At 40.1% G+C, this 72089-nt stretch overlaps 2 pseudogenes; one reads left to right on the top strand and one right to left on the bottom strand.

The window, feature by feature from the left end:
• Positions 1 to 26575: 26575 nt before the first annotated feature.
• On the bottom strand, positions 26576 to 27886 carry LOC119055712 (BUD13 homolog; annotated as a pseudogene).
• A 5594-nt stretch (positions 27887 to 33480) lies between these two features.
• LOC119055713 (BUD13 homolog) lies at positions 33481 to 44010 on the top strand (annotated as a pseudogene).
• Positions 44011 to 72089: the final 28079 nt, after the last annotated feature.

Raw genomic sequence — 72089 nt, 5'->3', positions numbered from 1 at the left:
AAAGAATAGCTTGACTACCACTGATATGCTAAATCCACATTTGAACTGTATACTCCAATTACACAAAACTTCTTGACACTCCTTCCCATGCCTCTGGGCTGTGGGTCACAGGACCCTTTGGGCAGGGGATGTAACAGGTCTCCCTTGAATCCTTCCATGATAATAACAATGGTAACAACTGACATTTATATATAACATATACCTTAAACTGTTCTAAGCACTTTACATAGATCAACTAATTTAATCTAACAATGCTGTAAAGTAAATGCTATTACTATTTCCATTTTACAGATGAGGAATTTGAAACACAAAAAGATTAAGGATACAGATCTGTGAAGTGGTAGAGACAAGATTCTTATCCAGGAAGCCTAGCACTCAATATCGTTTACCCCTAGTCTTCTCTCTAGTCCTTTAGAAAATGTCAGGTCTCTCAGCCAGAGAAATGAGACTCTTTTTTTTTTTTTTTACCATTTCAACTTTGATTGTGATTATTTAAGACTTCCTTTACTGATTGTGCCATTTTTCAGTGCTGGGCCTGCAGCACCTAAAACACTGACCAATGCTCAGTTACCCATTTACAGATTGAATATGTGAGTGAAATACTGAATCGGTACTAAATGAAGGAGCACAGAGGATGGCAATTATCAATAAAGGTAAAGAATAAAGAAGAAAGATTGTTCTTCAATCTTTTTTCAAAAAATCAACATACAGGAACTTCCAAGAATTTAGGAAGAAAACAAATGCAGAAGAGAGACCAAAACGGAACCATAGATAAAAGAGAAATATCTCTTAGCTGATAAAGAGCCTAGAAAGACTTTTAAAGACTTCTTTATTGGAACTTCGGTATAATATTTCTCACTGTAATATGGAGCTCTACGATAGTCGCATTCCTGCATCCGTTTTCTGACTTCATTTCCTTTGCTCATATTTCCTCAACCCCGCACTGGTGTGACTCCTTCCCCAGTGCCACGTGTGTGTGGGGGGGGGCTCTCAGCCAGTTGCAGAAATGCCCTATTTCTAATATTTACACAAAGTCAGCAGTACCTTTTTTTCTCTTTTAAATGGGGTAAGTACATGAGAAATTTGGTTATAATTTCCTGAACCAGGAAAGCCAGCCACCAGGGATGGAAATTCAGTTGTAAATGACTTACTTGTTAACTATTTTACTTTGTCGAGTGACTTAATAAGGAAAGCCGCTGTAGATACAGACCTTCTGAAAATTTAGTGAGTGAAAATCATCCATGGAATTTGTTTACAATACAGATTTCCAGCCCAAGGCCCCCGATCTGATTCAGCACATGGGGTGGGGCTTCCATGAGGATTCATGGTCGAATCCCGCAGGTGACACTGTGTTAGGTGGTTGCCAGACCACACACACTGAGAAAGGCCCCTGTGCTGGGAAGAGCTTGACTTGTGGATTTTTTTAAAAACTGAACTCTACACTCAGTAGCTTTCAAACTTGTGCAGTTTTCTTAAAATCCTTGAGCTTCAAATTCTTATTTGTTAACAGGAGACAATGGTACATAATCTTCACACTACCAGATCATCAGGCCACATTTTCCTGGCATGGAAATTTCAGGGATACTCTAGGTAAAGACATCACCAGATTTGGCAGCTACGTCGTGGAGGAAGGATGGTGGTGAATTCTCACTAACGCCACTTTCCTGACACAAATGTACCACTTTAAAAACACCTAAATGACTCTTACAAACATAATTTAGCATAAAGAATTAAGTGATTACAAAGAATAATTTTATGTGAGTACATTTGCAAACTTAGTTGAAATGTTTACATTTCAGGAAAAGATGTAAACTGATAAAAATTGACTCAAGAAAAAAAATAGAAATCTAAAACAAACCAGTAGCCATTAAAGAAAGTTGGACTGTGTTCAAAATGACCCTCAGATAAAGTAGAAACAGTACCAAATGCAAAAATACTAAACAGAATATTTACATGTAGATTAAAGCTGAGGGTTTTTTATTTATTTGTTTGTTTAAAGACATCATGAGGAAGTAATGTTCACTAAGGGAGCTGGAACAGTTCACCATCTGAAATATAACAGTTCCATTATATATTATACTTCACCGATACATTGTAAGAGAAAAAATAAACAACCATCTCAACAGATGTAGAATAAACATTTAAAATATTTAGCACACATACAACATGAAAAATCCTAATCAACTTTGATTAGAAAGTAATATCCTCAATGTAATAAAAGTATTTATCAGCCCTGGCTGGTGTAGCTCAGTGGACTGAGCGCGGGCCTGTGAACCCTAGGATGGTGGTTCGATTCCCAGTCAGGGCACATACCTGGATTGCAGGCCAGTTCCCAGCAGGGGACCCACGAGAGGCAACCGTACATTGATATTTCTCTCCTTCTCTCCTTCCCTTCTCCCTCTAAAGATAAATAATCTTAAAAAAAAATATTTATCAAAATATACAAAACATCATGCCTGATGGTGAAATAATACAACTATGTCTACTTCTAATCAATATTGTAACAAACCCTACATAATGCAATTAAAGAAAAAATTAAAACTACAGGAATAGAAATTAAAGAGGAGAACTATCCTTATGTATAAATGATATAATTGTCTTATAAAAAGCTTAAGAGATCCACAGTCACTATATTTTACTAATTAAATAATTAAACAAAATGCTATAGCAGGTACAAGGTAAATATATACATATTGAATACACTTCTGTGTAAGTGCACCAATCAGTAAAATATAATAAAAAAATGGATAGTATTCAAATACTGATTAGAAAATTTATAGAAATCATGTGATGAAAAATATTCATGCCCCTTGTTAGGAAAATTATAAAGAATTATTGAATGAGATTTTAAAAACTGGAGTAAATAAAGATATAGTAACACATTCATTGGAGAGACTTGATAGAGATGTTGGTTTTCCATAATTAATTTAGAAATTCAAAAACAAATCTTATTAGTGCTTGTTTCCAAACTTAGCCAAGAAAAGCTAAGAAAATTTTGAAAAAGTAAAATATCTTACTCTACCAGCTATCAAGCTTTATTATGAAGCTCTAGAAATGAAAACTCTGAGGAGTTAGGACAAGCTCACAGGGACAAGCAGACCAATGGAAGCGTGCAGAGCCCAGAAACAGAGGCTCATCCCCGAGAGGACTTGACATGTGACAAGTGCGGACTGTGAATCAGTAGAGGAAAAAGGATCATCCTTTTCATAAGTGGAGTAGATGCTATTGGATATACTTACAGGAAAAAAATTAAATTTGTTTTCTAGAGGACGTCACACACAAAAATCAACTATTATAAGTGGGTTAAAGGAATGAATATGAGAAATAAGGCTTTAACATTTTTAAAGAAACCAAATAATTATTAAATAAGAAAAACAAAAAATTAATAATTACCCACATTTAAAACAAAATTTCTATTAAACAAAATACATTGTAAAGTTAGAAGACTAGCAAGACATCTGGAGCCAATATATTTAGTGATATAATTGGTGAGGAATTAATTAGTAATAGAATATTCAAGGAATTCACTTAATCAACAAAAACAAGACAACTCCAATTTTAGAAACAGGCCAAAGATATGAGTAGAAGTAGCAGCACAAATGCCCATTAAACCTAGAAAAACATGTTTAATTTGATTAATAATCAGAGAAATGCAAAATAAAGTCATATTGCAATAGCATTATATAACCATATTGCCTAATATTTAAAGATTTAGCGTTTATGAATATCTGCTTCTGGCTATAATAGAGTAACAGAAAACACACTTTATCTCAGCAAACAACTATAAAAATGAACAAAATATTTTTTTAATGTTTTACGTTTAGCAACTATAAAACAACTGTTCCAGTAGAAAAGGCTGGAAATTGCAAAGAGTCTCATAGAGGAGAGAGCGATGGAGAAGAGCAACTTCAGAGATGCAGAGAAAACTGGACTGGGTTATGTTTATTATGTCCTCAACACAAAGTTACTGATGTGTAAGATGAACTTCTATGAGTACAGGTGAAGAACAATGGGGAATGTATAAGCTGAGACATTCTCGAAGCTCACATACATCTCCCTTTGTGTACCAAATAGCCAGAATAGAGAAACATAATGGAACACCTGAGTCATTCCTGGGACCCAGGGAGAGGGAGGGAAGTTTTGCTGGAGACTAAAACTGTACCAAAGAAAAAAGTACCTTAGAGCTATCCTAACAAAGTTTTAAAAAGTAAATCCTGAAAAAAAGTGAAGCTGCTCTGAAAGTAGCATTAAACACTTACAGAATAATGCCAATAGTCTTTAAAGGAAAGCAAGAAATCCAGAACCTCATGGTCACAATGTCCAACAGCCAATCCGAATTAATACAGACTCCAGGTGCCAGTTTCACATGTAAGGAGCTTGGAAGTTCCATACCTCCTAGTAAGTAAAAGCTGAACAGACTGAAAAATCAGTAACTCTTTTCAGATCTATGAGATGTGAGGCAAAACACTGCTCCCAATATTGGAGAGACAGCAAAACAAACACAAGGAGTCACAGCTTAGGGAGCAGAGATGACAAGTGGAAACCTCAGGAGCCATTCATTGCCTGCATAGGGCTTTCCTTTTCCTAAAGCCTGAACTGTAATTGGTGAATTGGTCGGGGCTCAGTGGGGGCAAGTCTGAGAGTTAAAAACTGCAGAGGGATTTTAAGAGACCCCTCATGATATTGTGAGATTTACCTGTAGGAGCTTGACCAAATTCCCACAGCAAATACCAGAACAAATCTCCTCAGGGTTTTGCCAGGGAAAGGGGAAAGAATTATTTTTAAAAACACCAGAGAACTCTGTTCTTCCTTCCAAGGCCAGCCCTCACAGGGAACTTGTTAAACAGAGCCAACCTGAGCTAGGGGAAGGGATATATCCACTCCAGCCCATACCAACCATCCTGTCCCACTTATTAGGAGGCAGGGGGTGGAGAAAACACTGAGAAACACTTGCAAAGTTCAGTCCACAGCTAAGACTTACTGAAACACTGAGACCTAACCACTGGACTTTAGAACACTTCTTCTCGCACACCTCACCACCACTTTACTAAAGCCTTATTCACAGCAGCTCTTTTTATGTGATACATCAGGTCTGAATATCAAGGGAAAAACCACAAGGCATTCTAAAAGGCATGGAACATAAAATGAAGAGTCAGAGCACAAACTGGAACCAGACAGGGCAGGGATATTGGAATGATCAGACCAATCATTTAAAACAACTATGATTAAAACAACTATGAAAATTGCTAAGACAGCAATTTTCAACTTTTTTAACCTTACAGCACACATAAACTAGTTACTCAACTTAGTAACTAATGAGTAATTTTGCCAATCTGACAAAAATAAGGACAATTATGATTGATTTACAAAAAAAATAATAGTAATACCTACCTTCTTTGTTCCAAAGTGACTTTAAAAAAAAAACAGGTGCCTATACTTTTATATAAGGATTTCTGGTACCAAGAATTAACCAATCAGAAGCAAACTTACTGTGCAACAGGACAAATACATGCAACTCTATTTGCATATAAATGTGACCTATTTATTTATGGTTCAAGACAGGGCATTCACACCAGATGGCTATTGTTACACTGCCTGTTGGCGTTTTTTAAATTTGACAGTCAAAGGGAAAGATGTCAGTGACCCTGGCTAAATAGTCAGCTATCACATGTTTTAAAGATTCTTATAGCACATCAGTTGAAAATCACTGCAGTAAGGAATCTAGATAAATAGCATGCAGAAACAGACTAGCAATGTAAGTAGAGGTGGAAATCCTAAGCAAGTACCAAGAAGAAATGCTAGAGATTTTAAAAAAACTGTAACAGAAATAAGGAATCCCTTCGACACAACTAAGGAAAGAATCTTTGAGCTAGAGGATCTATCAATAGAATCCTTTAAAAACCCTGTAGTTAAGAGACCAAAGACTGGAAAAATTGAAAAAACCCAAGGACTGTGGGCCAACTACAAAACATGTCACAGATGTGCAATAGGAATACTAGAAGGAGCAGAAAAAGAGAAAGGAACAGAAAAACTATTTGAAATAGGGATGACTAAAAATTTTCCCAAAGTAGTGTCAGACACTAAATCACAGATCCAGGAAGCTAAGCAAATAACAAGCAAGATAAATGTCAAAAATAAAATATACCTAGGTATATTGTTTTTAAACTGTGGAAAAGTGAACATAAATAAAATATCCTGAAAGAAGATGGATTTTTAAAAAAAGAAATTCTCATCTAAGAGGAACAAAGATAATAATTACATCTGACGTCTCAGAAAATACATATATGCTTATATATGGTAACATATAAATGAAATGAAAGCCAGCAATGATACAAAAGATAGGAGGGAAGAATTTTATTATTATATGATGCTCACTCTACCTGTGAAGTGATAGTGTTACTTGAAAGTGAACTTGGATTTGCTGCAATTCTAGAGCAATCACTAAAAAAAGTTTTAAAAAGTATAACTGATACACTAAGAAAGGAGAGAAAAATGGAAAAACACAAAATGTTTAATTAACATTACAGTAAGGAGAAAAAAGAGTGGAAGACAAAAATAGGAAGAGAACAAAGGCAACAAATGGCAATGCATATGTTAAATATTAATCTAAGTATTGGCATATCAATAATCACTTTAAAGTCAAAAGTACTAATAAAAATGCATAAGTTGTCAGAGTGGATCAAAAAACAAGAACCAAGTATACTTGTCTGCAAAAAAGCACACTTAAATATAAAGACACATAGACATTGAAAGCAAACAGATGGAAGAAAATATATCATGCTCACACCAATCAAAAGAAAGCAGGATTAGCCATATTAATTTCAGACAGAGCAGATTTCAAAGCAAGGAAAGTTATTAGGGATAAAGAAAGACATTACGTAATGATGAAGGGGTTAATTCTCTAAGACAATAATTCTTAAAGTGAATACACCTAACAATGATGTCAAAACTACATCAGCAGGCTGGAGACTCAGGGGAGTGTGAAGGCTGCTAGCAGGCTGCTGTCAAAGAGGAAGAGCTGATGTTGCAATGCAGCCCAAAGGCAGCCTGCTGGAGAATTCTCCTTGAGAGAAACTAATCTTTCCACTCCCTTCAGGCCTTCCACTGCCTGGATAAGCCCCCTCCCACATTATAAAGGGCAATTACTTTACCCAAAGTCCAGTGATTTAAATGTTAACCTCATCTAAAAATACTCTCATGGAAACACCCAGAATAATGTTTGACCAAATATCTGGGTACCCCTGTCCTAGCCAAGTTGACATATAAAATGAACCATCACAAAATAGAATACTAAAAATAACTCAATCCAAAGGATGTCAGGAAAGGCATGTCAGAACAATTCTGAAAGGATGAAAGGATGAACAGTTCTGAACAGTTCTGAAAGGATGTCAGAACAATTAACAAATAGAATCAAAAAAAAAAAAAACAACAGGTAATGGCAAATTTAAAGCCAATATGCCAATAATTACATTCAGTTTAATGAACTGGCCAACACAGTTCAGTTAAAATGCAGAAAATATCAGACTGGGTAATATAGACCCAACTATACGTCTAACAAGAAACCCACTTCATGGCAACACAGAGGTTGAAAGTGAAGGATATACCGTGGCAACACTAAACATAAGAGAGCTAGAGTGGCTATATTAATAACAGAGACTTCAGAGCAAGAAATATTACCAGGAATAAAAAGGGACATTTCATGATGATAAAGGGGTTAATTCATTTAGAAAACATATCTTCTAAATGTGTATGCACCTTACAGAAACACTTTAAAATATATAACCAAAATTTGATAGAACTTCTTATTCCGTAATTGATAGAATAGTAAGCAGAAAATTAGTAAGGTATAGATTTGAAATATTTTCAACCTTTTTTGATCTCTTTACATTTTATAAAACTACAAAATATATGTTTTTTTAAGTGTACACAGAAATTCACCAAAATAGAACATATGCCATACTACAGAAGTATTCTTTAAAAAATTATTTAAGGAATTAAAACTACACATTTTTTCTCTTGCTTCAAGGAATGAACTTAGACATAAGTCTAATAACATAAGATAGATTTTCACATCCCCAAATATTAGAAAATTAAACAATACACTTCTAAAATAATCCATGGATCAAAAAAAAACCCAAAAGTGAAAGAAATGAGCATTGTCCATACAAAAAGTATTGCTTTCTGCCCTTTAGGGTCTCTCAATCTAACAGGGCAACTTTGCAATAGAAATGAAAACTACAGCAAAATCGGTGTGGGAGCACAGATGAGGGAGTGACGTACTCTACACAGTAAATGTCATTTGAATGAGTAATTGCAAGATGATTGACATTTAACAATGAAAGAGAATATGTGTTAAAAATACAGGAGCATAAAAAATGGCATGGTATTTCATTTACTGAGGCTAAAGGGAGGATGTAAAAAAGATGTTAAGAGATAGGGCCAAAATACTGGGAATCAGTTGAATAATGAGTTGGAGATCTTGGATTTCATCTTTAGGCTTCTGGAGCCACAGGAAGCATTTAAAGCAAAGACAAACAAAAAGAAAATGTAGGGGGAATACAATTCGATTTCTGGATTAGAGATACATCTCTGGCCATCTTCAATACAGAAGGCGAAGTGGGTCAGGGCTGGGAGTTGAGGAGGAGGTGGATGTGGATGCTGAGTGATCAATTAAGAATGAACTGAAATTATCCAGAGGTGGGATAATGAGGGTCTGAACTAAGGTAGCTAAGGCTTTAAATGATGAAAGACATTCTCTTTAAGAGTCAGAAGTCATGGGTATGAATTCATGCCCTTATAAGAGGTTGACATTTACTCTTGAACATGTTGCTTCACTGTTGTAGGCCTCAGGAGCATCATCTGTAAAATGGGAAACTCCAACAATGAGAAGTGTCGGGAACGACCAAGTTCATGCCACCTTAGAACTTTTGTGACCCACTGAATATCTCTTCCCTCTACATGAAAGCTCTTCACCTGCATCTTCATAAGCTGACTCCTTTTTGTCTTTCAGATATGGAAACTTTTCACTTCTGGGGACAGCTCTCTGACCTTCTAGTCAAAACAATTTCCATTGGTCACTGCTGAATACATCACCTTTTAAAAATTTTCTCAATAATATTTATTATTTTGCATTTGTTAATAGACATATTTGTATTATCTACTCATTACCCTTTTATTTGTCTATACCACACTGTAATGAAAGCTCTGTGAGAAAAGGGAACTCAACCGTCTTATGTCCTACTGTTAGCCCGGGATCTGACACCAAGTATTTGTTGTGTGTTGGATTCAATAAAACCCACTTGCTTTTATGATTGTCATGAGATTTGCTTAAGATTACACAACTACTAAATAGTAGGAATAGAAATTATTGTTTTCTGATTTCCCAGTTCACTGATCATTTTCCTTTCTCTGGAAAAATGCAGGACATCTAGTTGTTTATGTCATAAGACCATTGGGGAGATCAAATGAGATGATAAGATAAAAGGCTGTAAGTTTTCTGAGAAGACAAGATTTAGAAGTTGCCCAAACAGGAAACAGTGATTCAGTGCCTCTGGAGGTGGAGACCAATTCACGAAAGACACTCTATGGGCAATGTTGAACTTGAGAAACTTGGAAAATGTCATTCTTTGTTTCTGCTGTTAAGTGAAGCCTAGAATCAGATGCTGCTGAGACAGAGAAATCAAAGGGGTATATAATATGGGAGGGAAATGGATGGGACAAAGGAAATAGATAGGTGTCTCCGTCATTAAATGCTACCAATCTTCAACTTACCATTTCCTCACATCTAATGTATTGTGCTCTTCTGGCCTCTGAGTAAAAGGTTATATCCTGCTAGACTTTTTCCATTTACAGGGCTGAAGAGATAAAATCTATTTGTGATTGAGAAAAAAAGAAGTTATCCACTAAGCAATGAATGGCTAAGAATCTAAATTTAATTTGATACATTATAATAATTTATGCATCTATTGCTCATGCCCATTACTTATTGCATAATCAATGCAAGAATTTATGAAACAACAAGTATTGCCAGGTGCTATTCTTGTCCTGTGTGAGGCACTAGGCTAGGCATGGTGGGGAAGAGGTGAAGAGGATAGCCATGGGCTTTCTCTTAGGGATCTTGAAGGTGAGAAGAGAACACAGATATTAAACAAATGCAGGTATCAGAAGTGCCCATCTTGTAGAGGTGACTCTGGGAAAATACCCACTCCTCCTCAATGAGACTGAGGGCCACCCAGTAAAAGAGGGTTTTTTTCTTGTAATCTTTCCATTAAAGTCAAAATGTAGCAATGAAGCAATTGAATTTTAACACAAGTGGAATTTTGAAACAATCTTAAATTTGAAATGTATTTAGTTCTATGTTTTAAAAATTTTGTGAAGCTTTAAAAACATTTAAACTTTTTAAAAACTTTTTCAGGCTTTTTGAGGTATAATTTACCAAAAAATAAGATATTTAAAGTGTGCATTGTGATGATTTGATATACGCATATATATTGTTAAAGGATTACTCCCATTTGGTTAATTAACACATCTATCACTTCATATAGTCATCCCTTAGTGGGATAAGAACATTTAAGTTCTGCTGTCTTAGCAAATTTCAATCCTACAATTGTGCTATCAACTATAGTCACCACATTATACATTAGATCCACGGAGCTTACTCATCTTATAGCTGAAAGTTTGTTTCTCTACCAGTCTCTTCCTATTTCTCCCACCCCTCTAGCTTCTGGCAACCACTTTTATACTACCTGTTACTATGAGTTTGGCTTTTTTTTCTTATTCTACATGTAAGTGATACTGACACTATTTGTCTTTCTCTAACTGCCTTATTTCACTTCTCACAATGTCTTCAGGGCCCTATATGTTATCTTCAAATAGAGACAAGTTTACTTCTTTGTTCCTAATTTGCATGTTTTTTATTTCTTTTTCTTGCCCAATTGCTCTGACTAGGACTTCTGGTACTATGTTGAATAAAAGCAGTGAGGGTAGGCACCCTTTTCCTGTTTCTGATCTCAGAGGAAAAGCCTGTAGCTTTCTACCACTGAGCATGACATTCTCTGCGGAGTTGTCTTAACAGCCTTTACTATCTTGAGGTACATTCGCTCCATATCCAGTTTGTTGAGGGGTTTTTTTTTAATCATGAATGGATGTTGAATTTTGTCAAATGCTTTTTCTTCCTCTATTAAGATTACCATATTTTTATCCTTTATTTTGCTAATGTATAGCGCATTGGTCAATTTGTGGATGTTGAACCATTCTTGCATCCCTGGATCATCTCCCACTTGATCATGGTGTATAATCCTTTAAATGTACAGTTGTATTTATTTTGTTAAGATTTTGTTAAGGATATTTGCCTCAATATTCATTAGAGAAGTTTCCCTATAATTTTCTTTTACATGCATTATTCTTTGAGAAGGGGGATATTCAAATCTTCCCCTGAATACCAGCCATTTTCAATTTGATACAGTAATCTACTTGACTCTTGTTTCTTAGTTAATCAGACAAAAATGAGGACCATTTCTAATTGGTCCCATAAGAGGAGAGACCTAATGTCCATCTCTTGGGGACAGTTGGAAGCAAAAAAGAAACACATTTAGTCTATAATGCTGTTTTTCTACTCTAGAACCAACATAACAAAATGCTTTTTCTTCTCTGACCAAGCAGGAGTACCCCTGTTCTGAAGAATACCCATTGACTTGTCACAGAGGTTGAGTTGTCACAGATGTTGAATTGTTGATAACAATGTGGATAATGCTACCCTCTCTCCCACAGTGGAACAACAGAACTTAGGTGGTGGTGCTTAACTGCCAAAAGCCAGGAATTTGCAGTTATAATAACTGGTAAAGTTAGAATAGCAGCTTCAAGGCTTGAGCTGTAGAGAGTTGAGGAGATAGCTAATAGGACACCACATCTCTAGGGGCAAAATAGATGAGCTATTAATGAGGATACTGCTTAATACATATAATCCAAAGACAGCAAACTTGCAGAAGCAAGAGACTGAAAGAGGTTGTCACAATGTGTCTCAATGCTTTACCTAATTTTTGATATTTAAATCAATTTTCAGACTGAAAACTTGCTAAGATGTGGCTCAGTTCCCATGAGGAAGGACCTTGCCAAACCATGACAAAACATACTGTGTTAATTCCCTCATTTCTGCCCCAAAGGGAACTTGAGCCATTACTTGGTTGCCTGGTATAAAGGGAACTCTGAGAGACATGGAGCATTATCACAGATCCCCTGTTAGAGTAAAGGCATATAAGGAGCCTGTAAATACAATCCTGGCCAAATGTTGTCAAACAATCAGTCCCCCTGGTGGTCATTTCCCCAGTCCCTGGATGTATAAATGGTATTGATGCACTCAGCAGTTGGAATATCCCCTACACTGGGTCTGCAGGGTAAGAGCTATTGCAATGGAGAAATCAAGGAGAAGCCTTTAACAATGTTCCTCTCACCCTTGACAAGATAGTAGGTAAAAAAACAATACCACATTCCCATGGGATAAAAATTATTTTCACCTAAGAATTCCAAGGATGTAGGAATAAAGACCTCTATCACAATGAATAAGCCTAGCTCTTGCTGAAACCAAACAAACCTGGGAGGATGATTGTAGACTACTGCAAATCCAACAAAGAAGTAGCCCCAATGCTGCAGCTGTATTAGATGTGGTATCTTTGATAGAACAGACTAAAAAGGCCTCAGGAAACCTTACTGGGTAAATGTTTCCTTCCTATGCTGATAAGATTTTTAAAAGCTAGCATTCACATGGAAGAAACAAAATATTCATGTAGAATTTTCTATATAATATAGCCCCAAAAGATTTGAAGCTCTAGGACATTCCATGGAACATCATGTTGATGCATGACAGTAATGACATCATGTTGATCAAGCAGAATGAACAAATATCTAGCACGCTGAAAGCCTTGGGAAGATGGAGGCACTCCAGAAGATGCAAAATATAACCTGCAAAGATTCAGAGACCTGCTACTTCAGTAAAGTTTTTAGCAGTCCAGTGGTGGAGGGTATGCTGGGATACACCCTCCAAAGTAAAACAAATTCCTGAATCTTGCATCTGCTACCATAAACAAGGAAGCAAAACACTTGGCAGGATTTTTCAGGTTTTAAAAGATCACATTCCACACCTAGGAATAATGTTCTGGCCAGATACCAGGTGACAGAAAAGGCTGCCAGCTTGACCATGGGATACCAAGTGACTATGTGTCCAAAACTGCCTGTTAGTCATTGGATATGAGTAGCCCTGGGAAAGATTTGACCTTGGGTGAGGTGGGGCTCTGCTGCTGAGATGACTCCAAAGGGCCTGACAGCTGAAGGCTGCCTACTGATAGCATCCCAAGCAGCTGGAGCAACAAATTTCTTTCTTGAAGAAAAATTTGGGCGGCATATCTCCATGTCTACCTCATAGGGTATGGTATAATGGTTTGGAGCTGGGTAATACAGTTAGATAGACTTAATTTGAGATCTGGCACCTTTCCTTCCTAAATGTATTAGCTCAGAAAATATTCTTAAACCCTTACGGCTCGGTTTTATTACCTATAAAGTAGGGATAATAATAGTACTTCAATTGTGAGATTCCTGTGACATATAGATGAGATAATATACGCTGAGAACTTAGCACAGTGCTCAGAAGTGCCACCTGTCATTGTTGTCATTAGCTATTTGTAACTGAGATCGAGCAGTTAAAACAATGCACATGTCAGGTTTAATCATAATTAATTATGCCCAGATTATTTCTCCTCTTGTTTTTCCTTCTAATTTCATTCTGAATAATGTTTTAAAGTCTCCATGTGGCTTTCTTTGGATGAATGTCTAGCACAGAGGTTAGAAAGGTAAGATTGGTGGAGGATTAAGAATGGAATATTCTTTGTTGTGTTTGCTTACTGCATCAGTAGCCCTAGCAACTCAGCTGCAGGTTGGCTCTGTGGACACCGCAGCTCAACTTAGATTTATGCTGCCCAGGTTGCAGACATGCTTAGAATGAATTCCCCAGGCTTCTTGCTGTCCTAACACTCTTCTGAGACATCCAAATACTCTGATCAAAGGTTTCCACTTGCTGGAGAAGTGGGGCATAATTTGACCAAATCTATTTTTTGTGTGGATATGGGTGTGTTTTCATTTCCCCTTCCATAAATAAAAAAAAAGAAAAAGAAAAAAGGGGGGAAAGCAGCATATGTTATTTCTTTGCTGCCATCTGAAACAGCCAAGTTGAGAGCCAATTTATTCAGCCTAATTCATTCCAGATTTCTCAAGGAATAAACAGTGTTCTTGAGAGCTCTCAGATGTATGGCCAATAGAGATCCAGTTGCCCAGGAGAACTAATGTCAAACATGCAGGTACCCCTGAGTCAGGGTGCAAGGCCCTGGGGGTGGGGGGTGGACTCACACTCTCTTGGATGCCCCAAGGCCCCAGAGCTGTGTGATGTGACCACTGCTTTGCATTCCCTAAGCAAAGACTCGGGAAAGCCTATAAGGTTTCCTGGAAGCATATTATGTTTCAGTGTTCAAAACTCAGATCAAATCGGCTGAGAGAGAAGGGACTTCTCAGAGAGAAAAACAAAAGGAACTTCATTCAGACCCTTCCTCTCAGAGTCCTACATACCTTTGAAGACCTCCAAAGAGCCCCACCGTTTTCTATAAAGCCTTCTTAGAGGATTCCAGCCTATACTGATAGAGGATACCCATGGGAGCTGTTCCAGATCCCAGTTTTCAGATGATAAGCAAATAGAGACCCTCTTTCCTCTGAACACCCCTCTTACTGAGAACTTGCAACACCTAAGGTGTACAAAAGAAAGATTGCATCCTTGGGAGGCAGGTGGTTGGAGGTTCCGATTTTGATTCACCTTTACTTGTTCTGTGAACTTGGGCACACTAGCTCTCTGAGCCTGTTTCCTTATCTGAAAAATGAAGACAATTATTTTCTAGGTTTCAGATAATATATGTGAATGAAATAGAATGACTACCATGATTTTAATTTTTGCTGCTGCATTAATATGAGCTTAGTTTCTTCCAAGGCATCATAAGCTCCTTGAAGGAGTACCAAGCATCCCAGTGAGGGGCCAGTCTGTGTACTGTCTCTGCTCAAATCCATTCCTCACCCTTCCCCTGCTTTGCTCTGCGTCACTGGGGATGACCCCAGAAGGCTGCATTCCCCAGCCTCCTAGTAAGAAAGCTTTGCTGTGATGGGCCCTGAAAGGCACAAGTCAGAGAGATAAGAGGCAGAGGATAAAAAATCCATGTTATTCTCACTCCATTCCGTGCCTCTGGCCCTTGGTAGTCTCCTCTACAGCCTGCCTGGTTCCATCTCCCTCAAGGTGGCCCTAACCATTGGGCTTTGAAAACATCAGCTTTTTCTTCTGTCACTCCAGCCTAGGGGGTAATCTCAGGGTGTGTGTGTTTGGGTGGGAAGAGGGGGGTGGTCTCGCTGTCTTACCTGTGGCCTCTCAGCTCTTTCACCAGTGTAATTAGTTTCCTGTATGCTCAATGTTGAGTACTTCCTGGTTGGACCCTGACTCATATACTGAGCGTGGAGAATTGCTGCCAGTTTTTTAAAAAGGCATTAAAGGGTCCTGGTAAATATAGAATATTCTAAATGAATGAACCTTGAATATACGTAAAATTCCAGCATCCTCTTTTAATAGATAAGATACTAAAGCCCAGAAAAGCAATATAACTTCTCAAGACAACACAGCCAGGAAAATATGCCACATGCATGCCTGTGTAAAAGGCATTTCTAACAAATCTATAATGCAGACTTTCTAGATTGTACGTAACTGGAGGAAAGGGAGCCCTCTTTGCATATTGATAATTCCTAGCATTGCCTGATAAGGAGTGGGAGCTGTAAATGTTTTTCGAATGGAACTCACTAGCTGGTCAATGCAAATTCCTTAAGAGACACAAAGAAGCTATAAAGACACTGAAACTTATCATAGTGCCCAAATCATGTTGAAAATTTTGGCATTAAAATTTGGCATACAAAATTTCTGCCAGTATTCTGGAAGACAAATGTTACATGTTTTACAAATAATTTCTCACATAAGCTATAGAACAAGTGTGGGACAATAGGCAAAAACAGTATTTATTAGGCTTGTGATATAGTTGAGGAGGGGAAAGTCTTGGGACGTCAAGTAGCCTGCTCAAAATAAAATCCCGGTCTGAACTCAAACACATCTTCTGATTGCAAAATGAATATTGCACAATTACAGTGTGTGTTCCCTATCTCACATCTGCAGTAGATACAACATCTGGAAGCCATAATGTATTTAGCCATTATGGCAGCATTAACAAGTTAGAAATATCCTTCCCAAACTGGGTTACTTACAGCCCAAAGGGGTTCACAGGGGTGTCCTGGGGCTGCGTGAAGCCAAAGAACAAACCTGCTGGATCTTCTTGAGCATAAAATTTACTAGGGAATTTGAGTCAATATGTAAGTACTTTAAATAAAAGATTGTTTCACATTAAACTAACACAAATATGTTATGAATAAGAGTATAAAATTCTTGTGATTTTTATTGTAAAATATAAGACCTAAAAGTACGTTTTAGTTTGTAATCACAGTTTAGGGCATGCCTGGATGTCTAGAGAGGTGTCTTTATTCTTCCCTCCAAGGCACTTAGTAAGAGAACTACTACATCTGGGGGTTCTTTGTTTGTTTGTTTCTTTGTTTTGAGTACCATTAAAAACTCAAAGTAATGCATGCACATAATTAACACATAAAATAATAGACAGATTCCAGTGAAAACCAATTGTTCTCTGTGTCTTTCTCTATCTCTATCCTCAGCTACACTCTCCACCTTAGAAATAGTGATTTCTGGGTTCTGTGTTTTATTGTTGTTTTGTTATTTCTCGATGAATCAACTTTAAACATTATCTACTAACTTTTATTTATAAAAATGACAATTTACCTCATTTAGACACCCCTAGAAATATCACTTTTCTTCTATGGGCTTGCCTTTTAATCATTTTATTGTGGTTTGGGAGTCATAATATTTTAATATTGGTGTGATAAAATTTGTGTCTTGTTTTTTGTACCCTGCTTAAGAAGACTTTCCCTACTTCATGGTCATTAGATATTCTTCCATACTATCTTCTAAAAGTTGTATTGTTTTGTCTTTTTTATTGAGATCCACAATCTAATTGATTTTTTAATATGATGTAGGTTAGAGAACAAATTTACATTTTCTAAATGAAAGAATGTATTTATAGCATAATAACCAATAAAGAGCATACTTTCATAATATATAAAGAAAGTTTACAAAATCAATGAGAAATATATTAACCATCCAACAGAAACATGCAAGAATGGTGAAAAAAGACTTTGCAGATGAAGATATTCTAGTGAACAACCAATATTTTCAAAGGTACTTAACCTCATTTATAATCACAGGAATATAAACTCAGACCATAATAAAAAACTATTTTATATTCTTAAATGATGAAAATACTTAAGGTTCTGACAATAGCAAATGTTGACAAGAATGTAGAACATCAGAGACTTCTCTGAACTGATGGTGAAAACATGTCATTAAAACCATTTTGAAAATCATTTGATGTTATCTACTAAAGTTGAACATACACATACCCTATAATCCAGCAATTTTATCCTTTGGTGCACATAAGCACCAAGAGATGTGTACAAAAATTTTATAGCAGTATTATTCATAATAGTTCCATATTAGAAACTCACAAAAATCCACAAACAGTAGCACAAGTTAATACATGGTAGACTTTTTATAGCAAAAAAAGTGATGAATATCACAATTATAATTTTGAACATGCGTAACCAGCACATACACACAAATGTAGCACATAATTATATTTTTATGAAAATTTCTTTTAAAAAACAAGCAACCAACTATACTGATGGAAGTAAGATTATTGCTAATGAGTATTGAGGAACCCACTATAAAGAGTAAATTTCCTAGAGCTGCCATAACAAAAAAACACAGGCTTAAACAACAGAAATTTAGTGAGTCACAATTTTGGAAGCTGGAAGTCCAAGACCGAGGTGTCAGCAAGGTTGGTTTCTTCTGAGACCTCTGTCCTGGACTTGTAGAAGGTTCTATGCTCCCAGTTTCTTCACCTGGTCTTTTCTTCTGCCCAGAAAAAGTCCAGCCATTGTTAATATAATGAAAACGGTTTGCACAACACCAATGTAACCTGGCAGTCAAAGAGATTGGACTGGAATGCACATGCATGAACAACAAATTCATTGTACTAGTCAGTGGGGGTAATACATACTGTTGAGTGAGCATGTGTACTGTGGGACCATCATGTTCAAAATGACTGAGCAAGTAGAGTAATGAATCTGCATCAACTTTTGCATCCCAGTTGTCCTAATGGAAGTCTCCTGGTTCTCCACACCCAAAGAAGGTGCAGCAAATTCAGAGCAAGCTCAAGACCATGCTAACTGTATTTCTGATTGGGAAGATGTTGTCTATCATAAGTATGCTCCTCCAGGTCAAACAATTAATAAGGAATACTACTCCAGTGTTTTTTGTTGGTATAGAGAAGCAACACAATGAAAACAGCTGCAGCTCTACACAACTAGTGATTGGCAGCTTCATCACAACAACACACATTCATGCATCATTTCTCTCACAGAGTTTTTTGGTGAAACATCAAATCACTCAAGTGACTCAGCCTTGCTACAAGCACAGATTTGGCATCCTGCAACTCTTGGCTTTTCCCAAAACTAAAATCACCTGTGAAAGGGAAGCCATTTCAGACCATTGATGAGATCCAGGCTAATATGATGGGGTAGCTGATAGACATTCCAACAAAAGATTTTGCAGAGTGTTTTGAACACTCTGGAAAAGATTCTGGGAGAACTGTGTGAGGTCCCAGTTCCTACTTTGAAAGGCACTTGATTTGTCATTGTCCTATGTACAATGTTTCTTATATCTTATTCAAAAAATGTCTCTATTTTTCATAGTACATGGCTGGATATTTTCTGGATAGACCTTATATTTGTATCCTAATTTCCTCATCTTATAAACACACCTTGTCACATTGGATTAGAGCTCACCCTAATGACCTCATTTTAACTTAATTACCTCCTCAAAAACTCTAAACACAGTCACAATCTGAAGCACAGAGGACTGGGAATTCAACTTATGGATCTTAGGGGACACAAATCAGCCTGTAGCAATGAGGAGAGGGGTACAATCTTATTTGTTCAGGGCTGGAAATATTTCACCCCTTGACCTGCTTGGTGATGGTAACATGGGGATTAATTTAGTGGTAATTTATGGCAGGGAACATTTGTTTTGTTTCTTTCTTCTCTTTCTTTTTTTTTTTTTTTTTGGATGCATGCTATACTTCATGATATAAGGGTTAAGTATAGATACAACTAAAATGTGAATTAGTCAGTTCTGCTTAGGTAACAAACAACCTTAAAAGTCTTGGTACACTCACATTACTTCTTGATGGCTGTGGATCTGCTGGACCTAGGCTTAAGGAATAGCCCTTATTTGGGACATACCATTCTTGTGGCAGAGGGAAAAGAACAAGAGAGCTGGTAGAAACACACGCGTTCCCTTCAAGCAGAAACTAAGCTCGTAACATCACCTCATTTTATGAAAACATTGGTGACCATTTGCCAAGCACACAGCAGTGGTGAGAGATACAGACTCCTTCCCTGAGTAGGAGGCACTGCAGGTCAGCAAAAAAAAAAAAAAAAAAAAAAAAAAAGAATAAAAGGCACGAAATTTCCTTATGGAGAGGCAGGGGAAAATAAGCTGGGACAAAAAAATAATCTACCATAAAAAATCAATACAAAGCTATAGACAGGAGGGAAATATTTGAGATGCTGATGACAAATAAATTTCTGCTAGGCCAAAATATTTCATTACTTAAAAAATGGGAGTGTGGGACAAAAGGAGAAAAAAAAAGAAAATTAGAACCTTAATGTAGGGAAAGTCTATGTAAGTTTGATATTAAATTCTGAAGCCATAAATATGACTATATAAAAATCGAACACTATTAATTAGACGAATGGCAATATACAAAGTTAGAAGACAACCTACAAATATTTAAAATTCAAATCACAGTTAAAGTGGCATTTTTCTTTTTTATCCTCACCTGAGAACATTTTTTCATTGATTCGAGAGAGAGAGGAGGGGAGAGAGAGAACCAACGATGCAAGAAAGAAGCATTGATTGGTTGCCTCCTATCTACACCCAGACCAGGATTGAACCTGCAACCTAAATATGTGCCCTGACTGGAAATCAAACCCACAACCTTTCAGTTACAGGACAATGCTCCAACCAACTGAGCCACACTAGCCAGGGCATAAAGTGGCATTTTTTGAGACCATGATATTCCTCTACAAATTAATAAGAAAAGGTATAACAGCTTGGCATTAATTTACCAAGTAAACACAAGAATTTACCCATGTATTGTCTTCATTCTTGGGACATGAGATAATCCAAATGAACATTTCTGAGAGCAGAAAATAAAAAGGCTCTAACACAGGAAAAGATCCCTAGTCACATTTATAATAAGGTAAATGTGAAATAAAACCATTATGAAACACTACTTTTTCACCTATCGGGTTGGCAGAGATCTCAAACTTGGGTAATGAGCTTTGCAGGCTAACAGGCAATCTTATATATTGCTGAATGTAATGTTTGTTACTATCACAGCTTCCACTTGAATCTGGCAGTATCTCTCGAAGTTTGTAATGTGCATATCCTTTGAGCAAATGATTCCATTCCTAAACATTTGAATACTTAAAGGTGCAGTGCACATGCATAAATATAAGCTTATAGAAAGATATTTATTTTGTCATTGTTTGCTTTAAAAAGTCAAAACATGGGAAAGAAATTAAGTGCATACTTCTATAAAGCACTGATAAAATAAATTATAGCACATCAATACAATGGAATAATATGCAGCCATTTAATAAGACAGTTTTATATTTACCTAAATGGAAAGATCTTGAGCTTATATTAAGTGGGAGAAAGGAGAAGTGCAGAAAAATTTGTGTAGAAGACCACCTTGTGTGGAAAAGAAAATGAACAAGCTCTCTTTGAAAAGTATTAACTGGCTGATTGTCTCTGGGTAGAATTGAATAGATAGAAGACAAATGAGGGAGGGCGTCTTACTTTTCACTATTTTCTTTTATTGCCATGTATAATGTGTACTTTTGTGTACAAATGTTTTTATTTTTTAATATATTGTATTAATTATGCCATTACAGTTGTTCTATTCCCCCCTTCATTTCCTTCCACCCTGCATACCCCTCCCCCACCATTCCCCCTTTAGTTTATGACCACGTGTCTCAAGTTCTTTAGATTCTATATTTCCCATATTATTCTTGCCCTCCCCCTATCTATTTTCTACCTACTATCTATGCTACTTATTTTATGTACCTCCTCCCCTTCTCCTTCTCCCACTCCCCTGTTGCTAACCCTCCATGTGATCTTCATTTCTACAGTTCTGCTCCTGATCTAGCTGTCCTCTTAGTTTGCTTTGTTTTAGGTGTGGTTCTTAATAACTGTCAGTTTGCTGTCCTTTCACTGTTCATCTTTTTTATCTTCTTTTTCTTGGGTAAGTTCCTTTAACATTTCATACAATAAGGGCTTGGTGATGATGAACTCCTTGAATTTGATCTTATCTGAGAAGCACTTTATCTGCCCTTCCATTCTAAACAAAAGCTTTGCTGGATAGAGCAGTCTTGGATGTAGGTCCTTGCCTTTCATGACTTGGAATACTTCTTTCCAGCCCCTTCTTGCCTGTAAGGTCTCTTTTGAGAAATCCGCTGACAGTTTGATGGGAACTCCTTTGTAGGTGACTGTCCCCTTATCTCTTGCTGCTTCTAGGATTCTCTCCTTCATTTGAATCTTGGCTAATGTAATGATGATGTGCCTTGGTGTGTTCCTTCTTGGGTCCAACTTCTTTGGAATTCTCTGAGCTTCCTGGATTTCCTAGAAGTCTATTTCCTTTGCCAGATTGGGGAAGTTCTTCTTTATTATTTGTTCCACTCGTGGCTGTTCCTCTTCCCCTTCTGGTACCCCTATAATTCAGATGTTGGAACGTTTAAAGATGTCCTGAAGGTTCCTAAGCCTCTCCTCATTTTTTTGAATTCTTGTTTCTTTATATTTTTCTGTTTGGTCATTTTTTTTCTCCTTCTGGTCCACTCCCTTGATTTGAGTCCCAGTTTCCTTTCCATTACTATTGGTTTCCTGTGCATTTCCCTTCATTTCAATGAGTTTAGCCTTCATATGTTCCTCTAATTTGTGACTAAAATCAACCAGTTCTGTGAGCATCCTGATCACCAGTGTTTTGAACTGTGCATCTGAAAGTTTGGCTATTTTTTCATCACTTAGATTTATGGGCTCTGGGGCTCTGAGTTGTTCTTGAGCCATGTTTTGATCTGTTCGTGCCTGTTACGTATGAGGAGCGGAGCCTGAGGTGTTCACCAGGGTGGGGCCACCCAGGTGGCTGGTTTGTGATGCTGTATGTGGGGACAGGGTCAGAGAGGAACAATGGCGGCTCCCTCTGCCGCTTCCTGCTGCTGGGGTCTGTGCAGTTCGTCTCACTGATTGCTTCTTCACCGGTTTATCTGCGCACGAATGTGTGACTGAGATCAGTCCTCAGTGGGTCTGCCCGCTTCTCCACGCCTGGGATTCACCCACAGCTGCTGGCGCACCTGGGTCATGCACCCGGGTCGGTCCAGTGGATCTTTCCTGCCCAACCCCGCTCTGCTGCTGGCTCTGCCCCTCTTACTGGTTTGACTGAAGGGTTTATTGTTGCCAGACTTCTGTGTCGTTCAATTTTCTGTGGTTTGGCTATGTTTTTGTTGCTAAAACTTTGTTGTTTTAAACCTGGTTGTGCAAGAAGGTGCAGTGCTTCCACCTACGCCTCCATCTTGGCGGAAGTCCACTTTTCACTATTTTCTACCTGTTTATTTTTGTATCATGTGTTTGTATTACCTAATTATAAACAACCAACAAAAAAGTGAGTGAACAATTCAGAAAAACTTAGAGAAGTCATATGAAGAAAAGAAAAGATCCCAGGACTTAAAATGAACTTGGTCTGAGTTGAAATCCTACCTCTTACCTGCAGGCCTTTAGGCTCTCTGAGTTCTATGAAACGTAACTCTGTAAAATACAGATCATAATACCTAACTAGCAGCATTGTTGAACAACTTAGATATTATGAACCTGACAGACATGCCTGGCTCAATGAGTAGTCGCCGTTATTACTTCAATTCTTCTCACATTAATAACAACAGAGAAGATTAAATTTCTTCCAAGTCACACAGGAAGTTTAATTCAGTTCTTCCTGAAGGGGTAGCTTCAGGCTTTGAACTATTCTCTAGAGCCTGTTGAATATAAAGGTAACTCTCCTCAGGGCAGGACAGAGCTGGATTCCAGTAGTTCAAACTTTCAGGTGCAATGGAGCAATTGCAACTATCTTCCTATTGTGTTTCACTCATTGTCATCACAAAGAGTTCAATCAGCATTTGGCTGGGAAAGGAACCTTCTGGGTAGTCTAGGGCCTCATTAGAGTTGCCAGATAAAGTGTAGGATGCCCAGTGACCCTGGAATTGCAGATAAACAGCAAACAATTTCTCAAGACAGGTATATCCCAAATAAGACAGTAGAGTTTAATGTGGCATACCTATCCTACAAAATGATTTGTTGATTATCTGAAATTCAAATGTCATTGGACGTCCTGTCCTTTTATTTGTTAAATCTAGCAACCCTATCCATGAATGGAGACACCCACCCATAGGAAAATTTTTGCATTCATTTGACAAAATAATGTAAAGCTTCTCAGAGCTAGTCTTTGAGAACCACCCCTCCCTGGACATTTTGTAGCATGGACACAGTTGAGGCAGAACTTGAGGACAAGGTGGAAAAAGAGGAACAAAGGAGGCACAGGAGTGTGTGATCAACCCACCAGATAAAGCTGCTGCCTCACTTACTCTCAGCTGCCCCTTCCTTCCTAGATGAGGTGGGTGACTTAGCAGTAGAGAGTGAGAGGAGGGATGGGAAGGCAGGTGTTTTCCCTTTCCTGATGCAGCTCCATTTCTTCCTGAGCATGCGCCAGTGATGCTCACCTTTAAAAGTCCAGGCTGGGCCCCCTATCACATTGTGCCGGGGCCTCTACTCTGCAGAAGGTGGGGTTCTTACTCTTTTTGTGGGTTAGCAGATCTATAAGCAGATGGCGATTGGGGAAGTGGGGGTGTTCAGGAGTGTGGGAGCCAAGAAGAAGTGAAGAAATGGTATCTGTTTTCTTTCCCTTTCTTTCTACAAAAACTTTTCTTCTCAGTCCTACATCCAAGAACTGGAATGCTGTTTCACTGAAGAGAATGTTCTTTTTTCACTGTGGCTTCTCTTACAAAGTGTGTTCTTACCTGTTCAGGAGAGTCAGCTCTTTACCTCATCTCTCTACCAGTTCTGAAAAGGCAGTTCTCTAATCATTGGGAGACTACACAACACTGAAATGCTTCCTTTCTCCTTTTTGTTCCTACTCTGCCTAACCTGTTTAAAGGAGGCAAAGCTTGCCTGTGGATCTCCTTCCCAATCCCTATAGAGAGACCTGGAGGGGAATATGTTCCCTAACTCTCATGACTACTCTGCTGGTACTCCACTTCTAAAAATTCAGTACAGAAAAACTTGCTAGGCTGTCCCTGCCCCCAGCTTGGAAGAGACTGGGATCAATGGGGGTTAGGGGTTGCTCAGGGGGAATTCCTGCTCCTTTCCATAGGAAAGTTTTCTATCTACATTATCTACTTCTCCATAGAACTCAACTGTACTGTTGCTGGGGTTTCTCTGAGCTAGGGAGTTGGTAGTGAGCCAATCACTGCTTTTTGGAGCATTCTCTTCCCCTGGGAGAGGAATTCCCAAGTATGGAGCACACCAAGAGCTCAAGTTGGACTGTGACTAATCATATTACTTTTGGGGGCTCAACTCTGGCCTGAAATCTTGGCTACATAGAATGCTGGGCTGGTGTAGTAAGCTAAAAAATCCATTTGTATTTGAGTTATTAACAGCCGGTACCAGCTGTATAGAGAACATAAGCTACACTTACATGACTGCATAAGGGATGAGGGAAGACAAAGTGCTGAGAATCTGTGTGGAAGTTCAGGGCAAGTCTTAACACCTAAGTGAAGGGCTGCTGAACAACAAGTCTTTCAACCACAAGGAAACAAGCATCTGGTGCTTGGCATGTCTGTCTGGTATCAGCTACACAGAAGGCTGCTTCCACCAGCATTAAGCAGAGTTTGAGAAAATGTTTTTCAACTTGTCTACCATTAGGCCACTCCTTTACCCTCTCAATTCTTAACTCAAGCACCTAAATTGTTTTCTAACAATGAGGTACCTAAAGTTGGTATGCTGAAGTTGTAGCTCAGCTGAAATCACTACAAAGACCTTTGCCTCTAGCACGATGGTGCAATGCTCTCATTACTCCTTCAGTAGGAGCAGGTGAATTCATCTTCCGCTGGGACTCCAGGCAGCTGCAGAAGCCTTACTCAAACATTCTGAGTCAGCAGTCCATAGTCTGTAACCTTCTAGGGAAGGTTTCTCTAATCTGTGAGAGAAATGGTAGTTTAAGAATCTAAAATCAAGACAAATGAGCATCAGTTAAAAGGATAAAGCCTTCCAAGTGGTCTTAATATCTATCTAATGTGAGAAAGCTCTTAAGAAGAACTCGACTTCCCCTCTTTGACTGTGCCTCCTCCTCTTTGCACAGACTCAAGTTTCCATAGCCCATGGCCAAGGGCACTTCCAATCCAGTGATTATTTCTGCCAAGCAGAGTCAGGTCGACCAGCTGGTAAAACCATTTAGGAAGGACTGAATTGATTCTCATGACACAAGGTGTTGTAAGACTTACAACAAGTTTATAGACCTCTGTGGAAATCTGACTCATTTTTCTTATCGCCCATATAAAGGTTTTAAGGTAAACAGATGATTGTATGGAGGTGATTATTTGGCAAATAAGGGACATCTGGGCTGTAATCACAGCAAGTAAACTTTAGCTGGTAGAAGGGAAGAGGACACAAACTTAAAAATTTTGGTGGAAAAGTCATTTTCAGTTAATTTGTCTCAACAGGAGTCTTGATACCTAAATATTCAGGTAGCAGTATTTGAAAACTTTGATTATAGACTCAAGAATGTGGCCCTGAGAAACTTGTAATCCTCTAGAATGGCTACACACTTCAAATTCCCAGCTCCGAGAACAGTGCCAGGGTACCTCCCACAAGCACGTCAAGGAGAAATCAGTCTCTGACTGAACTTAAGAAAAAATTTTTAAAAAAAAGTATGTACATTAAACCTGCCCAAAAACAAACCCTGGGAGCCTGAGAAATCAATGTTTCTCCTGAAAGTCAGCAAGCAACAACTGCCAGTGTGGTATGGGCACACCTGAGAAATTACAGGTGCCTCAGTCCTAACATCACGTGCCAAATGTTCTAAAATGATAGAATTAGCACTCAACAAGTTGCTGGGCTCTCTGGGCCCTGATTATTAGCAGAGACAGGTGTTACAGGTGGATACCTGGCTTCTCTGTATCTACTACCAAACCCACAGCCACCCCCACAGCCTCAGAAAACTTACATGTACTCAACGCTCCACTTGTAGGCAAGTTCCTTCACTGTTTTCTTGTTGGCAAGCCTGGCCAAGTGCTTCTGTTCAAGCTCATTGGATCTGTCTATTCCATCCCAGCAATATCCAGGTAAGATATAGAGTGTTGGGAGGAGGTGCTGGGCCACTGTAGCAAGGTCTCACTTTCTTATTCTTGTTCTAGTTGGCCTTATTATTCTCTATAAAGTTGGCCATTGGGTCCCCATGTGTGTCTTGTTCTCTTGGCATCTGATTCATATCTTCATCAATAGAGCAGGCCAGAGGCTTTTGCATTTTCTTTACTGCATCCTCCACATTTTGTTGTTGTTGCTGACAATGGACAAGTCCTTTGCCCAGTGGTACACACCTCAGCTCTGAGTCCGTCTCTGCTTTTCTCCTTTGCTCTAAACTTGGCAGTTTCAAATTCCTTTTATGCCTCAATTTCTCAAACATGGTGTCAGCATATTGGAATTCAGCCTCAAATACCATGGCTTCTTGGTCCCATTTCTTGAGTTCCTGCTGCTCTCACTGTATGTCAGTTAACACGAACCCAGTTCTGGCCCCAGAATACATGTGTGCAGCCTTCTTTCCCAGGGGCTGAGACCTTCAGGGTGGAGACAGACTGGAATCAGATTTGGCCCTCTGTTTCCTCCTTATTGGAGAGAGATCAGAATCAAAGCTCTCATGTGTAGGTCTGGTCATGGAGGTGACATATCTGAATCAGAATCCCAGTGCCCTGTGCTTTTATTCCATGGAGGAGAAAGTTGAGCCAGAGGCTTTCTATCACCTGTGTAGGGAGAAGAGTGCAATATGCAGTTCTGATGTCTTCTCAGTGAGGAACTTGTACTAAGACATTTTCTATGGCTATATGAAGAACCTTTAGAATAATGCTGTTTGTTTCCAAAATGGAATTCCACTTTTGTGGAGGACAGGGGTCATATTCATATTTGCTGCTGTTTAGGAGTGAGGGATGAGAAGGTCCTGGACCCTTACAATGTGGAGAAATTTTGTTAGAGGCACTTTCTGGGGCTTTACTGCTTTTGATTCTGGACAGTGAATGAGAAACATGACAAGGCCTCCTGAAATGCAATGTGTCCAAGGAATCAAGAGTCCTTCTAGGTTGAGATGTTGTCAAGGGAGCTGTTATGGGGTTTCCTATGGGGAAAGATATGAGGAACTGTGATAGGCCCTCCTAGAAGAGCTGGTCCTGGGTTGTCATGATAGACCCTCCTAGGCATAGGATCTGGGGTGTTGTGATAGCACCTCCTAGGAGAGATGAATTCAGAGTTGTGATGAAACATTTGGTGAAGGTAGATCCTTACTGCAGCCTCCCAGAAACTTCCATTTGGTGTGGGAATGAAAGGTTTCTATCTGCTTTACCTCTTTTGCACATCAAAACCCAGCCACCAGAGGCAAATCTCCATCTTTCTCTTCCTCCTTTTCTGGTTTAGTGGTGGAGACAGATGTTCAGCTCACATCCTCATTCACATCCTCATCCGCATTCTCTTGCCACTTGATATCAATACAGTAGCTCTTGACTGAATGGAAGGATTTGAGAAGAAAAAGTTGTGGTTAGAGCAGTTTAGGAAAGTGGTGAGCTGTCCATTGGGTTTTGGAATTCGGGTAGAATTTACCTGGGCACACTTCTCTGGTGGGAAGTGAGACAGTATATGGTGTATGGGAATGAAACTAGTATATGGGAAGCAATTTGACATCTTTCTTGAGAAAAGATTTATACTATCTGCACAGAGTATTGGTATTCATTTGAAAAGCTGTTTTTTTGCCTTAATGTAGTAAAATGCCTTCAGGTCTTCTTAGATAGAACCTGGGGTCCATGTTACTACCATTGCAGTTGACTCCAGTCTAGGAGTTAAGTCATGTTGCCCTGAACATGTGATAAACTAAATCCTGTGCTCAGGTTAAGCTTCTGCCTCTACTTGTAAATCTTTTTGTCCCTTTTTCTTGGCATTCTCATTTTGGCGTCTATGTCAAATGTGGCTACTTTTTAGCCTTTACTGTGGTCACAGAAGGCTATAGGGCTATAACAAGGCTAGGTGTTTGAAGTTGGATCTCAGGCCACTCCAGTACCAAATGAGTCTGGTGAGTCAATCTCAAACTCAGTTTCATCCTGTAGAATGAGGAAACTTCCACTTTGGGGGGGTTGTTTTAAATGTAGGTAGAGCAACTATCCATGTCAGGTATGTCTATAACATCTGACAGTATCCACTAAACAAGTTGATTTCTATGATAAAAAGGAACTTCTTGCTACTTTTTATCAGACACTCAAAATGGCTGTTTCTGTTCAGGTTAGTGACTCTGAACTTCTAACACTAAAAAATAGATGTGGCCGAGAAAAATAACCAAATATTTATGGGCCATCCCTAGAGCTTGTATTGTGATGCTATTGCCTAAGGAGGGTATATGTGGCCCAAGTGGGCAAAACATTTATATGGTAGTGTGATAACTACTCATGTTACAGCAGTGTGAGTAAGGAGCCTAGTAATGGTCTCAGTAAAAAAGGCAAAATATCTCCCTGCTCCAGAACCCATAAGCACCTCTTTGGCCACCACTGCCACTGCATTCCTGTCAAGCTTCCCTACAGTGCTGAATCTGGGAAAGCAACTCAAGAAACCCTCACTTACTATTTTCTTAGTAGTTCAGTGGCAGGCCCATGAAGTTTGAGAACAAGATCTATTCTAGCTTTTTCCCTACTTATAGCAATTGAAGATTGCTATACAAGCTGTTTTCCCTACTCATAGCAATTGAAGATTATAATAGGATATACCCCCAACATTTCTCATAGTTTGGGACCCCTTTGTTTGAAATAGTCTAAAGTTAAATTTTTTAAAATTAATTCAATGCTTCACTTGACACCAAATATGGGAAGGACATTCCAATGTCTAAACTTCAACCCCAGGCCAAATAGGTAGCAGTTTCACCCCCCCCCTTTCTTCCTCCTACCATTGGACCAGCAGCTGTCTGGTCATGCTTCTATGCTTCAGAGAATCTTGGGAGAACCATTTGTCTGCAGATGATTAAATGCAATTTACCTATGCTAAATCAAGGCTTCACCAATAGTCATGCATAGAGGAATGCATTTGGCAACTTAATTGTCAAATGCCATGTAATTATTTTGATCCTGTTGAGAAGCCCTGAATATGGCCAGTGTTACTGGACTGTAATTTTTTTGTTGTTACAACTTAGTCTCTTGAGGTTGAAGGAAAATATTTTTTCTAACCAAGAAAGAATATCCTATCCTGAAAAGGAAGGTGACTGCCCAAAAAAAAGTCAGTGTTCAAGGTTCCCAGAAATTTATTGTTGAACTCCAAGTCCATCTGGTTTCAAGCATTAAAAGAAGCTATTCTTACTTTGGGGGGCTTGTGGGGGGACTTTGTTTCATAACCGTCATTTCAACAGAATGAGTTAAAAAGAAAACCTACCCATAATAAACCCAGACTCTCATGGCTGAGCTGCACATGCTCCTGAATGAAGATTGTAAGTGTTTGGGTGGTTGAGGACTCCTGGTGTGGGCTGTCATGTCATGTGTGTAGAAGTGATTGCTCCCATGCACACAACTATGAATAAAACTGAACGAGCAATAAATCCAACTTTTCTTCAATTCACCAGAAACTTGAGTCCACAGGGCACATTGGTTGTCTTCCCATTTTTCTCATTTTATTGGTTGTACAACTGAAGACAGGCTGATCCAGAAAATAACAACTTTACCAGAGTAGGAACTCAGTGACAGAAACCTTCACAGGACTGGTATCTAAATAGGAAAACTTAACCGATGGTTGCTAGAGGCTCAGTGTAGAACAGCAGGGAGGTTTAAAATCCACAGGGGGCCTGGTTTTGGGGAAGGTCCCACACTTGTTTTACCCTCTAGAATCCCCTACCAGGTTCTCCCAGTGAAGACAGGAGAAAAATCCCTTCCTGCTCTCAGCAGAGGAGGAAAAATAACTATCTTGAAATATTCCAGAGCATTCTGTTGTTAACAAGGCTTGCCCTCAAGAGAAACTGTTTTTATCAGTTACCTAACCAACTAATAGGAAAGGAAATACCCAACTTCAACCCCCATTAGCCTTTCATGTGGGAGGAAGGGAAATACCCAAGTCCAGTTCCCTCTTACTGTGTCTGTCTCACTGAGGAAGGAAAAAAAACAAGCACTTCTGAAGATTAGGGCCCAAGGGCACAGGCTCACTAACAGCCCAAAAACCTCATCTCTGGACCATGGGACTATGGAAAGCATTTCTTTCCCTCACATCTCAGCATCACATCACTAGGTTTCCTGATGTGTAATAGCAGGGGAACACAAGTGGGGGAAAACCCGTCTCAGACCTTAAAATTTCTAAGGAACCCCAAAGACAACAAGGGTCACAAAAATCGAAGAAAATCGGAGGGAAGTTTAGCTTCTGAAATAGACCATTACAGTAAACATAGCCTAAACCCTAGCCAAATAAGCATACAACCTCACACTAAAGGCCTATTACCTCACTTACTCTGTACTCTGACCAGTTCATGATGTCCAGTTTCAACCAAAAAATTTAAGGCATGCTAAAAAGTTTGAAGAGACAAGAGCAAACATCAGAACTAGATTCAGATGTGACAAAGATTTTGGAATTAAGACTGGTTATTTAAAAACAATTGATGGATAGGCTAAAGACTCTAAGCAGTACACACACACACACAAATGGGTATTGTGGACAGAGATAGAACCCTTAAGAATCAAAAGGAAATGCTAGAAATCAAACCTACAAAAACAAAGTGCATTTGGGCTCATCAATAGCCTGGAGATGACCAAGAATCAGTAAGTGTGAAATGCCAGCAGGAACTTCTGAAGCTGAAATTCAAGAGAAAAAATGAAAAGGACAGGACAGAACAGAACAACTAAACTTCAGGACAGTTACAAATAGTGTAACATGTAATAGAAATATCAGAAGAATGAAAGGAAGAAAAATATTGTTTGAAGCAACAATGACTGAGAAGTAATGATAACAAAACATACATTCAGGAAGCTTAGAACATCAAACAACACACACACACACACACACACACACACACAATCTACATATATAGTCAAACTGTATTATAAAATCTTGAGCCAGAAAGGGGCCAGGAAGAAAAAAAATACATCTTGATAGTGGAGAAGCAAGAATAAAAATTACATTATAATTTTTTACAGAAACTATACAAAGAGTGGAGTAAAACATTTAAAGGGAGCTGGAGGAACAAAATAGAATTCTTCATCCAGTGAAAATTATCCTTCAAAAGTGGGAGAGAAAGATTTTCTTGGACAAAACATTGCAGCCAATAGATCTGCCTTGCGAGAAATGTTAAAAGAAATTTTGAGAAAAAAGGGAAACTGATACAGGTCAGAAACTCAGATAAACCATAGAAAAGAGCGTGAGAGAAGGAATGAATTAAGGTGACAGTCTATTAATTGATTCGATAGATAACAGATTGTTCAAAAATGTATTTTGCAACTCCAGTTTATGGATAAATAGAATGAATGACAAATTGAGAGGGATGAATTAGGAATGCGCTATTACAAGGTAATTGCACTACCCATGATGCAGTGTGGTGTTCTTTAAAAGAATGGACTAGTTGTAAATGTATACTGCAATCTTAAGAGCAACCCACTAAAGCAAAAATTATTGTATACTAAGAAGGAAAAATGCAATAATAAGGAGTATTTAACTACAACCAGAGAAAGCAGAGTGGAATACAAAAATGAAACAAAGGCAACTAATAGAAAACAGTAACAAATATTAATCTAACTATATCAATCACTTTAATGTCAAGAATCTAAATACACCAAATAAAAGACAGACTGTTGAACTGCATCAAAAACCAAGTCTCAACCATAAGTATTCTATAAGAAATGCAACTTAGACACAAGTTCAAATAATAAAGGGATGCAGAATGATAATACCATGCCTACACTAATCAAAAGAACTAGAGTATCTGTATTCATTTAACACAAAGATGACTGTATAACAAGAAAAAACTGAGGGGTCGTCATACAATAAAAGGGTTAATTTTGCAACAGGACAATTCTTAATCCAGGTACACCTATCAAAGCATCAACATGCATGAAGCAAAAGCCAATACAACTGCAAGGAGAAGTGGATAAACTCACTACCATGTTTGGCCAGTTCAATATCCCTCTATAGGTAATTGACAGATTCAACAGGCAGAAAATTCATATAACTGAACAGCATAAATCAACTGATTCTAAAACCTATGAAATAATCCAGCAATAGCAGAATACATTCTCTTCAAATCTCACACAGAACATTCATTAAGAGGATGTTACACTTTATAAAACACACCTTCTCAAACTTGAAAGAATAGACATAAAAGTGTGCTCTTAAAGCACAATGGAACTCAAGTAGACACAAGTAACAAAGAATATTGGAAAGATAGCCGAAAGAAATTAAACTACTTGGAGATTAAACACACTTTTAAGTGGCACGTGGATCAAGGAAATTCCAAGAGAATTTTTTTAATTTTAAACTAAATTTAAAGCAAAAATACAACTTGCCAAAATTTGAGATGCAGGAAAAAGGGTGCTTAGAGGAAAATTTATCGCACGGTATGCATATTAAAGGTCTAAAATCAATCTAGATTCCCATTATACCTTTAAAGATAACTGATTTTTGTTCAGTCATGCATATGAGGTGCCTGTTAACTTCTATGACAATGAATTAAGTCATTTACCAATAATAAACTTAATGTTTTTAAATTTTGATTTAGTGTACTGTTAGTTTGGATCTGCTAGGAAGCAAGGACCAAGATGGATTAGGAGTGACTTATTGGAGAAAATTTTGTGAAAGGTATAAGGGGAGGGAGCAGGAGTAAAAGAAAGCCTGCACACAGTTACAGAAGTCCGAGCATGAGAAAGGAGGTGGTGGTGGAGGAGAGGGAGACTGAGAAGAGTCCCAGGCTGCAGGGCATTTCTGAGAGTCTCTTCAGGCCCAAAGGGAAGTTCAAGTGTAAAGAATGCCTACAGAGGTGTTCATATCGAGCAGGAATGGCTGCGAGTTAGTGTTCCAGCTGTGTTCTCATTGGATAGGAACTGCCCAGAAAGAGCATAGTCTCAGCAAGAACACCTTGGAATTAAAGGGGCATCAGCTAGAGGCCGATACCATTAGGTTGTCTTGAAGGAGATCTGAGTGGTAGGACCTCCATGGCCACCACATTCTTTCTGCTGCACAAATCCATTTCTCCATGCTCAGGGAATGGTTCTTCTATCACTCCTGTGGGTACCTCTTACTGAGGAGAAACATAGTAAAGGGTAACACAGGATAAACTACAGCTCTCTTCACAGCAGCGGATATCAGAGCACCAACTAATTCTCCCTGCTTCCTTCATCACTGTCCACTCAAAACTTCCATCATCCTCAGGTCTTGGTTTACCTAATAGTGTGATCCTGACCCCTGACCTTCATTCCTGAAGAATCTAATCTCCTGGTAAGCAGTTTTTTAAAAAATTGAGTTTTAGAGGAAGGGGGATAGAGGGAAAAAGTATTCATTTGTTGTTCCACTTATTCATGCATTCATTAGTTAATTCTTGTATATGCTCTGTCCAGGGATCAAACCCATAACTTTAGCATATCAGGAGGATGTTCTCACCAACTGAGCTACCCAGCCAGGACAGTAAGCACACTCTCAAGTGGGGGTAGCTGACAGCTACAGCAGCTGCACACCATTACCAGGAGGCATTCATGTGGATTACCTGGTTCCTCACGTATCCAACCTACCTCTGAGAAGATGAACCACTGACATTTGCAGCATGGGCCCAATTGAGTTAACTTACCATCAAATAGACAACTGGTTTCCTCAAGGAATATAGCCATATTTGGGATCAGGGTAGGTCTCTGGTGCTGTCAAGTTGGATATGCTAGAGGAGGCAGTAACTATAAGGTGGGACCATGCTGTTGTGCCCATGAGTAGCCTTCATCTCTATCATGGCCATATCTTTCAATTGCCCATTATGCCAGTTCCAGGTGGCCAGTAACAAAGGCTACCTAGTATCAACACGCTGAGTCCTTTTGTCTCCTTAATTATTAAGTCCTCTTCCATGGTGAATGCTTTCTTGCAGGCATTAACATGTGATACAAAAGTCTTCACATGGCAATGTGTGCATCATATACCTTTATGCCAGACCACCTTGTCTCTGATCTCTCAGATCTTAGGGCTCATAACAGAGCCAGGCTGCTGACCACCAATCAGGAACTTTCACATATTGTCATCTTGAGCCACTTCTCTTCACAAAGAATGTATGTGTGGATGACCACATGCATTCCTTATCTTTGCCCATTCAGAAAATTTCTGTTGTCATTTTGTTTACCAAGGCCACCCCAATACCAGCTAAAATCTCAACTTATATCCATATATTGAGCCAACCTATCTGTAAACCAAGTTCAGAATTTTCCTTCTGCTGATCTGTACAAAACACTTCCCCACATGACACTGTCATCTGTACAGTGTGGGAGAGACACTGATGCAACTCTAGTAAGGACCCGGGTGTCTGAGCTACCTGCTGTAATGCAGGTTGCGATCTCTGATTCTCCTCAGCTTTGTTCCTGGTTGGTCCATTTCTGTCTTACAATACTGTTGTTGATCCTGTCTAACCTTATAAACTTGGCAAGTCTGATGGAAATAAGCTTATAGTGGGCGGTTCCAGGCTCAAAGGGTACTTGAATCCCTCTGGCCAACATTTTGATCTCTACTCAGCCAACTGTTGGCAACTGCTTCTTGAAAGACATACAGTTCTGGACTATGAATAGCATGGACCTTGCTCTAACACCCATGGCACCTGCATTGTGATTCTCCTGCTGGGATGTTCTTACCTCACATTGCCTTAAGCATTTTTATTGTGTTGTGACTTATACCATAAAACTCACCCCTTTTAAGGATGCAGCTAGCTTAGTGAATTCAGAATTCCACTTATCACAATCCAGTTTTAGATGATCACCCACAAATACTGCTCATGCCCATGTATAGTCCATTCCCTTTCCCATTTCCTGCCCCGACCAACCATTAATCTAATTTCTATCTCTAGATTAGCCTTTCCTGGACATTTCATAAAAATGGGATCATTTAACACATGGTATTTTGCTTCTGGCTTCTTTCCTTTTCACTTCCTATGTACTGGAAGCTCATTCATGTTGTAACATTAATCAGTTCATTCCTTTTTATTGTTGAATAATCCAGTGCACCTTATTTATTCATCAGCTAACATATTTGTTTCTCCTTTGACAATTAAGAATAAATGCTTTCATAAAAATTTGGTGTACAAATCTTCAAGTATTTGTGTAGACAAATGTTCTCATAAATTTTCTTGTCTCCACCTCCTATATATAACATAAAACTCATTATTTTAAGTGTAAAATTCAGTATAATTTTACATTCAAAATATGCAACCATCACCACTATCTATTTTGAAAACTTTTGCATTACTTACATAGAAAATCTGTAACGATTAAGCAATAACTTTCCATACCCCTTCTTCCCAGCTCTGCTGACTTTTAATCTACTTTGTCTTTATGAATTTGCCTATTTTAAGTATCTAATAAGTACAATCATATAATATTGTCATTTTTGCCTGGCTTATTTCATTTAGCAAAATGTCCTCAAGGTTCATTGATGTTGTTACATGTATCAGAACTTCATTCCTCTAAATAAGCTATTTTTTGCATGTACCCATTTTGTTTACTAAATCATCTATAGATGGGCATGGGGATTATTTCTACTTTTTGGCTATTGTGAACAAGGATGCAGTGAACACTGGCTTACAGGTATCTGTTTGAATCCCTGCTTTCAATTCCTTTGGATGTATATCTGAAAGGAATTTATGGATCACACAGTAATTGCATTTAGTTTTTTAAGGATTCAAACTTTTCCATAGTGACTGCACCATTTCATTCACCCACCAACAATGCACAAGTTTTCCAATTTATCCACAGCCTTGCCAAAATGTTTAGTGCCACTTCACACCCATAACACGGCCACCTCATTGTGGTTTGAATTTACATTTCCCTAATGACCAGTGATATTGAACATCTTCATGTGCTTATTGGCCATCTGTACATACACTTCGGAGAAACATCCATTCAAGTCCTTTGCCCACTTTATTAGAAGTTTTTGTTGTAGTTCATGTATCCTGCCAGTATTTCCTCTCATTCTGTGAACTGTCTCCTCCCAATATTTAAATGCCTGAAATGTGTTTCTGGCTCGGTGCTTTCCCTGTACTGGGGTATTTTTCCAAGGTCTCCAACTGATCAACTATCTAAGTGTGCCACCACCTTATACCTTGTATTATCTTTGTCCTCAGCTTCCCTCTGGGTGGGGTTGTCCTGGCTGTGCAATCAGGGGTCCTCAAGCCATTTTACTGCTTGCCTTCTCAAAACCAATCCCACCTAGTACCTCCCTTATCAGTTCAGATCCTCAAAAACAGAAGCCAAGATAGAATTTCAGACTTATTAAGGGAAACAGTTGTGAAACAAGTGATATACACTGGCATACTTCTGACTCCTAAAAAGGAGAGATGGAAGCAGGATTGGGTAGGAAGAAGCTGACTACAGATCAGTTCTGAGAAAGTCTAGGCTAGGCAAACGTTCTAGAGCACTGTTGGTCACATAGCAGTAGGCTAGCTCTAGCAGCACACTGCCTGGTGTCTGGCTGAGGGCAGCAAATGATGCCCAGCCTCACTGAATGCCATGGTTAGACCACTGAAGACTGTCAAGTGGCTGCATCTCCTGCTGCCTGTTCTTTTAATGGCAGTATCAGTGGCATGCTTACATGGTCTCAAGAATTAATTAGGGAATGTTGAATGAATATAGACACTGTTGATTTCTTTTGCTTGTTTTCATTATGGTGGAATTCCCCAGAAAACTTTCTCTGCATTCTGGTAGTCTTCCAGTTGAAAGCTAACTGACAGTTTTTCTAATAGGTACTTTTTTCTTCTTATAAGTATACCCAGTGTTATTTCAATAATCATAGGGCAAAGCATAGAGTTAAACTTCTAACATGCTTTGTATTTATCTAATCATGTTAGCTACTGCTTATCCAGTTCTTACACAGAATGACAGGTTTAAATATCTCTTCTAGAAATATTTTGTATTTTACCCTGAATCACAAGGCTTCATAAAATAGGTAACTGAAAGTGGTTTGTCAGGAAAAAGCTAAGCCTGTCACTCATGTTCACACGGGGTAGAACATGGCCTCAGTTTGGGGGCCATGTTATAAAAACTGAATGGCCTCAGTTTTATAAGAGATCACTGCAAGGCAGTGAAGATTAGTTCTAAAGTTTTTTACTTATTGTTTTGACTGATTGCTGAGAAGCCCTCTTAGAAGCTGCCATTTGACTTAATTTTGGATGAATGCTATTAACAAGTTAAAATTAAGAGGTAATCCATGAAGATGCATGATAAATGATGCTGGAAATAATAGTCCATTGATGGTTGAAAATCTGAAGAGGCTTGAGTGCCAAGAGCCTTGTTTCCTTGTGTTACTGTTCAGATTCTTCCCTCTGGGTGCCAGGAGAAGAGATAGTTATGTGAAATACAACAGGAAGATTCTTAAAGGTTTATCCCCATTTGCATCTAGAGTTTTTGGCTCATAAATGGAAAGGATGGAGAATATTACCTATTGTGTTCATGATCAAAAAGCCAATTATTTCAGGATTCAAAGTTCTTGAAACTCCCCAAATGGAAATAGGCCTCTAATAGGATATGAGACATCATCTGACATGCTAGTCATGTAAAACTGAACAGAGCAGCTGACTAATCAGTTGTTCACTTGCAGATTGTCCCCCCGAGGACTGACAGTGATCTCAATTGGTGTTCTTATAGGTCTGAGAAGACCATGATTATTTCTCCCCAAACATTTATTCCACAATAGAAATACCAGTCGAATATTGGAAGTCATAAAAAATAATGTAAAACAGATGTCTTTACCTCTTGGAAGTTCAGCTTTGGTTTTGATCAGTGATGAGCTTATCTTAAGCCTAATAGAAAAGATATGCAAATGTTCAGGTTTTCCTTTATGACTACTAAGAGTTTTTTTAAAAAGCTAAAGTATTGTCTAGTCATAAGAAAGTAAATGTTTAGAAATATGGAACATTAGGAACACAAACCAAGGAAACTGACAACCTAGAAAATATGCTTAAAAGCAATTAGTATATACCTACATATCTCACTTTAGGTAAATGCAATTCTGGGCTCTGAAAACAGTTCTATAAGAACTCAGTTCTTAATAAATGAATCCTATTTTCAGGCTTGAGCTTCTTGTATGAGTTATTGGTGAACATTATTTTTTAATATACAAGTTACCTAACTTGGTATCACCAACCTAGAAAAGAGCAAATAACTTAAAGAACCTGAATGTTATCTACTATTAAGTTAAACACTATAGGGTATCCTTACAAACCCATGTGTTAGATTCTATTAACATACCCACTTGACAGATGAGTGAGTTGAGGAACAGAATAAGGGAATGGCCTACTCTTATGTTGCTGAGATTTAACATATGCAGTTTGACTCCAAAGCCATTTCTTCTCACTACTCTATACTTTCCTGTCAGAGGCATACTGGCCTCTGGAAGCCCTTGCATTCCTTAATGAGTTATGTAGTTATTCCCTGTGTATCTTGACCCCAGGATGATAGTGAGGAACCATCACAGATGTCTGTCAACTGTGACCCTAGAGTGTAGTTTTCTCAAACTGTGGGCCGTGAAATTAAGATCTCAATGGTGGTAGATAGTATAATTCAGCACTTACGAGAGGGACAGTGTCACACACACACACACACCCACACCCACCCACCCACCCACCTATCTCAGGACATCTTGAAAATGTATGGGGGCAATTTTAGTTGTCAGTCCTTGGGGGCTGTTGATACTGACAATTAGTGGGCAGGGCTCCAGAGCTGCAGAATGCTAGGGTTCAGGAATCAACAGCCCAGCACAGTGCATAATTTACAGGTGAAAAAAATTTTTAATCTGAATTTGGAAATTATTGTACTAGTTAATAGTTACTGAGTTTTCCAAAAAAGTAACATCTCAGGGCAAGTTAGCTTTTGGTGCAAATTTTTAAAAACAAAATACATACATTAAGAAAATCATCTTATTAAAGACTATACCACAGAGGTATCTAAGTCACTTCGATGCAATTGTATTGGTCTCTTTTCCTACTTGTCACCTCCTGGAGTTTCTGCATACAGGTAGAAGCATCTGACTGCTTCATTATGTCTTCTAGCATAGTCACACCTGAAAAACAATGCACATTTACTCTAATCAACCAAATATTTGTCTCCTAAAAACATGTTAAGTAGAGAACACTCTGATATCAGGAATCAGTATTTTAAGTGGGAAAACAAAACATTCCCAGGTTGTCCAAAATCCCAATGAACTTCTTCAAATACCACTAAAACAACCCATGAACATGTATATAACAATTCACCAAGGATTTTTGTTTCAATTAAAACACCTATAAACCTGCAGATCCAACGGTTTCATTAAGTATGTTTGTATTTATAATATCAGCAATACTGTACAGTAGTGGGCACAGAATTAAGATCTTTGAACACTGCCAAGAGAGAACTCAGACCCACAAGGAGCTAAATGCTCAGGAAAAGTGGGAAAGAAAGATGATGACTACTCAGTAGAATGCATTTAAATGTGAGCACAAAGCCTGACCCTCTTAGGAGACAGCTAAAAGGACTTGTGTGCAATTCCTGGTCCCTTGAGTAAAAATATTTTCAGATCAACAACAGGAACTTGAGTAGTGAGTCTCAAAAGTAAGAAATGTCTGAGAATACAATAAAAAAGCATTTTTAAAGGTGCATTAAAATCTGTTTCATTTTAAATGAAAAGAAACATATACACTGTTTTTAAATAAATGGAACATTTTGTCCCTTTCTAGGTGAATGATTTTCGCATGAGTAATTTTTAAGTCAAAGTACTTGAAAACTGACCCTAGCCATTCACCATTCATGCAGCTTGGGAAGTCACTTCACCTCTTCAAGTCCCCCATCAATGAGAGGGAATGCTATCCACTGAGAGTGTCTGAGTTGAATGCAGTCTTGGTGAGAATATAATTAAGTTGTCACCCAGGTAAAGCTCAGTCCCCCAGCCCATTAAGCACAGCCGTGTTGTATATCCTAGACCTTCACTTTGATACTTGCAGGGAAATACCTTCTCTCATTTACCCAAACTTGCCTGGGTACTTGACTGCAACTGGGGTAGTCCAGAGGCAGGTAGCAAGTATGATGAACTGATTCCATGCCTTTTGAAGGAGTCCTACTCCACACAGCTATCTTGTTATGGACAAGATATATTTTATCCATATGGGTAAGATACATGGACAAGACATAATACATGGAAAGAGAAGCCAGCTCTTCTAGTGAATAGTGTAGCATGAGTTTCACTGGGTCCATGAACCCAGCCTTTTTGCTGTGATGAGCTCATGCTGGTGTTGGTGTTTGTGCTTAAGTGAGCTCTAGTTTTAAGCTGTCTGGATCTTATGTCTCTGTCTCTACAGTGAAGGTCCTTATTCTTTGTAGAATAACTGTTGGAATTACTCAGATCCTCTAATGCAAACTAAGCTAGAAAGTTCTACTTCTGTAGAAAACAAAGCTTCTCAGTAACGTATCAAGAGATGCCATGTTCATTCTAGTGATGCTGTATAGTGAAGTGCTTTACCTCTTTCCTCTTCCACTGGAGCATTCCTCGAGATTCCCCGTTAGGTACCTGAGGGTTTTGTAGAATAAACAACCTCAGATATATAGTAGCTTGCCTCTTCTTAGAACTGGTGTTATTCTAGCAAGTAAAAATGCATTCTCAGCAGTGATGTTGGTATCCATTTTTTGACAACTTCCTAAATCAAGTAATTTTATCAGGCATAGTGATTACACTGAATAGCAAGAATTTTAGTGTTTCCTGATAAAGTTCTTAGCTATAAAAGCATTAAAAAAATGCATCATCCTCATTAATTTCTGCCTTTTTCCTTTGTCCTTTTCAAGTAATCAAATTTCTTAGTTCTCATTTGAAATTATAAAAGATAACCTATTCTTTTGGTTGTGGTCATCTTGGTCATACTGATCCAGGCTTGAGCACTGGTGGTTGATGTGCTCCTAAGTAGTTCTGGGATACAACCTTTTCATCTTAATCTATACCCCATTTTTATTTTGCAAGCAATAATCACTGTTAATGTTTGTCATGAATTAATAACTACATCTCATGTCATTCTATTTTGATTCCAATCCATAATTGCATTGTTTTGATTTTTAATTTTTGGTTTAGTTACATGTGAAGACTGCCTCCCCACTTCACCAAATGTTCTAGAACTATAAACCTGAGGCATAGGATTTAGTTTACAGCATGTTCAGGGGTAACATGGCTAGCTCCTGGGCTGGAAAAAAACTACAATGAAAAGAAGGTGGACCCCTAGGTTCTAGAATAGATTAAAGCATTTTACTACCCCATACTCTAAACTCATTTCTATACACCATATTCCATCTCCCCACCTGACTTGTGCCCAGATAAATTCTATCCAAACTCCAAAACCCAACTCACAGCTCAATACTTCCCTGCTTTAACCAGGATTCTTAAATCCTTTTCCCCAATCAAGAAGCACTGTGTTGACATCAAGTTCAGTCAGAGCTGCGGCCTCACCCATGCTGCATCACAGCAGCAACTCCATGCTCTGCAAGGCTGAGTGTCTGCAGTGTTTCTTCTCTGGGGCAGATGCCAGAACTCAGGGGCCTCTGAGACCATTCTCAATCATCACAAGCAGTGGCCTAAGCCTGGGAGTACTGTGGAAAGGGAATGCAGATTCCACCTCAGGTGTGGATGATGGCATGAGCTAGACATCTGCCTTCACCACTGAATCAGAAAAGGAGAAAGAGAAAGATGGAGATCTGCCTGTGGTGGCTAAGTTTGTGGATGAGTGACCAGAAAAGGTAAAGCATATAGAAACCTTATGTCCCCATGTAAACTAGAAGCCTCTTGGAGGCCTTGATGAGGATCTACCTTCACACAGACATTTTTCTCATGGCTCCTCAGATTCTTCTTCTCCTAGGAGAGGCTGTCATGATTCACTGAGTCCCTCTCCTATCAGGAACCATTATTGTCCCTCAGGTATATCTCCTTAAAAGGCCCTCATGACACACCAGATCCATCCCCTCCTAGGAGGGCCCATCACAGCTCCTCAGACCTCTCCCATGGAAGGGACCCATAACAACACCCATTCTCAGTCGAGGACTCCTGACTCCTTGAATACATAACAGCTCAGAGCCCATCATGACTCCCCCAATCCTCAAGATTTGGCTCCTCATGTTCCTCATTCACTGTCCAAAATCAAAAGCAGTAAAGCCCCAGGAAGTGCCTCTAATAAAGCTTTGCCACGTTATGGAAGGGGCTAGGACCCTCTCATCCCTCACTCCCAAACAACGGCAACTATAAATATGACTCAGACTGCTCTTTCGCAAAACAGCAAGCAAAATTCCATTTCAGAATAAACAGCATAATTTTTAAAGGCTCTTTATCCAGCCATAGGAAATGTCTTACAAGCTCTTCAGAGAAGACATCAGAAACACAAGTTGGACCCTTCTTCCTACCCAAGTGACAGTTGGAAAGCCTCTGACTCAGATCTTTCTCTTCCATGGAATAAACAAAGCATAGGCCCCTGGGATTCTGATTCAGATATGTCACCTCCATGACCAGACCTACGCATGAGAGCTTTGATTCTGATCTCTCTCCAATAAGGAGGAAACAGAGGGCCAAATCTGATTCCAATCTGTCTCCACCCTGAAGGTCTCAGCCCCTGGGAAAGAAGGCTGCACACATGTATTCTGGGGCCAGAACTGGGTTCGTGTTAACTGACATACAGTGAGAGCAGCAGGAACTCAAGAAATAGGACCAAGAAGCCATGGTATTTGAGGCTGAATTCCAATATGCTGACACCATGTTTGAGAAATTGAGGCATAAAAAGAATTTGAAACTGCCAAGTTTAGAGCAAAGGAGAAAAGCAGAGACGGACTCAGAGCTGAGGTGTGTACCACTGGGCAAAGGACTTGTCCATTGTCAGCAACAACAACAAAATGTGGAGGATGCAGTAAAGAAAATGCAAAAGCCTCTGGCCTGCTCTATTGATGAAGATATGAATCAGATGCCAAGAGAACAAGACACACATGGGGACCCAATGGCCAACTTTATAGAAAATAATAAGGCCAACAAGAATAAGAAAGTGAGACCTTGCTACAGTGGCCCAGCACCTCCTCCTAACACTCTATATCTTGCCTGGATATTGCTGGGATGGAGTAGACAGATCCAATGAGCTTGAACAGAAGCACTTGGCCAGGCTTGCCAACAAGAAAACAGTGAAGGAACTTGCCTACAAGTGGAGCGTTGAGTACATGTAAGTTTTCTGAGGCTGTGGGGGTGGGCTGTGGGTTTGGTAGTAGATACAGAGCAGCCAGATATCCAGCTGTAACAGCTGTCTCTGCTAATAATCAGGGCCCAGAGAGCCCAGCAACTTGTTGAATGCTAGTTCTATCATTTTAGAACATTTGGCACGTGATGTTAGGACTGAGGCACCTGTAACCTCTCAGGTGTGCCCACACCACACTGGCAGTTGTTGCTTGCTGACTTTCAGGAGAAACATTGATTTCTCAGGCTTCCAAGGTTTGTTCTTGGTCAGGTTTAATATACATACACTTTTTTTTTAAGTTCAGTCAGAGACTGATTTCTCCTTGACGTGCTTGTGGGAGGTACCCTGGCACTATTCTCGGAGCTGGGAATTTGAAGTGTGTAGCCATTCTAGAGGATTACAAGTTTCTCAGGGCCACTTTCTTGAGTCCATAATCAACCCTCTCAAATATTGCTACTTGAATATTTCATTAACATGACTCCTGTTGAGATGCTTGATGGGCCAAAATGTTTGTTTTGTGTTTTCCATAAGATGGCTCTAGTAGAGCTTAGTTTTCTTTAACTTCATCTGAAACTATTTTGTTAGATTGCATTGTGACAGCTTCATATCAGTGTGTATTTAAAAAATCAAAATTGGTGAATTTAGCCAATCTAATTTTGAAGATGGAAGAAAATATGCAATATTTTCAGCATATTAAGCTTTATTACTTCAATAGAGGTAAAAACACAACCGAAACACAAAATAAGATTTTTGCAGTACATAGACATGTGTTGTGACTTACCAAACATGTCAAAAGTGACTTGCAAAGATTTATTTGGAGATTTCTCACTGGACAATGCCCTGCAGCTAAGTAGATCAGTTGAAGTTGATAGCAAGCAAATTGAGACATTAATTGAACAATCAATATTATACCATGCAGGAAATAGCCAACATACTCAAAATATACAAATCAATAGTTAGTGGTGAAAATTAAAAATGTGTTCTATTTTACAGAAAAAAAATAGGACTTTTTGGCCAACCCAGTAAATTAACCAAAAATGACTTTTTTCCCAAAAATTCTTAAAAGTTTGTGTCCTCTTCCCTTCTACCAGCTAAAGTTTACTTGCTGTGATTACAGCCCAGATGTCCCTTATTTGCCAAATAATCACCTCCATACAATCATCTGTTTACCTTAAAACCTTTATATGGGCGATAAGAAAAATGAGTCAGATTTCCACAGAGGTCTATAAACTTGTTATAAGTCTTACAACACCTCGTGTCATGAGAATCAATTCAGTCCTTCCTAAATGGTTTTACCAGCTGGTCGACCTGACTCTGCTTGGCAGAAATAGTCACTAGATTGGAAGTGCCCTTGGCCATGGGCTATGGAAACTTGAGTCTGTGCAAAGAGGAGGAGGCACAGTCAAAGAGGGGAAGTCGAGTAAGAACTCGACTAAGAGCTTTCTCACATTAGATAGATATTAAGACCACTTGGAAGGCTTTATCCTTTTAACTGATGCTCATTTGTCTTGATTTTAGATTCTTAAACTACCATTTCTCTCACAGATTAGAGAAACCTTCCCCAGAAGGTTGCAGACTATGGACTGCTGACTCAGAATGTTTGAGTAAGGCTTCTGCAGCTGCCTGGAGTCCCAGCTGAAGATGAATTCGCCTGCTCCTACTGAAGGAGTAATGAGGGCATTGCACCATCGTGCTAGAGGCAAAGGTCTTTGTAGTGATTTCAGCTGAGCTACAACTTCAGCATACCAACTTTAGGTACCTCATTGTAAGATAGAAAACAATTTAGGTGCTTGAGTTAAGAATTGAGAGGGTAAAGGAGTGGCCTAATGGTAGACAAGCTGAAAAACATTTTCTCAAACTCTTCTTAATGCTGGTGGAAACAGCCTTCTGTGTAGCTGCTATTGGATGGATGTACCCAGAACCAGATGCTTGTTAGTTAAATGACTTGTTGTTCAGTGGTCTCCACGTAGGCATTAAGACTTGCCTTGAACTTAAACTTAGAACACCTGAAACTAATCCACCTTTGCCATTTTACCACCCACATGATATCTAGATGTTATTTCATATCCACTCTGTAGTTTCATTTACTGTTTTTACCAAGCACATGAGATGAAATAAGAGTTACTTCAACTGTGTAGCCACAGACTCCCTGCTTTGTTAGCTTAGTCATCAACTAATGAACAGAGACTTCTTTAAATGCTCTTCTCAACATAAAAAATTGCCCAAACCCATACAGAATTTTTTTTAGTTTATTTGAGCCAAAACAAGATCTCAAATGCTTCAAAGAATAATAGTTTTGTAGTTTATGCATTTGAAATTAAGGGGGGACTATAAAGATTGCAGGAAGGTGGGAAAAACAAGAAACAGATTAGATTACAGGATAATTATCAAGATTGCTTTCTTGAGGGTGGTTTCTTCCAACACACCTGGAAAAAGAGGATCAGTGTGACAGTTCAATGGTGTGTAAACTAAGCTGCACAAGAACAATGAACAGGTCTTGCTTAAGGCAAAGATAAATCTTATACCACGATAGGCCTGGGGGGTAGCTACACATCAGGAACAGCCCAATTAGCAATTTGTGATCAGATCGCCCTGTGTGGTTACTTTATATAGAGCCCCTTTTTCATCCACACTTTGAACCAATACAGCTCCTGACCTCTGCTAGGGACTTACTGTGTGCTTTGAGACATGCCTTCAATGCTCTGGCAGTTTACTACTCTATTCCAGCTTCTAAAACTGGGAAATCTGTTGCTCATGCTGCCTGTCACTAATGAAACCAGTAAGTACAGACAAGCATTGAATCTTTATGGGTGCTTTACTCGGATGCTGGTGATCTGAGAAGATGGTGGGTTATGTAACCTCAAAAACTGTTTTTTAACATCTCAAGCCAACCTTTTTATAAGAAGGGTAAATAAGGGGTTTGGAGAAAGTTTAATCAGATAAGAGCAATCCAGCTGTGATTTCCCTACCATTTCTTTATCTACTTGTTCAATTTTATCTGCATCACAGATGTTCCCCCCCCCCACCCCCGCCCGGAACACAATGGCTCAGATACAACCTTGATCATCAGTTGTTTACAGACACCCCCCCCTGAGGCACAAAGGTTGCTTGTGGACGTCATGGAGTCCCACAAGAATAAGATTTCCGCGGGCATTAATCACTTTAGCCTATAAACTATAACTACAGTAACATATCTAACTTTCCAGTTCCCCTATGCATTAATTACTCAAGCCTATCAACTACAACTATAGCTAAAATCTTTCCCTCCTAACTTCTACCTCTTTTACTCCTACTTATACAGAGCCTCAAGGTAAGCCAGAAACAAGAGGTTCTCAGATCTTCTAAGGTCTTTTCTGACCATGCACATAGCTCTGGGAGTAAAAGAGCTACCCCTTATGGACCCATCATTCCCGAGCTTTTCTTCCTAAGTTTGTTGGTCAGTTTGGTCCAGTGGTGTCCAACCCACAGCCTGCATGTGGCCAAGGGTAGCTATGAATGTGGCCCAACACAAAACCATAAATTTACTTAAAACCTTTTTTTTCTTATCAGTTTTTGTTAGTGTCTGTGTATTTAATGTGTAGCCAAAGACAACTCTTGTTCCAGTGTGGCTCAAACACCAAAATGTTGGACACCCCTTTACACCAATTCTTTACATTTCAGGTCATGTGATATTAAATGATTTCTGTTGATTGTTCTTGACGAATATGGAGATTTTACAAAGATTAACCTCTGAGTCCAGTCAAAGACAATGTCTCTGAAAATTTTTCAGGGATTTGCCAGGCAAGCCAAATTATGACTGCTCTCTGGAAACAAATTTAAGGGAAGCACCCCTCTCATTTTGCCCCTCTACAATAGGCTATTTTTTCATGGCTAACCTGATTGTGAGGCTCTTGGTTTTCAAAGCTGTCATGATCAGGGCAGGGAGATGGTGGTATAACATGGGAGTAAGGCAAGCTAAAGCACCAGGAATGTTGTTTTTACCAAGATTCAGTTTTTCTTGAGTAAGCTCTTCTCAAATTGTTGTAAGCTTCTGGCTCATGACTGGAGTTCAAAAAGTTCACTTGGATAAGTTTTTGCTAGTGTTCTTGTTTCTCATGTGAAGATGTGGATTTTCAGAAGTCCTATTCTGCTAATCCAGAAGTACTCTCCTCAGAAATTCGAAGAGACCTAAATAAATGGAGATTTATATAGTATCCATTCATTGAGGTAATGTGATTAAACTTTTAATTTTCTCCAAATGATCTATAAAACCTATGCAATCCTTATCTCACTAGGCTTTTTTGTAAATATGAAAAAATTTATTCTAAAATTTATATGAAAATACAAAGGACCTAAAATATCCAAAGCAATCTTGAAGGAGGACAAATTTGGAAGACTCCAACTGCATTTCAAACCTAGTGCAAAGCTCCTCTGACCGACACAGTGCAGCACCTGCGTAAGGGCCAACAAGTTGGTTAGTCAAAATGAGTAGGGATCCCAGACAGTGACCCATATAAGTTATTTAATGTTTTGACAAAGACACCACAGTAGAAAGAATCTTTTTATCAAATGGTTCTGGAAGTACCAGACATCCACAGTTCTTATCTCACAAAATATAGAAAAACTTAAACCAAAACTATAAGGATTCTAGAAGAAAACTTAGTTTACTACATTTGCCCTTTGACTTTTTTTTTTAAATGTAAGTGCTTGGAGATACAACTTTTAAAAGAGAGAACCACAGAATGCAATACCATTAAAAAAAATGAATAAACTAGATTGCACCAAAGTTAAAAACATTCCCGTCAAAAGATAGCAGTAAGAAAGTAAGTATGGCACAAACTAGGAGAAATTGCGTAAATCATTAGCCTGATAAGACTAATGTCCAAAATGCATACAGAATTTTCAAATTTTAATACAAAGACAACTCAATAAAAATTTAGAAAAATATTCTAGGTGAAACTTTACAAAGATCGCTCAGAATGCTCATTTAGTCACGATGAAAATACAAATAACAATCTGAGTTATGCAAGACTTTAAGTTCTGTGCATTTCAATATATGTAAATTTTAAGTAAGTCTAAACAAATATTGAACTCCTTTTGAAAATTTACATAGTAAACTGTTCAGGGATAGTATATCTGATTCTGGGCATTAACTTAAACTGTATTAAAAATGTTTAGTGGTAAATAAATGATAAAATATTAATTATAGAATTGGCTGTCGACACAAGTGTTTACTGTATCATTCTTTCACCTTTTCTATAAGTTTATCAATCTCAATAAAATCCTGGGGACACTACATGAGAGATAAAATAGAGGCTAAGTTTCAATTTCTGTGACTGTTTATATGGCCACTGTTGGGTTCTGGCTTACCAAATTTTCTATCCATTCTGTTCCCCTTGAAAATCAGAGTTGCTCTCCCTAGTTTACAGTCCCTTCCTGGATTTGGTGGGATATAGGTGCCACTCCCCACAGGCCTAAGCCCCACCTGTCGCTGAGCCCTGGAAGCTTGTTTTGTCTCCAGGCTGGGGCAGCTACAGCAACAGTTTGGCCATCTATGACTGCAAAGCCCAGGTCAGCATAACCATTGCCTCATTCTAGCATTAGGTGACTGCCTTCCCCTTCCCTTCTGGCAAGGAATGGGTGAAAAGCAGCTCCATTGCCTGGTTCTGACTAGACTGTGACCAGAGAGAATCTGGCTTTCCCAGTGTCCTAATAGCAAGGCTGGATTATCCAAAGTGTGGGAATGTTACCCTCCCCGGAGGTACACTGTAAAGAGGAATTGTTTGCATTCTTCTCCTAAAGCTGTTGTTCAGATTCAGTGCATCCACATGCCTCTCTAGGGCCCTTTTCTGTGATTAAGGAACCTGCATTAAAGTGTTCTTGAAGCCATAGCCAGCTCAGGAATGCCCCACATTGAACAGCTTTCCTTCTTTTCTTTCCAACATCTTTCTCTCCACTCTTACTGCCTTGGGACTATACCTGCAATGATGTGGGTTAGCTAATTCTCTAGAGAAGAGCCTGAAGCAAATCTCAAGAGCTCCTATCTTGCTTGTTCTGCGATTACCTCTTCATTTTTGTTCTCTTGTTCTTTAAACTCTGTGGAGTACTTCTCCAGAACTGTGAATTCAGTATCTAAATTACCGATAAAATGTGCCATCATTTTAATATAACTTAGCAATTTCCCATCACCCAAAGGAGTACTACACACCCTTAAAATGTTAAGGTTTGAAACACACAAAATTTTGATACTATAATTTGATCACATTGTTATTGAAAGCATCTATTTACATATTGCAAAAGGAAGAATTTTCTTTAAAACCTTAACAATGAAAAGATACGGATAAGAATACCGTTGGCAGCATATCTGCAACAGCTAAAACTGAAAACTTCCAAAAGTAGAGTATTATTTAAATTTTATATATTGGGAAAGAAGGCCTACCCGATAATACAAGATGCTCATTTAAATTTTAGGGAAATGATATTTAAAGATAAATATATCACTAATACTGCATGGAACATACTTATATTAAATCCTCGTTGTCTATCTGAAATTCAAATTTAGTTGGGTATCTTGAAGTTTTACTTGTTAAACTTGTAACCTAACCTATGATAGAATACGATGCAAGAATGAAGCTGACAGAACTAAACCCGCAGGAAACAGCACAGATCCATCCAGCCACGTGGAATGTTCCCACAGAACCGAAACCTGGGCAAAACTCCAAGAGTTTAGCAGTGAGCACAGTGGTTACAAGGTGTGGAGACAGAGAGTGGTGAGGTACAGGGGCACGAGGGGATCTTCTGGGTGCTGATAAATGTCTCTTGAACTATGTGGGAGATGTGGTTACATAAATTTTCATGTTGCTTTAATTCACTAGGGACTTAATTTTTGTACTTTCCTGTATATGTTTATAATTCATCAAAATGCCCTAAGATAATAGTGATTACTTTGAACCAACTATTTTTTTAGTTTTATTTATTGATTTTAGAGTGGAAAGGAGAGAAACATCGATTTGTTGTTCCACTTATTTATGCATTCACTGGTGCTTCTTGTATGTGTCCTGACCCAGGGACCCTAATATACCAGGACAATGCTCTTACCCACTGAGCTACCTGACCAGGGCAGTAGTGATTATGTTGGATTGAAGGGGGTTTTTTTCTGTACTTTTCGTTTGTTTTTTTTTCTGGACCTTAAGTTAATTTTTTTTTAATCAGAAAACAATGAAGCAGTAGAGTATGTAATGATTTTAATTCTACCTTTGGATGAACAAAGATCTTCTGCCACAAAGTTTGGCTGTGAACTCTTTCAAAATTGAGACAGAAAAGAACTTTTTAAAAAAATTTAAGATGACTTTATTTTTAACCAACATGTTTTTTTTCTTCTCCCAACCCAATCATTTAGGAGCCTGCCTCTTCTCCATTCCTCGATTTTGAGTAATCAGGGAAAAGAAAACAATCTCCTCCTAATGGGCTTCATAAGTTTGAGAAATATCAGAGATCTTTTTGAAGATCTGACAAAAGTAGATTTAGAAATGTAAACAACCATTCTCAGGACTGGTTCAGAGTCTGGAACTTTGGCAAAACTAAGTCTGAATCCAGATCTGATGCAATCCCCTTACGCAAGTTATTAAAGTCCCCCCCCCCCCACCCCTGAGCTTTAGGTCTCTCATTTTTAAATCATTTAAGCCTCAACCTAAGGAGTGACATGCTTAGTCCAGCGCCTGGTACGAGGAAGCCTTCAATGATTAACACAATAAGCCCACGACTGCTATAGCCAAGTCTCAAGTCTCGAATGGAGGGTTCTTGTGTCAGCCTTGAACTTTCTGTGGACCTAGGTCTGCCTGGCAGAGTGCCTCAGATTGATTTACTTGCCATTTCTTTCCTCCTTGATTTTCAGCAATAAAATACTCTATTAAAATGGGTGGCTGATGAAATTATGTAAGTCAAGAGGATTCTTTCCCCGAGCCCTCTGAATCACTCCCAGAACAATCGTCTGAGGAGAGCACCTTGTGAGCGAGACCAGCATCTCTGTAAATTTCCTTGGGCAGCAACTGAAACCACCCGGACGGCAGCAAGCTTATCTTCTAGGAAAGTAAAATATCTGCTCTGCCCACACCTAATTTAAAGGGGCTGATTTTACTTACTGCTGTGTCGCTTGGCTGCCCTCCAGGGTCTCTGTGTGAGTATGCTGGAGAGAAAGGGACGGGGGGGTGTGCTTTATTTCAATCCTCAAGCTCCCATGAAAGAGCAAAATGGCAGAAACAGCAGCCTGAGATGCTGGAGATAATTGCTGTTTAATTCTGGAATTGATGAGTTAATGAGCACTGTACAGAAGGCCTATGACGGGGCCTCATTTGCAGCATAAACTGTATTGCCGTGTGTATTGGGGGAATATGTGCCGTCTGTGTGTATCTTTGCAAATTACATTTTTCAGCACAAGCAGTAATCCTGCCAAACAATTACAATGTTTACCGAATCTGATGCAATCCATCTGTTTAAAAAGCTTTTTCTGTGTTTAGGCTGATAAAATACAAAACAGTTGGTGAAGACTTAACAAAATCTATGGATTTTGACTGTGGGGAGTGGGTCATGTTCGGTCTAGGCTGGGCAGTGGGGTGCGCAGTGGAAAGTTTCCACAGGCTTGCTGGGCTCTTTGGGATGGAGAGACACAACACACTCTAGGATCAGCTGCCTTCCCTGACATAACTATTTAATACTTTCTTACTGTGAACTGGCACTAAGGCATGGTCCTAAGGACATGCAGTGTCCTGGAAAATGCAGTGTCCAAAGGACATAGTCTCTTCCCTCTGCTGCCATTCTTGCCTTACAGCTAAGTCTGGTATAGTGTTAACACAGAGTGACTCAAAGCATCTTAGTCAAATAGCCTTTCTCCCCTGACAGGTCTACTACTGTGGTGAGCTGAGAGACAATGTACTAGATGCTTCAAGACTTGGTGTTTTAGTTTGGGTTCCCCCAGATGCAGCCCTGAGACAAGGATTTGGTGCAAGTTGTTATTTGGGATGTTCAGGGAACAATGGCAGGGGCATGAGGTAATGATGGGGAATGCGGTCACTACCAGATGTATTAAGCCAGCTACCCTATGGGTAGCTGGAGCTTCATCTCAGAAATGGTGCAGCGCACAACTTTCAGGATGATCTCAGCTGAGAGGCGGGGGACCCAGGCATTGCTATCCCCCTCTCAGTCACCCTTGGTCAAAGACTGAGTCTGGGTGGTGGTCAGTCACCAGCTAGTCCAGCCTGCCATGCAGGTGGTGACAGAGCAGCCTTCTGGAAATAGCGGAGATGCAGATACTCAACACTGGAAGCTGCCTGCAGCGCAATCAAACAATGAATTCTGAGGGCTAAAGGCAGCAGTGACAAATGTCTGCCTCATGCTGTTTCCATTTAATTTCAGGGGAACTACTAATACTGCCCATGCTGGCACAATAGTATATTTATGAGGGTCATATGGGCAATAAAATCCAGTTTAAAGGGGAGTAGGACCAAGAGGACTTGTCTTCAAGCAGCCTTGGCAGCAGGGCAAGCAACCTGTGTTTTCCTAGGGGAGGAGGGATCTGATGAGAATGTGGTGGGAGGTACAGCCTACCCCCAGAAGCACACAGAGGCTGTGACTCTGTGTTCCTGCTGCCTATGTCAGAGGGTGGTCATGAAGATTCTTTATGATTTTTCCTTAAGATCATACAGCCAATAAGAGGTACAGCCAGGACTCACACACAGGTGCTTCTGATAGGAAAAGTCTGTGCACGGGTTGTGAAGTACCATACTCTGCAACTGTGGTCCTCAACCCTGGCAGGGGTGGCAAGTATGATCCCCAGGGGACACTCGGCAATGGCTAGAGATGCCTTTGGTTACCACAGCTTGGAGGGATGTTACTGAAACCTGCTGATTAAAGGCCAGTGACACTGCTAAATATCCTAAAACATGCAGGGCAGCTTCTACAACAAAAGATTATATGGCCCAAAATATCAATGGTGTGGGATTGAGAAACTCTGCCCTAAAGGAAAAGGGCATGGGCCCTGGCTGTGCTACCTATTAATGGTGTTATTTAGAGAGCCCAAAGTCTGCTCCATCATCTGTCATAATCAAAAGAGTATAAATTACTTTCTAGTAAGTGAGTCAAACACTTCAGCGTTCCTAATTTCGGGGAGTACTTATAAATGCTGGGCCCTCAGCCCTATAAATTTTGATTAAGTAATTCTGGAGCAAGGCTCACAAATCTGTTATAAAAAGTACCCCTAGGTATTTGGAGTGGACCATACTCTGAAAAACTTCATTATAGGATAGTTTCTAAAATTGATGAAAACTGTTTATCATTTTAAGTGCTTAACATGCTTTACATGCCCCCAAATGTAAGCTGTTATCATGACTGCTTGTGCTGACTTTGTCAGCAGAACCTAATCCTGCAGAGACATTAGATCACCCGGAATAAGCAGATCAGGAGCCGCTAGTGGCAGGCATGTAGGCAAGGGTATGAAAACACACAGTGGCTACAAGAGATTTAGTGCTCCATCCTGATGAATGGTTTTGTGACTACAATAGACCATGCGGCTGGAGTTACCATATAACATGCTGGAAATCAGGTGCTTATAAAAGCATTACTATTTGATTTATTTTCATGTCCCCAAAGCACATCGTATCTGCCACTCAGGATTTAACAAATATGTTGAGTAGATGAATGGAAGTTGCAGTAAAGGAGTAGCTATTCTGTCTGACAGCTGGCTCAATTCCCCACATTTGGAAGGTGGGATGGGGCACCTTCAAGCTTAGTGACTGTGACAGTACCATCAAGGTAATCCAAACCTCCCATGGCTCCACCATTTCAAGATATGGTGGAGTCAACTGTTGGGGCCTCAAGCAGATCTCTCCTGGGTCAGCACACCCATTGCCCTGCTGACCTGAGTATGGGATGCTGATAGCTCATATATGTACATTCCTCCGGAAAATTGCCCTGTACTGATGGGAACCACCTCTGGAAATGCTGTGCCCAGGGGTGACCCAAGACCAACCACTGATGTCAAAACACGGATCCCTTGCCTCAGGGCAGGACAATCCTATGGTGCCTTTCGTGTTCCAGAGCCCTTCAGGGACCACACTGCAGCAGACCACAGCTGAAACCACACCTCTTTTCACCTCCTCCATCTGCCCTAACCTGCACCTCACCTCCTTAGAGATCACTTCCTCAACCTGCACTCCCAAATCACTTGCACAAAAACCCCTGTCTTTACGGAACCTGACCTTAAGGCATTTGGCACTAGGAATTGAAGGTCAAATCTACACATGCAAATATCCATTATTGGACCAACTGGACATAACATGTAACATACCATCCAGAAGCTGCTGGCCTGAGAGACTAGTGAAAAAAATCTCTTGAAGGTATAGCTGAAGTGACAGCTCAAGATGATACCTGCAAGCAGTGGGCACTATCTTTCTGGATGCAGCATTTAACTTGAACCAGTAGCCACTCTATGTTGCTGGGCTCCCACTAGTAAAACACATGGGGCTGGGAACCAAGAGATGGAAGTAGGAATGCCCTGTGAGGTGGAACAACTCTGCGATTCCAGGGCCGTTCATGGATGAAGGCTGGGATTTGACTTCATTTCAAATCTCATCTTTGCTGAACTTCTGCTCTTCTATTCTGCTACCCTCACTTCCCATATAGATTTCTTCTGTGTGCCTTCTTCCCTCACAGAGTCACTTTCATGAGAATCCTCTCTGTGCTTCTAGGGAACCCAGCCTAGAGTTTAAGACAAGGCACCTCAATCCAACCAATATAGAGATCATCTCATTTTCTTGACCTCATTTTGTAGCTGTAGAAAAATCCAATACTTCATTTGCTAGATAATGAAACTGAGGTCCTGAGAGAGTAAGTTACTAACAGTCATTAAGTTAGACACAAAACTGATATTGCACCTGGGTCAGACTCTGGAGGCCTCTTTACCTTCTGCTGCACTGCAGCATCCCTGCTGCTCACTCGGGCTAGCTGTTAAATCTCAGGGACTCGGTGCGTTCCTGCAGGAACTCAACACCCTCATACTCTCCACCTCCTGGCCTGGCTGGTCAAGGAGAATCACATAAGACAATCATTACTTATGCTTCGCTTGGGTCAGAATCAGCTAGAAATACCATGCCAGAAGTATCTCTTTGGCCCTGGGCTGCCCACAACTAGCCTGACTTTTCTCCTTGCAGCTAGGCACCTTAGGCCATTACTCAGATATTCCGGTTGGTCTTCCAGTTCCAACAACGTTATGAAGCATGTTGTATCGTGTATATTGACCATTCACTCTGGAAGTTGATCCGGGGTCCCTTTCACCAAAGTCACAGGCCCCTTTTTGGCCATGACTCTGAAGCTAGTCAAAGTGAAATACCTACATCTCTTAAAGTACCATGTTTATGTGGATTCACTCTGCTTCAGTCTTGTGAAATGGACTTTGAGAAAGGGGGCATGAAGTGAGCACTGATGGGAAAGGTCATGGTGCACTTGCAGGGAATGGACAACAGTGCCATAAGCATGTGTGCTGATAGCCACTTCATTCCACCACAAACCCAGTTTCTAGACCGGCATTCAGACCATATACAATAGGTCTTAAAGACAAAGGGAATGGGCTACTCTAACCAGGGAAGACCTGTGTAATAGGTTTGACACAGGAGACATAATTTAAAACAGTTCAGCAATGAACTTGAAGAAATAACTGGAAGGACTTATGAACAGTCTCAGCTGTCCCAGCACAGCAGATTTGTTGTATCAGACAGAAATTGTGTGAACCCTCTTGGATTCCCCACTCCCTTGGTACTACCCACTCACTGGACTTACTGTAGCTCATTCTTCTAGGCTGGCCCAACAACCCTAGGACCCACCTGAGGCCGGCCAGCCAGCCACCCACTTGCCCTGGGAATGTCGGGGCAGTTACCGCACAGCCAGGCTGACCAGCCGATTGACTGGAGTTTGTGGTTCCTCCTGCCACTTCTAGTCTAGGGTAAAACATCAGTCCTCAGGGCATGGTATCTGGCAGCCCAAGTAGCTGAAAAAGGGACCAGGTGATGAAACTCCTTCAAGGCAAATTTCGACCAAAAGAAAACAAGGCATGAGGAGTAGCTGGGGAGATAAAATATTTTTCACCATGAACTATTCTTGTGTGCAAATTTTTTTCCTGTGGCCTCTCTGGAGAAGTCCTATGTGCCATGCAAACGTATCTGCCAAACAATATGCCTGCCATGTCTCTTTACAGTTTATCACAAAGTAGTTGCCAGCGTGACAGTGCATCACTTCACATTGCTTCCATCCTTCGTTGCCTCACTGCCCCTTTTCAGCATTCTTGCTGCCTTGGCCTTGCACCCCTTCAATAAATCATCAGCTATAATCTTTGCCTTGGGCTCTGCTTTCTAGAGAACATGGTCTTGTTTACTCCTAGGTGTATGCTGCCTGCTCGTAGTTTGAATTTCCCACAAAGTCTTCATGACTCATTTCTAGAGTCTCTTCCAGGAAGACTCCTCTGACAAATGTTCCCCTTTCCAGCCTGGTGGGTCAAACACCCTTCTGTATAATTATAGAACATTGGATTTCCCTGTATTCTAGCACTTACATTTAGTGGCTTCATTATCTGATGAGGTGTGAAACCTTCCACTTTCTAATGCCATTCACCCAATCAGGCCATCCCTAGTCTCAAGAAATTCAATGTCTTTCTGGTTTTGCCAGCACCAACCACAGTGATTTTCATAGCTCAGGTGCTCACGAAATAGTTATAGAATGTGTGGGGCAAGCATGAAAGAAATATAACCGGTCAGTCTTCTATATGGTTAACTCCTGGGAGCTCAGTTAGCCACATAAGGGAGCCAGAACAGTTTTGTGTAAGCAGGGCAGCTGGTTCATGTGACATAGGACCAAATGCATTCTGAGGTGGGAATGATCAGGTGGCTCAGAGCGCCAGCTGAGGGTGATCCCCCGGGAGGCGTGGTGTGTGGTTACACAGAAATCGTGCTGCCCTTATTAGGTGAGAGAGCAACACTTCCCAATCAACCCTGTTCTTACTTTGGAGAGTTATCTCTGTTGCTAGGAGGTTAAACAGGGGCTCTTAACATTCATTGCCCCCAAGGAAGGTGATGACTTAATGGGCCCCAATGAAATGAAAGGTCCTCAGGGCAGGAGTTCCGTGATCTCAGGATATCCAAGACCCACATGTTAGGTACTCAGCGGCTATTTCTTGAGGTAATGACTACCAAAAGACTCCACTGACCAAATAAATGCAAAAACTGTCTTCAACAGGCTTATTTGTATACCCAAGTCCTGATATAATGTTTAATCAAAATTGCTCAGGGACCAGTATACAAGGTGGGGCAAAAGGAGGTTTACCGTTGTGAGTACACTGGAGTTTATTCTCATATTCTTATTTTATGATTTTCCATATAAACAGCTATAAACCTCCTTTTGCCCCACCCTCTTTGTACAATCAGCTAATTCTTTCCCCTGAAGCAATTTTCAGTATACTGAAAGGGATGGACTTTTAAGACTATAGCCAAGGGGTTGGGAACATTTGTATGTTAAATATTTCCCCATAAAGTCACCCCCTCTTCCTCCCTCACATAGACATATTTTCCAGGAAAATTGTCTTTATCAGCTTGGTTCCTGGACATTTATTCTACAGAGTGAGGGATAGAATTGAGAGATGATGCGTGACCTACACAGAAATTTACATTGAAGAGGACAGGTGTTTTGCGGCAGAAGAGAAATTAATATATTCAGAATAATTTACAAAAATGTGAGCCACTGACCTCTAGGTTTAGAGAAAATTTGGACAGTTTGGAAAAAACACTGCCACACAACTGCTTTGCATATCAGAGAAAAAGGAAACAACTTAGGAAGGGTGACAATATGTCTTATATGGAATCTCTCCCTCTGCATTTTTGAAGTGTTTTTTAAAATGAGAAAAATAATTCATTAGTTTTTAATGTGACATTGTTTAAGACCTGACCACCAGGGATCTCAATTTTATTTGGGTTACACTGCATTCATTTAAATCATATCCCAGGAGTTTGGACTCATGACCATGCTTTCTTTGAGGTGATTTTAACTAGTACCAACCATCTCAGGAAAAGTTAACACTTAATCTGATATATGGACATGTTTATGGACATTCTTTATGTCGATATCTTCTGACATCAGAGCTAAGGCCATGTTTAGCATTATCTTTGAAAGGACAACACACTATACAGATCTGCTGCTTTTCCATGGAACTAATTCTTTAACAAGGTTAGTATGGCTTTGTGAATGTGACTGTGGCAATATGATTATTAAAGTACATTGTAACTACCCTTTGCTCCATGTGTCTTGTGATGGTTTTGGCCAAAAGCTATGTAATTTTGACTGGAGCTGATTCAGCAGAAACATTTGCTTAATCTTGTTAACGTTCTCACTAATGAACCATCCAATGATCATTACTGCAAAATGGAGCCAAGTATCCAGGTGCCTCTCATCACAGGTCTGGTGGTTAATATTTTCCAGTTCCTCAAATCCCATATAGCAACATGAGCAGGAGGAGCCTAAATGTGGGAGCAATCTGCACATCATTTCATTGGTCACTGACTTCCTCTGACAACCAATTTAGAAGGAAAAAATTTCTGACTTAAAGTCCAATTAGTCAGGGAGTTCCTCCTTTTTGCTCTCTGCAGGTTTAGAAGATTTGACAGAAAATCTTTCCAAAGATTTTAGTCAATTAGCACTTCCAACACAAAGTAAGCAAACAGGGGAGACAAAGCAGAAATCTCAGCAATCATAGATTCTATAACAGGCCCTGGACTTTGGAAGAAAAATAAGCATTTGCACAATGCCTAGGAGAGTGTGCCGCACAGAAATGTTTAAGGATAATTAGAAGCAGGAGTAGGAGCGTTCTAAAACTTGCTGAAGGAGTATCTTGGGAGGTGAGTGGAGAACACTGCACAGAGCATTCCCCTCCCACTGCTGATCACTCAAATCTCCTGAATTTGTATACTCTGGGCGGGGCGGCTCCCACCCACCCCATGACCTGACTTGGTCTGCCTAGTTAATGCCTATTTATCCTTAAGATCCTTACTCAGTCTCACTCCCTTCCAGCATAGAACCTACCAGCCTAGATTAAGCATGTCTATGCATATACTTCTCTGTACTTACATCACGTGTAGTTTCATATTGGTGTGTTAGGTATGTCTCACTTGTCGGTCTTTAAGCTCTGTGAGGACAAGGGTTCTCTCCCTACTTGGTCACAGTGCCTCACTAAGGGCTGGGTGGCTTGCTGAAGAAATTCCTTCTTTAGGCCTAAATTTTCCTCCCCTTTAAAAAGAGGGAGTTGGTGATTTTATTAAAGGAACTACTCAGCACTAGTGTGATGGCTCTTCAGATTATAGGAAAGTTATTCATCTGCCCTATACCGACTTCCCCCTTAAAAGATGTTTTGAGCAATCTGAAATTTCCAGAGGAAGACTATGACAGACCCAAAGCTTTGATTTCTCAGGAGAGAGCTTCAAACACCAGTATTCCCGGGGGTTGGGGAAGAGCTGCTGAAATCCATTCACCGGCCGTTTTGAAAATGTGGGCTCGCAGCCATATCAGTGTTGAAATATCTGTGCAGGATGTTGCACGGACCCTGATGGAAATGGATCTACTATTTTTTCTTATTTTTTAACCCCCAAACATGCTCAGATATACCTTAGATTAAAATCTCAAATGGCTGCTTTCTTAGTTTCTTTAAACCTTTTTTCCTTTTGGTATGTCAGTGACTAATAAATTGCAATAAAGCTTGAGTTTATACTAGCTCATAGGTGATTATACTGGACAAGTAGTTTTCCCAAAACCAGAGCCCCTTGGAAAATGAAATAACGCACATATGGAAGGAATCAGCAGACGGAGAGGCCCCTACCTACCTGCATTCTCTAGCTGTTAAAATTGTGTTTGGGTAGGATCGGAGGAAACAGGGCAAGAAGGAGCTTAGACTCCTCGACACTGAAAACTAAAGCTTTTGTTGCCATACAAACTGCACTGAATAGGTCGGCTGGGCCGGCGTGACTGTGGCAGTACTGCTGAACTTGGCCGCAGTCTCACCATTTAGCCTCCATTCCATCCCTAACTCTTCTCATCCTTTATCGCCCACCATTCCCTGTCTCTAGAAATCGTGTGTTTCAGACGTTCCAGGAGAATCCCAATTTCAGTGCTTTTGTCTCGACAGCTCATGACTGCCCACATCCTCGTCCGGCCAGATGTTCCACGTCTGCCTTCAGCAGCGTAGTCCCTGGACTCGCACGTGGGAAAAGAGCTGCAGACCCAAAGGCTGACGGGAGCCAGCGGCGAGCAGGAAGGGCTGAGGCCAACCCAGGGGCTGCCAGGGAGAGGGCGGCCCGGCGTTCTAGCCCTTCTGACTTTTTAAAATGCAGAACACCCGATTTTCATGTGAAACATTTTGATTCTTAAAAATGTTCACAACTAACTTGACTTGAAACTGTGTGAGTATGCCAAGAACTAAAAACACCAAAAAAAACCCACAAATGCCCATTTGTCTACGGTTCACTGGGCCACAGCCCGCCAGACTACTTTGGTCTTTCCCTCAACTCTCCGTGTTTAGCTCAACTTGTCGTTGGAGGTCCCCTGCAGACTGCTTCACCAGGTCCTCCAAGAACCTTTGACACTCAGTATTTTACCGTGTATAATGCACACTTTTCTGCCCAAATTTTTTTAGGGTGCACGTTATACCCGGATAGTGCCTGAAATAGCTTGTATCTTCTGTTTTGTAATTATTTGTTACATAAAATTTCTTGTACCATAATATTTTCAAAAATAAATGCTAAAATTCCTTTTATAATACATATATATATACATATATATGTGTATAGATAAATAAAAATGAATCTTTCATTTAAATGAAAGATTTTTTTTCCTGAAAGTTTGGGCCAAAAACATGGGTGCTCATTACACATGGCAGAACGCGGTAGCTGGTAGTGTCCCCATTTTCAATTTGAGGGCGTGGAGGGTTGGGTATTGCTGATTTGTCCATGGTTAAACAACCCAAATAGAAACGTATAGGGTGTGAAGAGTTCTTTCTCACCCCGATGTTCCTGGGGTTTTTTTCTGTTTATACTGTTATCCCCTGAAGTGCCTAATAATGCAACCCCCCACTATTTTAAGAAACTAGCATGATAGACCTGAAAAAGAAACCTATCAAAATTTTAACACAAAATCATTTAGCTACAAGAATGGAGAGTAAATGGCATTAAGAAGCAGAATCAAAGGGAAAGGGCAAGAACAAGATGAATTAGACAATCAGCAACTACTAGTGGCCAAGTGGATAAATGACTTAAGAATGAATATAAATACTCAAGCTGAGGTTGTGATAGATGCTATCATGTGAGATCCCTTCTATTGTCCAACCATTCAGTAAAGTTCCGGCACCACGCGGTTGGTATCGGTGGTGTTTAGGAGAGCCAAGGACAGAGTGGCTTTCAGGGTAGGCTGCTGACATGTGGAAAAGAGACTGCGTGTGCGGACAACCAGGGGATTGGCAAAGTAATCTAATTCTCTACAACCAGACACCCATAGCCACAGCCATTATAACCAGGAGAAATAGAAACCCCCCCAGCACACTCTCCCTGTGAGTCCCAAGGACATGAGAAGGGCAGGGAGATTCTCATCTGGTGACATGGGAGTTCAGGTGAAAGACTTTTCATCTCAAAGAGCAGAGTGACTCATGTTGTGTCTTGACTGTATCTGGAAATGGATACAATCTAATAAAAAGTCTCTGTAACCCACTGATGACAAGCAAAACTAATTGCTCCAGCACCTGCGTTCCCACTGCGCTTTGTTACAACGTGCACTGTGTTGTGACTATATAATCCTGGTGGGGGGAAGCGCATCTGCACCCCCACACCCTGGGTGCATATCATGACCTCAGACAGGAAGATGCACAGTAATAATGTGAGGTGATGTTTTGAAATCGAACAATATCCAAATTAATTGTTGTGTATATTGTGTCTGTGTCCATCAATTCTGTTTACACTTAGTATCCTTTTGTAACTGCGTTTAATTTCCCAGAAGGTACTAATTTTATTGCTTTCAAAATGGTCAATTCTTTTTCTGTTTACATGGCATTTTATGTTTCAATTTTCCTTCAGACCCCTTTGCAGACACCCAGTTGGCATACATTCTTGGTAACGTAAACGTAAATTAATTTGCACAGTTTTGCTTCACTGGGATTTTTTTCTCAAAGTCACGCTCCATGAAAAATTCTAAGCAGGTGAGCCTTGGCAAAGCAGCTGTTCCTCCCACTGTACACAGGGAGGGATCATCCAGGCCTAGGCCAAGACGAGGCAGGTAATTGCCTGGCCTATTTGGGGTCCTCATCTAATATTGACTTTTAATTAGGAAAGCCAAATGTTTGTTTTCTTTTGGGATCCATTTCTGCCCCTTGGTTATTGACACAGTTGGAATATGAAATATGTTTACCTTTTAATGGGAGTAGGTAGGTAAGTTTATATTACAGTAATATATTCTGCACACTGGTTCTTGTAAACTCTGATCATATGCCTGTCTTGTGCAAGTTGTCTGTCTTGTGAACATCCTGATCAATTTTAGATATTTATATTCTTCCAACTCACTACAAAGTATATGAAGAATATGTCACCGATTCTGGAAAACACTTCAGAAATATGGATGTCAATACCACAGATGTGTTTATTTAACTCTAGGGCTGGCAGAGAATAGAGTCTTAAGTAATTTTTCAAGAGTTGAAGATACACTAAGGATCAAAAAGCCCTAGCTCCTACCCCCAGGGACTTCCATATCGGATGTCGCAGGTAGCGACAAATACTACGATGGAGTGTGGTAAGTGCTGCAGTAGCAGAGGGCATGGCCTACTTGGACCCAGAAATCCTGCTTTCAGAAATCTACCCTTAGGAAGTTATCCGAAATGCAGAAATGGCTCTCGCAGAGTGCCCACGGCCGGCCTGGCTGTGGCAGACCCTATGCCTGCCTCCACGGTTCACACAGCATATTATTTAAAGTGGGGAAACTGTAATTAGTCAGTATCTTGTTCTACTAAAAATAACAGAAAGCACAGCGTTAGCTACTCAGTGCCAGGCAGAGTTCAAAGCACTTAATCTGAATTAACATATTAATTCTCTCAAAAGCCCTAAGAGGGCATTATTACTATTATCACCATTTTATGTATAAGAAAACTGACACCAAAAAGTTAAATAACTTGTCCAAAGTTATTTAACAGGCAGTCATTTGACAGGCAGTGTGGCTCTAGAGTCTGCCTTATGTTACAACCATTAAAAATGTTTATATATTTTATAATGATAGGGAGACAGGCTTATGATATTTATGTTGAATTGGATACACACTACTAATCTTATCCTGGGGTCTCCTAGAAAGCACAGCCTGAGATAAGAGCTTGTTGGCATGCCATTTATTTGGGGGAAGTTAGGAAAGAGAAATGATGGGATGGAAAGAAAGAAAAATTTGAAAAGCCTATGGAAGGGTGCATTGTTGGGCTCAGCCCCCCTCCGATCCCCTGAAGAGCAGCTGTGTAGAATGTTAATTCAGAAACATCTATTGACTGGATGGGGAAAAAGGAGGATATGTCCACTGACTCCATTCCCCATTGGCTAAAGCTTACCTGTGGGTGTTGCCTTCCTCTGTATGTCCAGAGCAGCACACACATGAATAATGAGAGAGTTCTCGTGGACCTTGAAATCTGAGGTGTCAGGGAAGACCCGGGGCAAAAAGAAATCAGCAGGAGGTATTGAAAACTTACACATATTCGAAGCTGATGCTGCAGCCATGGGTGGAACCCAGGGAGAGCTGAAAGACACGTACTTCAGAACACACAGGGCATCTGACACCAGCCATCACTTACCCCGGTCATGCCCATCACTGCTCCATCTCAAGATTGCTCAGTGCAGTGTCCTTCCATGACCCTTGCTCATTGCTGTCTCCTCAATACTCAGTATAGGTGGGTTGATGGAAAAACCTCCAGTCTCCACTATTGCAGGTGGTCCCCAGATTGTAATTGAATCAACATCTCTCTCCTCCATCGCCCCTTCTGGGTCCCTCCCATGCTCAGCCTGCACTTTGGCAGGCCCAGGGTCCTTATGCAATACAGTGAATCCAGACCACCCTCATCACTGAAGGACCCAGGCCCCTTTCAGATGGAAATCAATGTCTCTTCTGGATGCCGTGTCTTTCAGCACAGGGCAGATGATACCAACGCACAAGGCCCACCCTTCCATAGAGGGCACTAAACTGGAGCCTTAGAGTCTTTTAGGCTATGACTTAAAGCAAGATACATTGTTCCCTTATTCTTTGGGACCCCCTCAGAGTTATAGACGGTGCTCTCAGTGTCCCTCCACATCCCTGGAACCTCACCCTGCACCTCGGTAGATTCCCATTCTACATCTCATGGGCCTTCATCATGTCGCTGTTATCAGGCTGTGGTTGCTGGAGTGGACGTTTGCAGTTGTCACAGACGTGGGATCTTAAGAGACATGGCCCATTGTGTCCTACAACAGTGACAACAGGAGAGAGTGGAAGGGGTATGAATACCACTGAATCACACCCTTAACAAGGGCTAAAATGCCCTATTTTACGTTATGCATACTTTACCACAAGCATCTATTTCTTAAAAAGGATACATATCCAACAAACTGTTTATATGCAGTTTTAGTTCACTTTTTACTTTAATGTTTATATAATGGCTGCCTTTATTTCTCTTGTGTGAACATACAATACTACCAATGGTTACTTCTAGGTACTGTTGATAAGAGAGATTTTTTTTCTTGCACTTTTAGATATTTTCTAACCTTTCTTCAGTGTTTCTACAATATTAATAATAATCAGCTTTTATAATTTTAAAATTACCTAAAGGAAAACATTAGGTCTTACAAAATGGCACCTCATCTTCAGAGCCTTTTATTTATAGTGCTCCAATTAGCCCTTCTTTTCAATGTTGATTTTAGTTGAAACATGTTAGGAAGTGTTCAACAGTAAAAGAGAAAATGGATCCAGAGCCCTGGCTAGTGTAGCTCAGTGGATTGAGCGTGGGCCTGCGAACCAGACAATCGCGGTTCGATTCCCAGTCAGGGCACATACTGGGGTTGCAGGCCGGTTCTCTGCAGGCCAGCTCCCAGCAGAGGATGCACGAAAGGCAACCATACATTGATGTTTCTCTCCCTCTCTCCTTCCCTTGCCCTCCCCTCTAAAGATAAATAAATAAAATCTTTAAAAAAAAATGGATCCATATGCCCTAACTATAGGGGGTTCAGATTAATGCCCTAATGAGGGTCTGCCCCCTCATCTTGCTTTCTGAGCAGTGTAGGCCTGGAGAAGGCTTGCTTGATTCCCACTGTCTTGGACTCAGATATCTGCAGCCTCTGCTGCTGCTACAAACAGGGGGGTCTGCAGAGACCATCAGAAGCAGAGGCGATTCTTCCTAATCCCTCTGGTCCCCTGAGGGCTTGCCCTGCCAGTGCCTGCCTCAAGCCCACACTGCTTGTATATTGCCTTCTGTACTGGGGGCTTTTTGTGTCACAGCTGAGTCACTACAGGACTGACTTCCTAACATCTTCAGTTGCACAGCCTAGAAGTGCCTGAGAGCTAACACTCCACGGGGCCATCCCTGACTGGTGGGGGGTGGGAGCTGATGGGCGGATCAATCACTTCCTTCAGACTGTCTGAAGATACAGCAGCTTCATACCTCCCCTCCTGAAGATGCAGGAGACCAGGGAACCCCCTTCAGTGCCATGTCGTGGCAACTCAGAACTCGTGGTTACATTTATTTCCCTTCTTCCCTGCCTCACTCCTATTCCTACATCCCTAGAATTTGCCCCCCAGCAAAGCGTTAACACAAAAACCTTAGACTCAGACTTCTTTTCTAGGAGAACTGGGTCAAAATCCTACCCATACATCATTTTTCTGTGTGTGACTTTAAGCAAATCACCTAAACCTCTGAGTTATCTTTTATGTAAAATGAACTTAACAAAGCTTAATAATAAGGGTTGAGGGTTTGTTTAAAGTAAAAAGTGCCCAGCATATTTCCTGACATAAACAATAGCCAACAAAAAGTAATCCCTTTCATTTTGTCCTTGCTCTCTCATATTCTCACTGTGATGACTCCGCTAGTGTGTAATAAATAACCTGTAACATGGAGAAAATTCGGTAAGGTGAATCCAGGTGAAAATTGTCAGCAGAGAAGAGGATAAGATGTTGGTGATTTCATGTGGCTCAGCTTCATGCAACCCAAGGAGGCAAACACATAACCCCCTACAAAATGCACTGGAGCCCACAAATCCAACCCCATTAGGCAGAACTCAGTCATCTTGGACTTTCTGGGAGAGAAGCTGGGTCAGCCAGAACTTTGCCTAGGGGCTTTCTTTACAGGACAGGGACAAGAACAGAATTCCTGTTCTCCTCGTCTTCATTTCATATGTGTATGCAAGTCACCTCTGCCAATCTTCTCAGCTCCCAACAGGCTCCCCCAGTGAGGCACCGTGTGCTTCCAAAGGGCCAGATCTGTGTGTTCCTGGCAATCCCACCACTTGGGCAATCAGATCTGGCAGACCCTGTGGGGCTGGAAGAGTCAGGACCAGGAGAGGACACATGTGGACTTGGCAGCAAGTCCCAGGGGAACAATGACAACACAGTCCTCTGGGGGGTAGGGGTGTTCAGCAAGGGTGGCCATGCCATTTTCCATGGATAATTATACATCTGTTTGTTTGTTTATTTGACCAATTCAGAGCTTTTACTTTAAAAAGAATTTACATCAGAAGTTATTAAACATAGTCCCTCATAGGTACTGCTTTCTCCTTTGTTACTTCTCAGTAACCTGCTTAGTAATCCCTTCTAGAATTTCCTGGAGGTTGACATGATGCTCATTGGTCTAAAGCTTCCAAAATGCTACCTTTCTTCTCCTTTCTTAAATGTTAAGGCATATTTTCAATGCATGTAACCTATTATTTTCTATTTCTCTATAATTACTAAAAGTATTTCCATATCAAATCTACAAGTCTTATTTTCTAATTACCTTAAGGTATGCTCTTTTGAGCCTGAAAAAATTATAATTCAATTTATCATAGCTTATATTTAGTTTATCTTAGTGTATTTTTCTTAATGTCATGTTTATGCCATCACCAACACTTTGAAAATTGTTCTCTTTGATAGAGAAAGTAGAAGTGAGATAGTGTAGAAGTGAGATAGTGTTGAACATTTCTGTGTTTTTACTCTAAGTATTTCAAATTCCTTCCCTCCCTCTCCCCCAAATGGTAAATATGGCATAATATTCCTTGTTCCTCTGTTGCTAATCAGAGCCATTCTTAATAAGCAATTTCTGGAAAATAAGCTCACTCTGAAATTGTGCTTCCTTGTGATTGTTTTTAAAAATACCCCTTTTTGTGCTCCGGAGCCCTCGTAAAGGTGAAATGCTGACACCAAGTCACTGTGTCCCCCCCAGGAGGCCTGTTAGGAGTGAATCCTGTTAGAATCCTGGTTGACCAACCAGATCATACGGTCAAATGGGCCCAACAACATCTCACCAAAAGATGGAAATGGTACATTAAAGACCAAACACAGGCAGAACCAGAAGGTCCAAGCAAGCTAATGACCATTTAGCTCAGACCCACCACCGATGCGCCAGCATCCTTCTTTCAGCCATGCCTATGACCATGGCTTTGGCCAAGTCAAGTTGGAGACAACCAAGAAAAAAGTCATTCTGGGGTTGTACATGTGATTCTGGAACTTGAGGGAGATGTTTGTCAGACACCCAAGTCTTATTCTTGACCACTGTTCTAAAGTGCCCCACAATTAATGTTCCTAAGTTGACTTCTGTCCTTGTTATAACTCTTAGGGTCACAGAATTCCAAAGTGGCAAATATCAATCAAGACCTCATTAACTACCTTGAGTTCCATCCTTCAACTATGACCTAATGCCTCCTGACTAGGGTGTGACCTACAACCACTGATCCTTAGCAACTGACCTTGAATTCTCCTTAGTTATTCCCTTTGCCTCCCAGATAACATCTGAAGTTCATTTGCCTCTTTCCTGGCCCTGATCTCTGGCATTATCTCTATCCCCTGAAGTCATTGTACTTTGTGTCTTTCACCATAGAGTGACTGAGTGACAGCCTCTCTCAAAGACTGAAAAAAGCCAAACCCTTTATCACTGCTCACAGTCCCAATAAATAAATAATAATCAAGGGATATCTCTGGATTTTGTTTCAAGACTCAGCTACATGTGTTTATCTTTTCCTCATTTCTGTGTACATATAAACAAGCATACACAGGCCTTCTTCAGTAAAGTACTGTGCTATGAGTAGTAAAAATAGATAAACATCAGATATTCCCAATACTATAGCAAAACATAGCAGTCAAAGCAATGTATGGAACCAAGGGCTTACTCCAGAGATGGGGCGTCCCTAACCTTGGAAGTAGTTATGCAAAAAGGAGAGACGATGGAAACGGTGGTATTTTAGAAATGATTCAAGTGTTGAATATTCGGGCAGGAGTAGAGGTGGCAGATAGAAACCAAATGAAATTCTTTGATTCTAGTACATAAAGGCACTCTTAGAAGAAACTTGAGTAGCATAGGAACCATGCAGCAACTGGTCTGGCCTGGGTCCTCATGCTGCTGTGTCAGCCCACCTCAATGCAATGAGCCCCTAAGAAGAAGAGGTGGTCATCTGCTTTACCTTGCTGATGATCTCACTCCAGAACCATTTGTCTGAACCCACCTTTTCTTCTATTTCATTTGTTCAACATATGTGAGTGCCTACCGTGTGTCAATCATATTGTAGGCATGGAGATAAAGGAGTAGGAAAAATAGAGTTGCTGTCCTCAGCTTTAGTGGAGAGTCACAAATCAACAAGTGCAGAAATAAAAACCTTTATGATAAGTGCCACAGAGGAAACAAACAAGGGGCTGGGACAAAATTGGATAATGAGACCTGTGTTAGGTGGATGCGTAAGGAAAGCCTTTTCCTGCTCCTACCCTCTTAATTCCTGTTCCTGTCTTTTGAAGATAAAGTTTGATATGGCTCCTTTAACCATGCTCTTAGCTTCTCTTCTCTTCTCTACTATGCAGTCCCCTTCAATTACATGGCTAGTACATGGATATACATCATTGCCTGGTACACTGTAAGTCCTGGGATTTCTGTGACCAGCCTGTCAGCTGCATTCACCTCACCCCACGAATCAGACTTGGATCCGATCATTTGGCCCAATGCCCTATTGACTGATAAGTGGAGCTGCCTGATCCAACCTGGACTGAACTCAGGAATTTCAACCTACCATCAGAAAGAACTGACCTTCGAAGCATTTTTTGAATTGCTTATGAATTTCAGCCCCTTGTCTTCTGAGAATGGAGGCAAAATGGCAGAATAAAGGCTTGTCTTACCCTGATTTACAAATGTCTCACTCTGACCTTAAAATACATCTCAACTGCACCTGCCTCTCTGATTCTGAGCCCTGTGGGAAAATGAGGTGAGAGCAGGAGGGTGGAGCTGGGCAGTGGCTGGAGCCCTGCAAATCCATGTATCCTCTCTATAGGCACATGTGCCTCAGGTTTGATATGCTCTCCAATGAATGTCTTTCTCTCTAGTGTTTATCATTTATCCTCTAACTGGCTCCTTTTCCTGTTTTCTTTCTCTGAAAATCACCACTGTCTTTCCTGATCCCAAAGCCTTAAAGTCATATTTGATTTTCCTTCTCCCTTATCCCAAACTACATTCAAGTTTTACAAACACTACATTTTCCCTCACTGCCCTTGCTGGCACTTTCATTCAGGCTGTCATAATCTCATGAAGAACTTCTTAAGATGCCCCAAACTTATTTCCTGTCTATGTCACTGATCTGGGGTTTACCTGAACAAGCAAGGCAGGGATTTGGAGGAATGTTGAGCAAGGCAGTGAAGACCCCACGTCCCTGCCTAACTTTCCTTTTCTCATCTTATATCAAGTGGCTCCATGAACCCTCCTTTCTACAAGCTGCCACGATTCTATACCTTTGCGTAGGATGCTTCCAACTTCCTCTGCTCTACTCCCACTTTGTCCACCTTGGGTCTCCTTTTAAATGTTATTTCTTCTAAGGCCCTTACTGCAGCCCCTTAATGGAACCAGATGTTTCCCCCACAGATATCTCCTTGCTGCATTATAGCATTTGTCACAGAGCACTGCAAGAACTAGTTCACATATTTTAAAAGGTGAAGGCCATGCATATTTATTCCTATATATCTATTATTTTAGTTTATGCCCAGGAAATAACTAAAACTTAATAAAAACTGGATCAAGGACTCTAACCCAAGCACTCCTCACCCTGGCTTCCACTTTATTGGCTCAAATCCTTGAAACCATATGCAAAAAGATTTATATATATTGTTTAGGATGCTAGGATTTTCCTGCTTCCCTTTTAATTAAATCATTAATGTGATGGTCTCTCTCACACCCTTTGTAACTCCATATTCTCAAAGAACAGATGATGAAAGAAATCCAGAAAAGCAGTTCCAGGGCTCTGGGACCCTCAGGCAGATTGAGGGCCTAAGAAGGGCTAACGATATAGGAAAATGAAGGATTTGTGAAGGAAACTATCACTGTCTAGAAGAATCTGCCTCCATCCATGGAGGGGAGTGGCAGTCATGGGGATGGTCATTTTTTCACTACCAGCCTAGTGCCAAGAAGGCTTCCTTGGCACCATTGAAAAAGTTTAAGAAGCCTTTCTTGAGTTTGAGTTTTGCATTATTCTTTGTCTCCCATACCTCAGAAAGCTGAAGCTGCCTCTGGCCACAGGATCAAGGGGCTGCACTGAAATCAGTCTGCACCTCAGGCTTCTTCGGGCCTAGATGGTACAGGAGTATTTCCTGGGGCAAGAACGGGAAGAGAAATGCTGCCTGGAGGTGTCCTGAAACCTGCCCAAGAGAGCTGCTGCTACAGGTCTAGAGAACCCAGAGCAAGAATCTGAAACTTGGGCTGTAGGAAAGGCTTAGCGGCAGCAGCTGAAGTGTTCCTGGCCTACATAACAGGAATTTACAGTATCAGATGGTACTTGGCAGGTAGCTGCATGGCCCCATGAAAGAGCC

The sequence above is a fragment of the Artibeus jamaicensis genome, unplaced genomic scaffold, assembly GCF_021234435.1.
Source record: "Artibeus jamaicensis isolate MK-2021 breed Jamaican fruit bat unplaced genomic scaffold, CSHL_Jam_final scaffold_1019, whole genome shotgun sequence".
Classification (NCBI taxonomy): domain Eukaryota; kingdom Metazoa; phylum Chordata; class Mammalia; order Chiroptera; family Phyllostomidae; genus Artibeus; species Artibeus jamaicensis.
This window is presented reverse-complemented; position numbering and strand designations above follow the sequence as displayed.